The sequence below is a fragment of the Parambassis ranga genome, chromosome 3 (genome assembly GCF_900634625.1).
Source record: "Parambassis ranga chromosome 3, fParRan2.1, whole genome shotgun sequence".
In the NCBI taxonomy this organism is placed as follows: Eukaryota; Metazoa; Chordata; class Actinopteri; family Ambassidae; genus Parambassis; species Parambassis ranga.
This window is the reverse complement of record NC_041024.1, coordinates 12268295-12328438: the sequence shown is the minus strand read 5'-3', so window position 1 is coordinate 12328438 and position 60144 is coordinate 12268295. Positions and strand designations below refer to the sequence as shown.

At 40.7% G+C, this 60144-nt stretch overlaps 3 protein-coding genes and 1 long non-coding RNA gene across 5 annotated transcripts; 2 read left to right on the top strand and 2 right to left on the bottom strand.

Annotated features, from left to right (window-relative positions):
* The first annotated feature begins 14899 nt into the window (after positions 1 to 14899).
* On the top strand, positions 14900 to 28633 carry LOC114433742 (uncharacterized). The gene is made up of 7 exons (XR_003670385.1): positions 14900 to 15010; positions 15115 to 15312; positions 18749 to 18806; positions 19959 to 20176; positions 22175 to 22249; positions 27463 to 27557; positions 28615 to 28633. It is a non-coding gene; the product is annotated as an uncharacterized LOC114433742 (long non-coding RNA).
* A 3004-nt stretch (positions 28634 to 31637) lies between these two features.
* dhx38 (DEAH (Asp-Glu-Ala-His) box polypeptide 38) lies at positions 31638 to 44199 on the bottom strand. Of its 2 annotated transcripts, none has more exons than XM_028401916.1 (27): positions 43946 to 44199; positions 43317 to 43639; positions 42992 to 43188; positions 42571 to 42708; positions 42316 to 42478; positions 41880 to 42001; positions 41719 to 41792; positions 41481 to 41636; positions 41163 to 41324; positions 40924 to 41031; positions 40593 to 40717; positions 40364 to 40501; positions 40078 to 40264; positions 39534 to 39719; positions 39246 to 39386; positions 38976 to 39086; positions 38749 to 38865; positions 38523 to 38630; positions 38322 to 38434; positions 37334 to 37542; positions 36263 to 36417; positions 35711 to 35866; positions 35462 to 35596; positions 34934 to 35059; positions 34746 to 34841; positions 33819 to 33940; positions 31638 to 32331 (listed from the first exon to the last, which is right to left on the bottom strand). In XM_028401916.1, the coding sequence occupies exons 2-27, from the start codon at positions 43634 to 43636 to the stop codon at positions 32250 to 32252; spliced, it is 3747 nt and encodes a 1248-aa protein (XP_028257717.1). In that variant the 5' UTR covers positions 43637 to 43639; positions 43946 to 44199; the 3' UTR covers positions 31638 to 32249. The 2 variants fall into 2 exon arrangements, with proteins under 2 accessions (XP_028257717.1, XP_028257718.1); XM_028401917.1 differs by having other exon boundaries at positions 42992 to 43185.
* A 746-nt stretch (positions 44200 to 44945) lies between these two features.
* Positions 44946 to 48945, top strand: cyb5b (cytochrome b5 type B). The gene is made up of 5 exons (XM_028402768.1): positions 44946 to 45400; positions 46223 to 46351; positions 47320 to 47346; positions 47426 to 47457; positions 47553 to 48945. The coding sequence occupies exons 1-5, from the start codon at positions 45212 to 45214 to the stop codon at positions 47644 to 47646; spliced, it is 471 nt and encodes a 156-aa protein (XP_028258569.1). The 5' UTR covers positions 44946 to 45211; the 3' UTR covers positions 47647 to 48945.
* Positions 48946 to 52872: 3927 nt separating this feature from the next.
* On the bottom strand, positions 52873 to 55099 carry LOC114433815 (probable G-protein coupled receptor 21). Its single transcript, XM_028402536.1, has 2 exons — positions 54301 to 55099; positions 52873 to 53168 (listed from the first exon to the last, which is right to left on the bottom strand). Exons 1-2 carry the CDS (start codon positions 55097 to 55099, stop codon positions 52873 to 52875), a joined length of 1095 nt encoding a protein of 364 aa, XP_028258337.1.
* Between the last annotated feature and the right edge of the window lie 5045 nt (positions 55100 to 60144).

The window sequence follows — 60144 nt, the reverse complement described above, 5'->3', positions numbered from 1 at the left end:
GAATATGGATAGTCTGTGGGGAGATGACCACATTAAAGACCAACTCACCGAGATGTGCAGCTCATTGGACACTAACCCAGACAAGAACTATGTTCAAGAAGAAAGGCTGACTATATGATTCAACTTTTAACATTTAATCATTGGCAACTGACAATGAAAGCAGCTTTCAAGGACACTGCAAACACCTGTTGTTTGTTTACAGGCTCATAAATGTTTAAGTTTTTAGATCTGTATGTATGTAAGTTCCTAATGGGTACAACTGATCTCACAACAGGAGCTCAAACTGAGGTGCACCAATACAGACAAAGGATGTAGGAGGCAAACAACAACCCCTCCTCCAGAGGCAGACACGGGGTTAATGATCAGACATTTCATTCAATCCCCCAGTCGAGTAAATGAGGTTTGATCAGATGCCAGGAACAGGAGAACAAGCAGCCTTCAGAGTCAGCCCCACGATCTGTCATAATGAACACTTTAATATTAAAACAATCCCATTAACAAGCAGGGAAAGACAAGAGTTTTTCAGGAAACAGAGAAAGCTGTAATCTAAATTTTTAATGACCGTTCCCAGATGATGACTTTGTCTCTGTATTTTGTGAGTTTGGAAGGGTAAACGAGTCAGTGCTGTCACTGTTAATTCAAGCTACCCTTCTGTGCTCTAGCAGTGGGTAAATAGCTAGGGGAGACATTTGAATGTCTTAATAGACGTTGTAACTGCTCCATCTCTAAATGTGTTGAAATGGAGGCGTGAGGAATGGCATCATTAAGGTAATGTGTTCAGGAAGCCAATGAATTGTGCTCTAACCTCTGCTGCTCAGTCTGAAATTCAGTAAGTGCACAATCTAAGGTCACCTTAATCAGAGAAAAGGCAACACTTACAAACACAAGCATGCACACACAAAACTTCAATTACACTGTAAAATTGCTCTGAAATGAGTCTTACAACATTTCTAGCTGCCCTGTTTATGTATTCTTGTGAAGACTCCGTGTCTATTATGTGACAGCACTTGTATATTATGTTTGTCTGTGTAGTTTTTGCTGCAACTTAAACTGATGTTATGTAAAGGCAGGCCATCATTTTCCAACCTGGTCTTCTCCCAAGCTGGAGATTTGAGCCCCATGCATGCCTGTTAAAGCCCAGGACACGTTAACATGTACAGCACCACAAAGCTAAGTTCCCTGCCGGTTAAATATTTCCTTGTGAACCCCTGCAACAACAGTCAGCTGCCATTCTTTTCCCCGTGAATAGTGTTATACCTATAATGTGTCCTCTTCCTGAGTTGGGAGGCAATCAGTGCCATAATAACCAGAGGTTCTTGTGCCGTTCTGTTGTTTCAGTGTGTGTTTTGTTTGGGCTGAAGAGTTTTTAGTGATGAATTTCACCCATCACTTTCTTCACTGTGGTTGACCAATGAGTTTTGTGAAAGCAGGGCCTGTGGTGTTTTTCTTTAATAAGTCCAGAGGTGAAGCAGAGCAAGCAGGCTATCAGTCATCCTGTCAGGGCCTTAACCCTCTGATTAGACCAGTGTATTGGTAGAGATATTTAACCTGTCATGGTTGCCGGTAGGTCATAAAGCAGGCTCATGCTTCATGCAGTAGCTTATTTTAATCAGATAAAACATTGTGGTTCTTGTTCTGTGTGCCCAAGATTCAAAGAAAAACATTGAGACTCCTGAACCAACACATTTTTTTCAGCTGATTTATGGGAAATTAATAGAGGATATTAAAGATATCCTCACATCAGTGTGCAGACTGAAAATCAACAAATTAAAAGTGCAAGTTTATTTTTCGCTTTGCTTTTAGTAGCAAAAACCTTCTAGAATGTTTCTAGAATATGTTCTAATATGGAAATTTTACAATGGCTTTAACAGGTGGAAGTAACTCTATTCTAATAAATAATTACATTTAACTTTTCTCCAATAAGACTGTAGGAAGCTGGATGTTTTAAACTAAAACATCTACTGTATTCCATTTAATATTGTTTAAATAACAAATTGGCCTGTCAAAGTCTGGTGAGAGTTTATTTGCACAAAGGTCACAGTGTGAACCACCACAGTGAACCCTCTGTTCCGTCTGTCGCTCCTCATCCTCTGATCAGGACACCTGTGTGGTCTGTGCAGGCCCAACATGAACAGTGGCACTTTCGCCTTTGGGCCTCAGTTACACACCTCAGAATGGATCTTTATTTACAACACAGAACTCGGAAACAGCTGGTCAATCCATTTAGCCTAAGGCCACTGATTTGTTCGTATTTACTACAACAGCCAGAGAAAAGCCAGGGTATTTTTTCCTCTCTCCTTCCTATTGATCTGGCGCTTAGAAAATCTGCCCCGCTGTCTAAACACTATTGATCCATCCCTCTCAACGACAGGCTCTCGCACCAGTGTATAAAGGGACTGGATGAATTGAAATTTCATTTCCGACAACTTGTTCCTGTTATTTTTACCCTTTTTTTCAATAGTTGGGAACATGCGCTGGCGGGCCGCTACTCAGAGAGTCGATAAGTGTTCAGGGCTCAGAAGGGAGATGGGGGATAGAGGTGAGACTGTTTAGATTACCCTAAGCAGAAGTCAACACCAAAATGCCATAGATAGGTCTTACTCTGTGGCTTCGATTCTCGTCACAGTGCACCTTTTTGAGTTCATCTTCATCATCTAGCAGGCCTTTGGTGCAAAGATGTGAGGATGACTTGTACGCACACGTCATGTCCTGAGATGACTACATGCAGCAATGGACATGTTTAATGTGTCACTACTGATAATAGTGCCAACATTGAGGTTAATATTAGCTTATGAGGATAACTGATTTGACATACAGTGTATTCATCATTGCATTGTTAACTTAAAGGTCAGGACCAGCTGTTACTTACAACTTTGTGTGGCAAAACAGTTTGAATCAGAATCAGAATCGTGTTTATTGCCATGTAAGTGAAGGGGAGTCACATTACTAGGAATTTGCCTTAGTGATTGGTGCATACAAAGAACATATAATAATTAACATGAAATAAGATAAAACTAAGATAAAATTAAGGTAAATAAACTAAAGTAAGGCTAAATTGACATGGCATAACAGACATGACATAACAGACATACAATGAACAGAACATAAAATGAGTGGTGGATGTAATGGTAAACATAGACCCTTATATGAACGAATGGAACAGTGTAGTAATGTAATAATGTAACAGGTACCACATGGGTCGGTGAGGTGGTACTAGTGTACAAGTAGTGCAAGTAAACAGTGCAAATAGTCATCAATATGCAGTGACTATACTAAAGTGACCTTGTGAAGTGACAGTGCAGAGCAGTGCATTAATTACAGTTTAAAGATGCTGCTGTTGTTTTGTAGTGTAAACCTGCAGATATTGTTCTTGCTGCCACTTATGTTATGAGAAGTTTAACCATACATCCTGTCCTGGAGTTCCAACATGCCTCTGTAGGGCAAACCAACCAGTAATGACTTCTGCTGTATCTGGCTCACTACCATGTACAACTCTTTTACCATTATAGCAAGACAGAGTGTTACATAAAAAGAGGGGTTCTGTTTTAATTAACATCAATATTCATGTAATGGCCATAAAGCCAGCCCTCATTCCATTTCAAGCTCTTAACGTTAATGCATATTTTAATACATTATCATAGCCACCATCATAACTCTTATTATGATAACTGTAATTATCAGATTTATGACAGAATTATGGTTTTGTTCCCTGAAGGCACATATTTTGCAGCAAACACAATTTTTCCCTGGTGTACAACGCTCCCAGTGTTGCCCCTCCAAAAATACTGAGCGGACGCTGATAAAGATAAACACACAAACACCCTAGTGTGTCTGCTGCTGTGCCTGTAAAACACTCAATCTGAATTGCATATCCGCCTTGCCACCGAGCTTGTCATAAGCTGTATTAAGAAAAATGGTCACACGGTTTGACATAAATTGGAAAATGACATTTGGAAAATGGGCGCTGCTGTGGAAATTAGAGATATTAAAATTATAAATCAGTGTCTGGAAGTGCAGAGGGGTGTGGTGGCTTGTCTTTTTTCTTTTCTGTCCTGCCTCTCTCTCTCGCTCTACTTGTCTCTTCTTTTTCTTTCTAACATATACTTTGTCTTTTTTTTTGCTTTCTCTAGAGGCAATGTAGGGTCTGAGCGCAGAAGTCAGTCCAGTAAAAGTGGTTTTAAATGCAGCCACACATGACGCTGCCCCTCAGGGACAAGCCCGCCCTCTCATCTGCGTCTAAAAGTGGAGAATATCGTGTAGATGTGTATTTGTGTGTGGTGCGTTCATCTTTGTGTGTCTGCTGGAGCTGTATCTAGTCAGCTTATTGCACTGCTCTCTTGCTGTAACCTGCTAATGGATCATCTCTGAGGTGTGATATGTATTATGCAAAAGTTAGGTGTGCTGACACTTTTAAAAACAGACAGCTTCAATCCTCTGTATGCTTCACCTCTGCACCCTCTTTCCTGTTTGTGTGTTGAGCCAGGAGGAGGCAAAGAGGCAGAACGAAGAACAGATTTCTGAGCTACAGGTGGAGATAGACAGGCCAGAGACACTGCTGGAGGATGAGAGGCAAAAGCTGCAAAGAAAGGTCAGTGGCCTTCCTATTGACCGAAGGCACACACACACTTATGAATACACACACACCCATGTGACTGTTTCCCTCAGTAGAGAGTGAAGGGTTTGCCACTACATATAAGTGCTCATGTGTACCTTTGACTTTGCTTCATCGTTTCTTTTGATTGAGCTCAAAGAGGAAAGCTAGAAAAGGCTGGGAGTGCTGTGGGGCTTCATGCCTTGACCCACTGACCTCCGCCTTTTCAGAAGAAAACAAAATATTTCTGCCTTAAGAGGAAGTGCAGCTGTGCCACATACACTGCCTATAAGACGTGGGTCAGAAGCTCTTTTCAACGGCAGTACAGGAGGAAAACACTCAATCTTTGCGCCCTTGAAGGATGAATGTTGTATTCACACTATATGTTCTTAGTGTTCTGACAGTGGTCCGAAGTTATGTCCTCTTTCTAGGATGTGAGAGACAGGAGGTTACCAGTTTAAGAACAATTACCTTCTTGGACCTGCAGCTCACACGTGCCTTCACTCTTTCTAGTGTGGCATGTGATTTTCTTTAAATAGCAGGTCAGTGTTATTACAACTTAAATCTGCCTTAAATCTGTCAGCTTAGCTCAATTATCATAACACAGTGGGCCCTTAGGCTCTAGTACAACTAATGTTTATTACACTCATGGTTCCCATATTTCACACATACCTGTATATCTGAAATACCAAAAAATATTAGAGGCAGTGTTTTACATTTTTATTTCATTTACAACAGGCCTGTACATAGGAAGGAGAAAGAAAGTTTGGCCTGAAAGTGAAAAAAGGGGGACAAGCTTTATATTCTTCAGTCAGTCTAATGAGTTTCAGAGCTGGAGAAAGGAATGGAGTAATCTATATCAGCCTCATCTCAACACTCCATCCTGCGCACCCAGCTTGAGTCCACTCCCCCCAGCTGAGCGCCACCTTCAGCTTCAATATTTCAGCACTTTAAACTTCACTCTCTGTCCTATTATTGAAATATTAAAGGCGGTGTTCTGGAGGAAAAGTCAGGAAAGAGGAGAGGCACTTTGTTTTGTTGAAGTTTAAATAAAAGGTGCTTTTTACTATAGACAAGACAAAGGAGTATAGAAGAGGGCTCTGTGACGCTCTTCATGAAAACAAGAAAAGCTTGTCACATGTTGAAAAAACCCATAGTGTATAACAATTATAAATGACATTCATTACTTGAGACTCAAACTCTAGGGTCTAAGGTCTGGTCCTCACATTTTGTTCACAAGCTCACCTAAAAACACATTTTGTTACCTGCATAAAGGTAGATTTAAACTGTCTGTATGACTACGAAGTAAGTTTTCAAGAACTTTCAACTTTTGAAATTCACCTGCTTTTTTGTTGTGTTTTATTTTGTTGTAGCGGTTCAGAATAGAATGCATAAGTGGTGTGAAATTAAAGTCCGTTTCTATAGACAATGCCATGGTAAGGACTTACAACGAAGACCAAAGCTTTGGCCAGAAATAATGGAGGCGGTCATCAGGCCCATGCTGGATCATCGTGTGTGTGTGTGCGCATATGTGTGTGTTTGAGGTGTGTAACCAGCAGGCAAGTGTTCAGCACTGAGATGATGTGTTTTTACAGCACGGGCTTGCTGTGCTTTGGGATGGCAATAAACCACGGCCTTCAAAGCACAGCCAAGCGCCACTTACTGCTGAGTGCTTCTCTGGTGGTTGGACGAGATTACTCTCAAAACAAAGTGCAGACAGGTTGATTAATAGAAGGGTCTGCAGAGGTGCGTGCCGCAGTATATTTTCACACCCGGCAAACACTCGTTCATTTCATTCGCATGGACTTTTATGGGCTGATCCTGTCACTGTGTGAGTTTGTCACTTCATAAAAACAGCCCCCCTTTTTTGAGTGTCTGTTAGTGAAAACTTATCAGAGCTGTTACAGGCATGTTGTTTTAATGTCATGGGTGCATACAGTAACTCAAGGGTAACGCAGGTCATAGACCATATTAGCTTACAACAGAATTTGGATTAAAGACGCCTCAAACAAATACTCCCACATATTTGTCTGATCAAATGCTAATACTCCTGATTATTGATTGATTAGGACATGAGAGCAAAAAGACAAGAAGCTAGGATCAGGGTTGGACTTTCAGTCAGGGTGAGAGGGCCTGGTCTGCAGTAATGCAGCAACGATGAGCAGTCTCAGGGTGATTGCAGTCATGGGGTGGGGGGAGGAGGGGGGAGCGTGTGGCAGCGTGCCGTGCGGTCACCCCCTCATCACATCAGATCACAGGGTTCTAATTAACTTCAGCCTCGCTTCAGACTGCAATCAGCAGAACCACAGAGAAAATTAGATTTTTTTTTCATGGCTTTCAAAAGCGAGGTGTTAAAATGCATATTAGCCTTGTGTTTTTAATTAACAGTTTGTGCTTAGGAAGCATGTTAACAGTATCCCTTAATGAGCTTTGTAGAAAAAAGCCACACAGAGGACAAAGGGCAACTTCCCACCCTGTTTGCTGATGTGCCGTTCTTTATTCTAATACAACGAGATTAGTAATCGTGGTTTAACTCCTTATTCAGTATTGCTTCCACATAATCCCCAGCTTTACCACAATTCTTCAGAATGGGACATTAACTGTGACAGAATAATGCAGGGATGGAGATGCAGAGATTTGTTGTTGTGTTACATCTTCACCCATTCACCTTGACAATACAATTCTTATACAACTCGTTTTTCTTCACACAATGTGAACATATGAAGGTGTTAGGGACCGTACACAAGGTCCGACAAGTTGTTTTTTTTCCTGGGGGAAGTCCTCAACCTGCATGTCAAGGCACAAATAAGTGCACGTTGCTATAAAATATTCCTGTCACTGGTGAACCTTAAAGGTCAGCGTGTTATTTTAGTTTTACCTGATAAGAATCAGCTTTTTTCTTCATCAAAGAAGTGAACAGTCACATGCTTGGAGACTGCTAGACATGATAGACTTTGCTCCAGCCTTTTCACACTCTATATGACCCTTACCTCGACCTGTTTTTAGTACCATACTTGGCATCCGGGTGTTTTGTGCTGTGCTCAATTCTATATGTCACACTGGGATTTGTTGAATCCAATGAGTTGTATTTGGCTTCGATAGGCCTTCACAACCTTGATGTTCAAAAATGCCTTCACAACAACAACATATTGAGCTGCAGTCATCCTACATCCTGTGATATTAATGTATCCAACTGAACTGTCAGTCATTTAGTTTATATTCACATTAAGAGAGATAACTTTTGGTCTGTCCCAGTAAGAGTTGAGGATGGGAATTCACCTTGTCACCTTGCCTCTCTTAGGATGTAAATACTGCTTCGATCTTGTTACTTGAAGTATTTTCCCTTTCAACAACTTGCTGAAATGTGTGGAGATCCTGTCAATGGCTGCCATCTCTGTCCCTTTTTTTAAATTTATTTATTCCCCCTTGCATCTGACTGGTCAGTTATTTGTTTCCCACAGTGTCCTTGTGTCTCATAAATGGGACAGGCCTGTCACTTCAGTGCTGAGAGGATGTTTTGAGTTCCTTGAGAGACTTTTATTTATTTAATTTTGGTTGAGGCAGAGTGGTGAATAATGCATCTCAACCTGCTACATGTACTGTTTTTATCATTAGCATGCAGCCCAAGTTATCTGCAGAATACTTATGAGTACTGGCGAAATGTTTGTGATGTTATTTATTTATGTTGCTCCTTTCAATTATTCATTTGTTTATTTATTCATGAAAGAACTAACTGAAATTGGAAAATTCATTTTTGCTGAAGGGCACTTGGCCCCACTCTATCCCCGCCCTACACAAAGGGAAGGGAGGGGGATTCACGTCAGGCTTGTTAGTAATTGCTTTATGTGGTGTTTCCCTGGACTCACCAGAGGAAGTCATTTTCATGCAAGCAGACAGGTCAACAGACAGAAAAAGTCAGACAGGAAGAGAGACAAGTGAGTGGATTCTGAAAGTTGGAAAGAGCATCAAAAACACATGAGGATGAGACTCATTCAGCTTTTAGCTCATTTCAGATGGCTGAACTAAAGTAACATACAGTAACAGGTGAGGAAATTTAATTTCATAAACACCCAGGCAGGACTCCACAGTTTGGACCAGAGGCAGGGAGTTCAGATTGGGAACGAACATAATAGATTGTGGTTGCCTTCAGTTGTGTCCATGCCTTCACGCTCTCCTGGCCTCTATGTGCTCACTGTGTTTTCTTTAATTATATGGAGCGGGATTTTGTTCAATTTCACACTTGCACAAACATGCAGCAATTATTCCTGATAAGTGATAACGAATCACTGAACGTTAAATAAGTATGTTTGTGTGTGTGCGAAAACAGGCCTGCATGTTTGTTACTCTATGGCATGGACTTGAGCCTCTTGGACACAGACTTCCAACTGTAAAAAGAAAACCAGACTGTGTGTGTGTAGTGTGCAATCTCATCCACTGATCACTCATTTTGACACCATTGTGTCTTTAACCTTCTATTTGTATTGTCTATCTTTGTCTCCATTGTGTGGATGTCAGTGCAGACATGTGCTGTGATGCTGAAAGTGGGTAATCCTGCAGAGGGGGATGAGGATTCTCCAGGTCCTGGTCAAAAGATGGAGAGGTTCAGAAGAGCATCAGAAGGAAAGGTGTAGTGATCTCTTACATGGCTTTATACATACACATATTTTAATATTTTCAGTGCGTACACACCATATTTACTAGCAGGTTAGTGCACAGTGTGCTTATCTGGGCAAAACATCTGCTTATTAAATCCTAGCACGTACATAATGAGAGTAATAAAAGTGAGACTTTGTGTGCACTAAAATGAACTTCTCCATAGAGAAACTCTAGTTACACTGTTTTTTTAACAGCACAAACGACCCTGGCCAGACGTGTCACGCTCTTTTCTTCAAGGTGTCAACAAAGCACAGCCCTGGAATGATAATTTGTATCATTTAATCAGAGTATGCTTCTTTTTGCAGTATGCATTTATTTTAATCTTGTACATGCAGATTCGGAATATAGTTTTTTTAATTAGCTGAGATTGATTCAATTTCATTGATTCTGCACCCTCATTAAAACAACCCCCACCCCGCTGCTCTCCTTCCTTATTTTTTATCATTAATGAGACAGTCTGGGGCACCGTGGACAGTGTTGTACCTTTTTGTTCAACCTCAAGAATTGTTTATGTGGTTGTCAGAGAGCATCACACTGATGGGCATTTTATGAGTTTCTGGATGTGGTGTGTGATGATAGAAAGAAAGAAAAAACAGTGACATGAAGCAGCAGAAGATGAGGCATTAAACTGTCTCCGTTTGTCCCAGAGTGACCCCGATCAATCCAGCCAGCCAGCACTGACCTTGGATGTTGGGCCCACTGCATGTTAACATGTATGCAGACCTGCACACATGCTCACATACATGTGCCTGCTTGTACAGGATCTCATTCCCAACACAGGGCTCTTTTTAATTTTGATTGATGACTCTGTTTATCTTTGGAATAGCAATCCTCTGATACTCCCCACCAACTCGTCAGCAGACTCACTCTGTCCACATGGTAGACCTTGATTCCGCTCCCCGTCACACCCCCAGTTTGAAAATGATATTAGAAACAAAATGAGATTTGAAATTTTGTGTTTGACAAGCAGCTTGATGAAAGGGTTTCATAGCTGGGCTTAATCCATGGAAATTTTATGCTAATAATACTGCTGGCCAAGCAATCTAGTTGAAAATTAATCAGGGGGTTGGATGGAGGAGAGGAAAGGAAAGGATGGGAGAGGAGGAGAGGAGGTTGCTCCATAAACACCTTCCCCCTCTTCACCCTCATTCCCTCTCTCCAGCTCTGAATCTCATCAGAAATAGCCATGGGGTGTTGTCTTTGTGATGGGGTAGGGAGAGAAATAGGGAGTCAGAAAATTACACTGCAGCTTAGCACTGATTGATGCAGTAATGTCTGCAGTAATGTATGCACCCATGCAGCGAGCTGCCGTATTATGGATTAGACTTATTCCCTTCTCCAGCAGTCCTGTCTGCATTACAGAGGACACACACAATTTTAAAAGCAGATTCTCACGTGTGCATGCACACTCACACACACACCTCTTTAGCGGCGTCTGCTGTGCTGTTATTCTGTTTAACCTGTTCAGCCTTCCCTGATGTGTTTTCTGCATGTATCATCACATGTAGGTGTATACCTAGATGTATTCAGCCTCCACATGTTTCTTCCGCTTGTCTCGTCTCACTTCCTCTGTCACACAAATCCACTCCTCGTCTCCATATTTATTCCTCTTCCTAACTTAACCCTGGGAGTCATCATTACAGCAAGTCACTAATGAAGTCATTATCAGATTTTGCTCGTTTAAAACAACACAATTAGTCCTGATGCCTTAATGATGTTTGCAAGTTAAATGCAAACTAATCTTCCTTTTCCCATTTCTGTGTCTCATTTCCTCTCTCCTGGCTTGCCACACAGTTGGAGTAAAGAGAGTAAATGAATCACCGACGTGTTTCATGGATGTGGGAGTGTTTGTGGGCACATTTTTCTCAAGCGTGTTACAAGTCTGTGTGATTTATTATTTTTACCCCAAGAGACATCTGTTACACCGTTCCTTATTTTTGTAATGCATCATCAGCCAGAGGAAAAAACAATATTATCCAGTCTGGGATATTGTACTCTGGAGCCTAATAATCTAATGTACACTAGAGCTGGTGTCATTAAAGTTCCAGTGGAGCTGTAGGAAGATGGTAGCTACACATCTGTCTGTCTCTCTGAATCCCCATTGGTGCTCACATTCAAGCCCACCACCTGCCCTAACGCAAATACACAAATACTGAGGGGCAACACAGACTCGCACTCTCAGTCCAATAGCTGGCTCTGTTGTGGTGGTCTTGCCAGGAGGCAAAAGGAGAAAGAGAGCAGGCAACGCAACAACAACAAATCCATGTCTCAGGCTTGTTCTAATGTAGAAGAAACTGCAAAGACTGTGAGTGATACGGAAAAAAAGATTGACATCACTTTGACAAAGTTTTCCTGCAATAGGTTGAAGACTGACATGAGATCTCTGTGCTTTGCACTCTATTAGATAAGCCATAAGAAGGCGCTGCAGTGGTGACAGTTGAAATGCACTGTTTCCAAATGGTTATAAGGGCAAGCATGCTTTAGTTATCAAACTATTAAAGCTGTGATTTGTAGTTATATTGTATGTGGTCACAATGAAAATGTAAAAAATAGCAAGGTGTTGGTGGCATAAGCATCAGTATAGTAAAGTGCAGACTGAGGTGAAAGGCAGCTGTTAGTATAGTCAGGAGCAGACACTCTCTCTAGTAGGTCTGCCTCTGTATTTGTCAGAAAGGCAACCTCACTAATTGCATTTTCTGATTTTCATTGATCACAGTCATAGCTACTATACAATAGTAGAATACAGCAAGTAAATACTCAACAATAAAAAAGGCCATCATGCCCTGCGACAGAGATGCCTTGGCCTTGGACTACATAGTTCAGTCAGGGAAAAGGATGAATTGATATTTTGATAAGTGGTAAGTTAAATTGATGCATGTGCTTGTGTGTAAACGTGCATGAGGGATTGTGGTACATATGCCTGAATGTGCACCTGCAGGATTTCCTGTTCATACATGCATCGCTGGATTTATGTACTCTGTGTGTGTGTCTCTCTCGTTCTCTTTGTCCGTTTGTGTGTGCACGCTTACACAGGCCTATGGTGAGACAAAGAGGAGGGATCATCTCTGAGCACTGATGGACTTAAAGTGGAAAGTCATGCTGAGGGAAAGAGGTGAGTGTGATAAATAATGGGTGTTGACGCCCAGTGGAGACCAGAGGTGGAGGGGAGGAGGTGACTGAAGGTCTGATGGCGAGCTCACCTCCTCTGTGATTGAAGTGGAGGTGCTGCTCCCCTATACACTTACTTTCACACTCATTTTCTACTCAACCATAAGCCCAGTAAACAGACACAACAAATCTCTAAGTCCTGGTCATACAGTTATACCAGGAAAAATCTGGTACATATCAACAAATGTCACCCTCTTATGCCAGGCCTCTTTTTAGAAATACAGATCCTTTTAATCATCCATATATCCACAACAAGTCCTTCACACTTATTGAGTCTGATCTACTATCGGATGTGCCTCATGCGAGTTACAACCTGTATGTAACAATGGTCTGTTTTTAACAGTGTCTGTTTTCACCTGTATGAGACTGATTATTATTAACAGAGAGTGCAAATGGTCCTGTGATGGTTTTCATATGTGACGGTAGGACTACTCTATAAATATGCGGCACAGATATGATCATTAGGGATCTTACATCAGATGTGTTAATTAACATACAAGCTAATCACATGAAATTCAGTAAGGTGAAAAGCTGGTGTTTGCAAAGGTGAAGCCACAAAACACTAAGTTTAGAACATTTGCTTCAGAATCAATGAACTCTACCTGGTGGAGGACCACAGGGCTTGTGTATAGATCCATCTAACATGTATCTAAAGCTGTCACCATGTTTATTCTCTGGTAACTGACAAAAGACATCTCCTATTATGCAGGCAGTGTGAAGGAAATTTTCTTATACTATTTATGTTTCAGGTCCAGTGTTTCAGCTCATCCAGTACCTTTCCTAATCTCTCAGCTGTGTACTCTTATCTCTTTCTCAGTATAAAGGAGCTCAATGGTCCTCATTTTGACGCACAAGATGTTGAGGGGACCTCTATACTCTGACATGTGTTGAAAGGAGTCTTGGAGGTTTTCCAATATTGATTTTGTCTACATTCTGCCACAAGCTTTCAGAACAGTATTTTAATATCACAGTAGAAGCAGGGATTTAATGCTCGTCCTGCCAAAGAAAGAAGGCGAGTGCCCACCATTGGGGTAGGGCCCTCAGCATGCAAAGTCCATGTCTCCCCAGCAGTGACTAATTGTTTGTTATGTCAATGCTCGTCGTGCCCGTTTGTCTTTAATGGAGTGTAGTGTGGTGATCTATCAGGTTGTCGAGCAAGCCCCATGTCAGTTGAAGTGGCTATGTGTCAGTGGGGCGAGCGTGCCGTGCAGACGTGATTTACTGCCCTGCCTGTTGCGCCGCCTTGTGCCTTTCCTCTTAGCCCACTCCTCTCCTCTTCCTCTCCTTTTTCTCTTCTTACCCTAGATTGATTACCAGTGCAACTGGCTCATGACACTCGCCATTTTCTGGCAACCTTTTAGTACCATTTTATAGATGGTTAGCGCACCTCATTTGGCTATTTATACATCTGTAAGTGGCCATGAAATATAGATTTGTCTTGATGGGTGTCAACATTGGAGCCATGGCAGCAGAGCTCAGTGACACCTCGTTATTTTAATGGTGTGAGATGAAGAGGCTGGTTGGCAGGAGTAATTTTCAAACATGGCTAAATGATTCTGTTTTTATTTTCATTTAATGCTTGCACTCATATTTTACTTAAAGTAGTAAGACATATTTGCTGCTTTATTTGGTCAGTACTGAGAGCAGGAAGGAAGATAAGGCTGAGAAGTGACTAAGGATGGAAGGAAACACCATGACTCTCTCTCCCTCAAACACACACACACACACAGTCACAAAGCCTCATATCTTATGTGAATGTCGAGCTGGTTCAGAGTGAGAAGAACCCTTAACAGTAACATGATGTGTGACCTGTCATCTGCACACATGCACATATTTCACTCCATTCACAGGCAAGGTCTCATAGGTAATTAGGTGCTGGCACCCACTCAGTGCGATGTGCTGGTTAATTGAATAGTTAACACATCAGAGGCAGGCCTGTGCAGATTGGAGGTGACACCTGTCAGGAAGCTGTTCTCTCTCGACCCAGGACATTTCCTGCTCTGCCTGATACATATGTCATCTTTGTGGAAATACCAAATTAGGGGCTGGCAGCTGAGTGAGTGCAGTGCAGCAGCTGTGGAGATAGCTCGGGGGTGGAAGAAGGCAGAAGCTTCTCTGCTCTGTCCTTCAAGAGAATTTGTAAAGCTCGGGGCACCTATCCTTACCTCACCTCAGGCCATTTTCATGGTTATGTGACAGGACAATGACAGCACCTTGTGCGTGTGTGTGTGCGTGCACATGTATGTCCATGCTTAAGCAGGCTCTCTCCCCCAGCAGTGTGCTCAAGGCATCCAGGACTGGAGTAAGCATCATGCAGAGGTGTGCCAGCTGAGTAGAGACTCTATCTACTCAAAGACAGCTATCTGGCAGTTGGACTGACATTTGCAGAAGAATTAACTGTTTATTTAATACCTTTTATCCTCACATATCATTTAGTTGTGTGAGGTCACACACATGTCTCCTGCTTACACCTTTTTTGCAGGTGTTGGACCTTCAGGAGGTAGGAGATTGGCTGCAGAGGTCTGTGGGCCAGTGTAGTCAGCATGAGCAACAGCTCACAGACAACCTGCTGAATGAGAGCATGTACCAGCTGGGGTAGGTACCAGCTGGGACCATGCTTACAAATGAATTGAAGAATTAAGTCACACGTGTACTGTCTGACACACTATACTCATTATGTCCCCTCACTTCCTCCACAGCAGTGTAGTTGATGGACTCTGGCATCAAGCAGAGATGGATCTCGTCCCCATAGAGAAGGGCTGTTAAGGCGCAATGGCAAGTTGCTTGAGGCATATAGAATGGTGGCAGTACTCCCATTGATACAAGATATAGTGAACCAGCATGGCAACCTTACAGCCATACACAGGAGCACAAGCAACGTCACAGTGAAGACTCAGGTATGAGAAAATAATGTGAAAGTGTTGTCATACACTTGTTTGTGCAGAATTTTGCAATGATTAAAGACAGTGTGTGTGTCTGCTGGTCCAGGTTAAATGTGACATTCACGTCTTTGTCTCACATATTGTCATCCTCCACTGTCAGACAGGGCATTTACTGTTCTAAATCAGCCAGAAATATTAGTGAAAAAGTTGACATGCACCAGGTTGTGTTTGTTGTAGTAAACAACTGTTTTTAAAAATGGCGGAATGCAATTTTTTGGAGGTGCCAACATGTAGGGCTCTGCGTCAAGTATAATTCAACCTTTAGTGAGAGACAGTCACAAAGTGTGTGATGCTGCCTGAGCCACACTCACCTGCAAGCAAATTTCCCATTCATAATATTGTGCAGTACATACATGTTATCCTCATCTGCACAAAATACTCTCTAAAAGGTCGGAAATATTTCAGTGCCTTCTTTTAATTAAACAAATTATCATTGTATTGCATCATTTGTCAGCATGAAAAAAACAGAGCTTGCTATGCCAATCACAGACGCAACCAGTTGCAGAAATTCCTACTCTTCAACACCACCCATGTTGGTGTGTGTGTGTGAGCCAGTTGGTCAATAGGCGGATCATTTCAGGTCGGAGCCCTTGTGTGAAATCAGATGTTTAACTGGCCGGCTAAAGTGGGACAGGAGCATCTTAACCAGCACCTTGCCAAAGGTCTCATGTTCACTCAGCCACCGGGGGCTGCTGTGAGTGCGCCCGCCACCTGCCAATAGGCATTAAGGTGGATTTAGTAATTAAGTGATAGGCTGAGGACTAAATTGGGTGTTTGTGGGCTGGCGAGCCACCCCGAGGTCCCTACAGCCATGCAGATAGGGGATTCTAATTGCCGGGAATATTGATCAGCCTGGTGAGGGGGGTGTGCAGGGAATTCACTAGCCATCGATTAGCTGTTACTGCACCTCGCTTGTCAATGGAAGAGGGAGGTGAGCATTGGAAAGGCTCCGGGCTTTTCCCACAGTATCCTTCACCACCACCACCAGCTCCTGACACATGCATACACTCTCAGCCAGTGACACAGCATGTTGCCATGGAAGTGCTAACTTCAAACCCTCATATCTGTAACTTTGCTCTTCTAGGAGCATGAATCCAGAAACAGAACATTTGTTTCTAGTGGTGTTTGTATAATAAACACCACCCTGCACTCACAGCCATCTTCCTCGCTGCTATCTGTTCCTTTCTTCAAAATGTGTCTTTGTGAGTTTGTGAGGGCTCTGACCCGTGACTCTGGGTCTATGTCAGCGTTGGAGGGTGAGAGGCCACTAAGCATCCCTCTGATATTTAATTAGTTGCTTCACCTGGCAGTAAATAGGCCCCAGTTTTAGCTCTCACATGCACACAAACACACACACACACATACACATTTGGTTGTAGTTCTACCCCTTATGCTCCAATGACATGTCACCATGAGAAAACAACATGCATTCAGCACAAAACAACACTGCAGGCAAAATTATTAAGCAACCTCTCATTAAATGTTAAAGCTTGCCTGGTCAGATTGAATCTGTCACACATGCACACGTTGTCGTGTATTGATTTAGTTCCATGCATGACATACTTACCGCACTTTAATTTCGTGTGACTGGGCTGAAGAGAGAACAAATCAATTAAGTGATGTCTGAAGAAGTCTATTTTTAGGCCTTTGATTTTAAAGTAGGCAGGATAGTTAAAGTTACTGGTGAGACTTTTGGAAAAAAGAAATTTCATTTGTGACACCGCTGAACATAAAAAACATGATGCGTCACAACCTGTTTCTGTATTAGTCATGTGTTTCTGTAGCTGTCACGACCATCATGATTTTACCATGATTCATGACTTGGCTGACGTTTCTAAGGAAAGTTGTAGAGAGCAGGGCCTTGCCAGTTACGTTCCCTGCGGGGAGTTTACAATCGCTTCTAAGAAGTGCTCCAGCTGGAAATAAAACTGAAGCACAGCAGGGAGAGTGTATGTTAACTTTGAACCAGCCTCTGCATTTAATCTGTGCTATCATGCGTGTGATAAAGAACCTAAAATATTGACATGTGACACTGAAGAGATTCACACTCAGTTGTTAGGACAGTCGACATTTGATCACCAGTACATTGATTGGCTGCTGGCTATACCGTGACACAGTCACAGTATAGTCATAGGTAGTGTTTTATATGCGTGTTGAAATGACCTGCAGAAAGAGAGGAGACAAGGTTTGCTGTCCAGCAGTCTCTAGCCTGAGTCATTTAGAGCCTATTACAAAACATCAATATATTGATTGAAGTAAGTGTCTCAGTGTACTGCTCTGTAAACACACAGTGGGTCCGGTTGTGCATGTTTTATCTGCTTGAATCTTATCAGGATTTAAATCTTTTCATTTTCAATTCCATTAATCGTGCTGTTGTTGGCTTTGGAGCAAAAAAGAAGTGAACCAATTCACCTTTGATTTATGGGGTTATTTCCTAGTAACTATATGCGTTTGCTTTTCATTCAATATAATTTCAGCACATTTCTTTGTATTGAAAATCCCACATGATAAATACTGAGGCCCAAACACATGCTTTTGTTTGCATTGACCAACAGGAGAACAGGCAGCAGGAGCAACAGGTCAGGATGATAGACTAATAGAGTAAAATGTGTTGAATCAGTTATTCAGTTGTTCTTATGTTTGAAAGAATATAAGGAAATTAAAACACCATTTAAAGATGTTCAATAAATCAGTTAATGAATTTTGCTGGTATAAATGGCATCAACATCAACAGGACAGTTTTTGAATTAGTAATCCTCTCTGTCTGAACTGTGTGATTTCTCAAGGTCATTTTGTGATCTCTGAAGGCGGATTTGTCCCCCATGCTTGTCCTCTGATTGAAGATAGCTACAACCATTTATATACCACTCAGTCACCCTCCAGCCATGCTCACAAATTGAATTAGTTTCAGTCTGAATTTGTGTTTCAAAACTAGTAATTATTTTTTAACCCCAGAGGAAGCCAAGAGAAATGAGTCAGATCTTCACAAGTCATGAAATTTGACGATATATGATTTAACACCAACCAAAGGGACACAAGCCCGAAGCACAGCAATTTACCAACCATTCATCTGTTAGCAAATTAAATCACACCACATTTTACATCTTTTAGAAAGTTAGATAAATCTGATGAAAAAGTTTTTCTCTCAATTACCACCTGAAATTAATCTCCTTAATCCCAATTTGATCTCTTTCATGCATATAAGGGGTATCTTTCATCTGCCCACCTATGTGCTTTAAATCTCCACCACAGTGTTAAGATGGAATGTGACTATAAAACTTAGTCCTTCGTGAAACTCCGATGCTCCTGCAGCTCCATGAGATGAGAGAGCTGATTAGGGGAGATGAGGACAAAGGTGCATAACTGACAGACGTCCATTATCTCTGTGCAGCTGGCAGGGGAAGAAGCCTCCAGGAGTGTGTGACAGAGCTGCAGAGTGCCATCCAGAGGTAGGTATGGTTCAGCTGCAGTAATGTAAAACAGAGCCACAAAGAGGTGTGAAATCATGCTTTAAAAACTGCTCAGCATTCTGCAGTATGAATAACTGTTATGCTGTAAAGGCAGGCTTTAATTGTTCATTTTATAAGTTCACAAGCCGGAAAGGCTCAGACCCACTGTTGCATATAATGTAAGGAGAAAATTAATAGATTATGTGTTTTCTGGGCAACCAGAAGAGGGAGGCTTTTCAGTGAGTTGACAGTAAGCTCTGAAAAATGGCTCAGTAAATAGGCCAAATGCTTTTGTATTGTTGGATAAGTTTGAAAGTATTTGGAGCACCTTCATATTAGAATTTCAGAAGCTACAGGTTGAAATCATAAAGACGAAAGCTGACGCACTTGATTCATTAAAGGGTCTCTTTTAATCCCACCCTAATGAGCTTTAAACCTAACTGCAAACTTAAACATAAATCAGACTGACCTTTGGCTTCTTAGACATGAATCCTTTTCTACAGGTGTTTGATCTGCTGCCACCACAACCGTCTGCATATATGGGCTTTGTTGCTCTTCACCTGCCTTAGTTAAGCCTTTATATTAGAGCACTGGCTGTAAATTACCAAACTGCTGCAGTGTGGCTATTCTCACCCAGGTGCTCTGGCATGTGACTCATACTGTGGCTTGTACAATCACCAGATTTCTGCTCTAATGACCACCTGCGAGGGATTTAGAGTAAAATAGGGTGAAATGATACAAAAAACTGTTTTATGTTGCTTTTTAATTTGTCATCCAACTGCATGTGTGCAATGACCCCCTTCCCTTTAAATACACAGTAGCATCAACAAGATTTAGTGGAGTAAACAGTCAGATAATTGTGTTTAAATGTGGATAATCATTAGGGTGCATTAGTAGTAATGCACTTTGCACAGGGGGTCAGGCTCTGGATTTCTGCACAACTCCCAGGGACATTTTTTACTGTAAAAGATGCAATACAAAAAGAAAAGATTTAATAAAATTGGAACTGAAATTTGGACTCCTGTTGTAAAAACAGATATGTGTACATGTAGCTATTTTACTATGGATTTAATATGTGTCTGTGTGTGCTATTCACACACCGACTGCTGTGGTAGAACCGATCGTGAGTTTGGAACTCTTCTTTGTGTTAAGGCTCATCTGCAGCAGAGGACTTTCCAGCTGACAGGGACCGCCAGCAGGAGAGGACGGTGCTTGAAACTAAAGAGATGATCAAACTGCAGACCACCAGCAGACATCAACATGAAGATTCAGAACATTCACACTCACTCAAAACTGCTCTCAGCGTCCGAGCAGCCAGGACCACAGCTGATACCGTCCGGGCCTTGTTACATATACCAGCTCTTTAAATTGTGAGTGCCTACAAGCCCCAAGCACAGCTATGATGTGAGTGCTTTATTATAGCAAAGAAAAGAAGGCTCATCTCCTTTCTCAATGGTGGTATTAGTAGATAGCCAGAGCTGATGGAAGGGCACAGTGCTAGCCCCTTCACAGAGCATTTTGGTCATTAGCATGGACCAAACAGACTGTCTGAAGTAGAGGGGCAACCTCCAGAGGTCACTGTGTTCGCTAATTGTACACTACAGGCAAGATCAGATTCTGTTGTCAAGAAAAGGGGAGAGTCATAGCACTGCCCTTTGTGTGTATTCCTAAAGCTGATTGATAATGAGGTCTTTTTCTTGACTCAAACCCTGAGAGAGCAGTATAATGCTTTCTAATTCAGCCAGCTGCACACTGCAGCATTTTTGTGTAGGCCTCTTACAATACTGTAGACTTTATATATTAGTGTTTTGTTAGTATATTTGTGTTGGTCTGGTGTTCCTGTTACATGATCCCTGCTCTACAATGCCATTTCCTTTATTGATGGATATGACTGTGCTTGCATGATTACATAGTACGCATGTATTTCAGTGTGTGTGTGTGTGTGTCTCTGTGTGCGTGCGTGCATGCTGACTCCTGAGCCAAGAGTGCATCTCTGCCTTATCTGTAAGGCCTGGCGTCAACCTCCTTAAGTGCTGTCAATGTCACATGGTAACAGCAGCGCTGCAGCCTCTTAATTGGTTTAGGAAAAAGCATCCTTGTCATTTTGCGGTCAGTAAACTCTGCTGGAGAAAATGAAGTCCAAGCTTCTGCCACCTCCTCAGCCCCCACACAGCCGGCCTAACAAAAAAAATAATGATTATGTGCTGTGTATATTTGGGTGTTTGCTGTTTTCACTTTTTGCTTTTAGAAATAATTGCTGTTGGTTGTGTGGCAGCATCAGAGGAAGAGCATTAATGATTCTCACTGGCCGCTAGGAAACGCTGCACTGCAGAGGGTGGGAGAGAGAGAGCATCTCATTTTCTACTGTAGAGCGTGTGTGTATGCATTTGTGCCTAAATGTGTTTGTATATTTTTCCTCACTTTGTTGTGCAGCACATATTGTATGCAGCCTATAATAATTACTTTTGCAGTGTGTGCACATATGTGTGTATGTCTGACCGAATACATATGTGTGTGTGTGTACAGTGTATGTGCATGGCTGTCCTTTTTCACGGATTAACTGGTGAATGCTGCAAGAGGATGATCAGACTGGGAGCACACCAGGGTTGCTCTGCGATCACACAGGGATTATGGGGGATATGGAGCTGTAGTGCATTCCAGGGCCGCCTCCAGTTAGGCTCATCTCCGCCACGCTCCCCTCACACACACCACTTTAATTGCCTTTGCTTCTTTCATTACTTTTATTGCCTCTTCTCTGCATTGCGTGCTCCCTGGGCTTTTGGAAAGGTCATTGTGATGGTGGTGGCGTGCTCACAGCCACAATCTTTCTCACTAGCAGGAAATGGCTGCAGGGCTAAAGCTGGAGAAACGGCGGACACAACAGAATAACCACTGTGCAGAGTTTTTATCATAAAAGCTATATTTTAAATTAACACATTTTGGGTTTTCATTAGATAGAGATAAAGATCTTTATTCAGCTTTATGTAAACTATACTGCTGAATAGAACGATGAAGAACTTCAGTGCAGAATCACCTGACAAGGCTGGTGGGTTGTGCAGTGTTTTGGTGTATTGAAGAGGTGACAGCTCGTAGATGAGAGACATGTTTGTGCTTTATTGCATTCCCTGTGCACAATACAAAGGAATATAGAGGTGTAAGCAGTGGTAGAATCCTCAAGTGACTTGCAGTTTGAATTACAATAAAGATTGTCTTCCCTGGTTGACGGAAATTACTTCATCTTATGATTCCTGATGTTTTAGTTGTGATGTACTATACATACCGTTCTGTATTTGTTTCCTATGTGTTTTTGTTGATCTCCTTTGTTATTCTTTGGCATTGCTTATACTGTTTCTTTTACTTCCCTGCAGGCTTATGTGAGTGTCCAGCCAAGTGTAGAAGAGGCATTGCTGACAGTGTGGGAGGTGTACAACATTTAAATGAAGGTAATGATAGTATCTCTCATGGACAGCTCTATGCCTTTAGGGTTGTTCTGACCGCATACAGGACATAGGCAAGCCTCCCTCTCCTCTGTTTCTTATTTTTGGGGCTCCACAACTTCAAAAATACAGTAAAGCTGCAGCTGATGTGCTCAACAGTTTGATGTTCATATATGTGTTTGCTTTTATCATTTGCTCTCCTTCACTTTCTTTTACTCTCTCTCTCTGTTTCAGTACGAAGTAGAGATTTTGTGTTCAGGCTGACTGTCTCATGTCCATAAGGTACTCTCAAAGTAAGGCTTTAATGCACTACACACTTTATACACTAGACTACTACTAAGATCTCACTGCACTTCACATGCACATTAATTGTTTTTTATCGCACCATCTAATGCACTTTCTATCATATCCAAACATTACCTCCACTAAAATTTAAGATTTACAAAGTGGACAGACAAAGGTCGTGTGGTTCACTCTCAAATGCATCAGTTTGTCAACACAGTACACTTTTTTATGTGTTTTGTGTATGTTTTTGCAGGCACATATGACTCTGACCTGCTGGTCAGCACACATGTGGAAGTGTAAAATGAAACCTTGTAAACCCTCGTTCTTTTGTGTGAGGTGTTATCAAACGCACACAATGAGTAGTACAGTATAGTGAAGTGTAGAAATTAAACAGTGTTCTCCTAAAGTTTACATTTGCTGGGCTTCTAATGTACATAAGTGTGGATTTAAAGTCATCCTCAGCTGTGTTGTTAACAAATAAAGTAACCACTGAAACTGACTGCTTTTAAGTAGTAATTTAATATTAAAAAATCTTGGTTATGTTTGTTATTGTTATGAAGACACATTAGCAGCAGTCAGGTCTGGGGTGAAACAGACCTTAAACTTTTGAATCACAAGTGGCCATGCTGTTCAGCTTGGAGTTACTCTTTAAGGCATTATGGTCACTGCATACATATATAATTAACCTCAAAATCATCACATCCTTTTTCTTTTTCCTCACGCAAAATAATCGGTACTCGAGCCCTTAAAAAAAAAAACTGTCCCACAAAAACATTGCATAACATAACATGGACACAGTTCAACCATCCTTAAAATACGTCTTGTCATTCCTTTCCTCTGCATCCCTGACAAGTGAGACATTGCAGATTTTATACAGTCAATGATTTGTTGACAGTTGTAGTCCTGGCAAAACCCCAGTTTCCCTCCTAAAAAGAAGCAGCAAATCTATACAAACCCCTTTCTGTGACTACATGTTCTTTGCTTTTGCTCTGGTCGACTCCAGAGACAGTGTCAGTGACAGAGAAGCAAGCTTTCAGACAGAGCATGAGCGTTTCTTGAGTGCCTCATCTGAAACATGGGTCAATAGAAACACTCACCAGCACATCACAGATGCTGCAAAACAAAGATGCTGCATAACTCCCAGGATTTTATTGGCTGTCATGTTGATTTTTCTTGTTCTGGGATTAGCATAGGCCTCAGTGTGTTTGTGTGACTAATGGTCTGTGTTTTCCGACTGTGAAATCAGCAGCCTGAGAGCCCTGAACACACCAGTGTTTGAAGTCGGCCGCCCCCCCATGGGCTGTGCCTCTGGGTCCTGCTGCTAATGCAGCCCCAGTAAATTTCTCTCTCCATCTCAGAGCAGAGGCTCTCCTTTACATACAACCATGTTTAGCACTTCTCCCCTCCTGCACCCACAATGACCCCTGCTGTAATCTGCTCAACTCCAGCCAGCATGTGTCATCCTCACCTGTGTGGCCTAGCCCAGACTGATGGCTAAAGCTTGTTAACACCAAAGACACATTTGTGCAGTTAGCTGGGAGATGTTGGGGGTGGCAAAGGGAGACAGTGATCGGAGGACATAAAAAGCCAGTGGAGGAAGAAGTTTCACCTCCCAGGCACAGTTTGAGCCTTTAGAGTTGACAAACTTTTGACCCTTCTGACCCAAGGACATTCTCTTCTCCAGCCAGCCAAACAGATTAATCGCTGTTAGTGTTCACCAAGACCCCACAGGACACTTGTCATTCAACCGTCACTATATGGAAGCTTGAAACGTTTTCTAAATAAAATATGAATTTTATGTGTTGCTTGAGAACAGGTTATTTGGTGGTGAAATTGTATGCCATAGCAGAAGCCTCACAGTAAGCCAGGTTTGTGTTACCTGGCATTTGCCTGCAACACGGCCTTATCTGACATCCGCTAAAATTGAAAGCAGGGAAACTGGGCCTGATTGAAGGGATAAGTTTTTGGTGATGGAAGGACAGAGGCAGCATGAGAGTGAGGGTAGAAAGATGTGAACCCAATCTACGATGTGTTGACTGTACTGATTAGGGGCTTGTGCTAAGAAGAGCCTCTCTATCCCCTCATTCCTTCTGTTTACTTTGAACCTCAGCGCAAGTCTCACACACAGGCATCACCACAATGAGACTTCCCTTTCTATCCTGCTCACCTTTAGTTATATCACCTGCATCACAGAAGGCACAAGCATGACTTTGTATGTCATCAAATCCAAAAAGATGACAGCTTAACTAGAGCTAGAGTTTGTTAGTCCATTAGGAAAAGTGAAGTACGCCGTGTGATTAGTAATAAGAGGAGGTCTGTGACATGCTAGAATATTGTGTCAGTCTGCCAGCTCTTCATGTGTGTGTATTTTTGGAGATCAGTAGAGAGCAGATGCAAACGTGGCCCATTAAGGGCCGCAAAGGTTACTGGAGCAAAGTCCAGCTAATGTTTTGGGGCATTCAGAAAGCCTGCGGGGAGACAGGATTACAGAGCTGGGCTTAAAAGCAAAGCAGAGAATAATAATACGTAGATAAATAAGGGATGGGATGGCATGGGAGATGAGAGGAAAATAGTGCATCTATCCTCACGCAGCACGTTTGTTTATTCATGGCATCTGACGGCCTGGTCTGGATGAAGGGTGGAGGCTGGGGGAAATACACACGCTGGCTTTCCCTCTTAGTCTGGGCTCCCTAGCTTTCATTAAGTGTCATTACCAGTATTTTCAGAAAGCTGGCCAGGCTGAGACCTGACATCCCCTCCGCAGATAGTTGGCCATGCATATGGATGTATTTCTGATCCCTCTTATCCACCACTGAGGAGGGGGAATTAGGCCAGCGAGAAGGAGAGGGGAGGGGGCTTAAAGGGTGTGTCCATATCTGACTTTAATGGCAAAGATGGAGCTATTACTTCAGCTGAGGGACAGTATGCATGCTTGGTTTGTTGTTTTGTATGTTACTCAGGGTATCAACATTGAAAGAATTCCTCATAAGATTTGACTTGTTATGACTATATGAGTCTGTGCGGTCAAAGATATATTATGCTTTTGTGAATCATTATAATTTCATTTCAGCCGATATAATACTCTCACAATGCTATTTTCAAACATGCATTTGCAGCTGCATGATATTCATTAGCAATTTTCTATTCTTGTTCACTTTGAGAACGTCCTCTGATTGATGGAGGGAGGTGGGGGGCGCTTGTTCTGTTTATTTGTATATCTGAGAATGAAAAATTCATATTGTACGCTTTTTCGAGCAGAAGTTATCTAGATTCAGTGTAAATGGTACTTGGGATTAGATTTTCACCGCAGATTGCTGTTATTAAGGAGAAAAAGGCAACTCCTTTGAGCGGTCATCTTCCTGGGAGGCAATCTATTTCTCTTTCACGCAGCCCAAGTGCTGGACCAGGCTCTTAATGCACTGAAGCAAAAGTGCTTCAGTCCGCAACCTTTCACGCCTTCAGCTCTCCTTTATGTGATTGAATAGTTAATAACTATGAGTCGCCTTTGAAAGCTCTGTGCCTTGGTCCTTCTGAGGCACTTCTTTTCTTTTTGTCTGTTTGGCTGCTGTACCTGCCCATTGCTCTGTCTGCCTGCATGTTTATTTGCCCCAGATGCCAAGTCGACTGATAGCCCACCTCTTCTTCAGCAGCCCCTCTCACTTTTAACTTTGTCTCTCACCTGACTTGCCACTTGTGTGTCTGGCTGTCTGTATGTCAGAATTTTGAGGTCTAAGGATCAGCTTTTCCATCTTCCTCCTCTTACTCTTCCTGTACACATCCACACATACACACTTTCTCACACAGCTCATTAGCCCATCCCACGCTCACAGCTCTGGCAGAATGTGACCCTGCCTAATTGTGTACCATGCTCATTTGTTCTCCCTGCATGATGTGACGATTGCTTATTTATTCTCCTCAGGGCTCCAAACTCACATTAAAATGATTGACTCATTTCATTCACTGCACATTTTCAAGCTTTATTTGATAAGCTCATTTCCCTTGGCATTCAAATCCCTCTTTTTCCCGTGCTTAAAAGTTATAATGTTACCGAGGATTATTATTCATAGTCGGGATTGTTTCTTCTGCTAATTATCTGCGTTAGAAAATAATTTTGCACGTGTGATTCTGTTTATTCCGGTGGAGTTGAGCAGCACAAAAGGGCAGACATTAACGATGCAGTTGGAATAGCTGAGGAGCCAATTGTGTACACAAAGCTGGCAGACGCGGTCAACAAGAAGCTTAAGAGGGATTGGGATGCTGTCGAAACTCGGCCAGAATAAGCAGAGCAAATTTGAATTGTGTTCGAATTTACATCTAGTTAGAGACCTGTTTTACAAATGAAAAAGCCATCAACCTTTTTTGTCCAATCATGTAATAAGGGAGTGTTTTGACACAAAAAGAAGCATAACAAGCAGTTGGTGATTGGGGATTTGGGCAGCATTGTTACAGCCGGATTTTGCTAGCCTGACAGTTGATGATTTCTGCCTGCAGCTACTGTATATTGACTGGGCTTCAGTGACACAGCACCTGCTCGAGACTTGCTCTGTGGACTGGTGTGTCAGTTCAGAGTAGGATCTCCAATAGTGACAAGTGTTAAGAGGTGTTGCTGGCGGAGGTTCGACTCAGGAAAAGTTGCCAAATTCATTTAGTCACCAGTATGCTGTAGTATATAGCAGCATTGAACATCTTAAGATTTACTCCAATGTTTAGTCTGGATGCTACTAAGCAGCAGCATTCAAGACATCTTAACTTTACTCTAAAATGTATGGGCCTACCTGCCCAAAAATCCTTTCAGGCCCCCCCATTTCTTCCTTCCACTGTCCATTGTGTGTAGCAAATGTTTATAATAAAGTGACGTTCCTGCTTGCTGACAGCTTTAAGGGTCTCGGATCATTAATTTATCTCTCTCTCTCCTGTCTCTCTTGTTCTTGTAGTGATGAGTAGAAGAGGAGGCACCAGACTTTTTTCCAGCCACCATGATTGTTGCAGTGTTAGGGGAGTTCCTGCTGAGGATCCTGTCTTTGTGGAGGTACCTCTCAGATACAGACATTACTCTGAGCAGATCCCACCTTTCCCATCCAAATGACATTCAATGATCAGAGTATTTATGAATGATTACTTTTTTCCTTGTATTTTCTGCCTGTGACTAATTTAAAGGGCAATAAATCTAATGGAGATGAGTTATGTCTCCTGTTATATACAAGTGCAGTTCAGAGACCATGCAGGAAGTCTGAGCTCACTAGTTTCTCCTTCACACACCTCCTTAGCCTGCCCTGTTGCTACGACCATCATAAACCTGACTGGCTGATAACTGCATGAGTATTCTAAATTTTTGTAAGAATAAACTATTTACCTTCATATTGGAAATTAACTTAGTTTAGTTGTGACTCTTATAATAATGTCAGAATACATCAAGTTCAAACTAAAACTAGATATTAGGAAAATGATGTTGAAGTCTAAACTGTAAATAATTGAGTGTTTTTGTCACAGTGCTCTGGTTCACATCAGTGTATTCATTTTGTTTTTTTGCATTGAAGTTGAGCTGAAAGTTATATGTATTCTATTATTTAGGTTTCTGTATGTTGATTTCAGTACAGCACTCTTGTTTTGAGTCATTTACAGCAGCTACTCCTAGAGCAATGGACTCACAAGCCAATGGAGCCAAAACCTTAATGAATATGGCCAGATAGACAAAAATTGCAGCCAAATAAAAGAATAATAAAGGCATCTAAACCCTAACAAGCCTGCCTTTGTTCTTTCACTCCACCCACCACAAGCAGGCATTGTTGCAGCTTTGAGGGCAGCTCTGAGAGTTCCATGCCCACCGGCCTTCAATCACATGGGATGTCTGAGTTTGACAGTATAAAGTCTTTCTTCTAGAACAAAATAAGACCCCTAAGCAATAGTGGATGAGCTGTTAGTAACCATACAGTCCACAGGGAGGCACACCAAGCATGGTAGTACAGTATACACAAAGTGCTGGTTAGGGATAATACAGTGGACCAGTAAAATATTACTGGATGCTGCAACTTTCTTGAATTTGTTACTGTTCACTTCTGTTGGTGAATGTATCTGTTTTGTTGCAGGAAGATCGTTTTGCTTGCTATGGACCAGAATAAAGTTCATGAAAATGTAAGTTTAACTCATTTTAATCACTGACACATTTCCATTCCAAACATGTAATTATTCTCAGAAGTATTTTCCTGCAACATCCCGTCTTTCTATTCCAGGTCCATGTGTCTGTCTCTTCCTTGGTTTTCAGAGGACGTCTCAGCGAAGATGTAAGTAAGATATTCACTCGCTGGCACCACAGTAGGATTAATTCCAGCCTTACACCAGGAGGACACCATCGGTTCCTTCCTTGGCCAAATCAATAGGCAACATTCTTCCCAGCATAGCAGTCAATACACAACACTTAAGGTGTCTGAAGAAACCAAACAACACCAATAATTGTTATTAATGCCCCCAAGCATTGAGTTAGAGAGAAGTAAGCCCCATCTAAAAGACATTCAGCCACAGCTGCATGTTACATACACAAAGGCTTTTTGTCCATCTCTGAACAGTCTGTACAGGAATGTTAACACGACAGTCGACCAATATAATATCATTTTGTGTGTTGGGAAAATGCTGATGTATCTCTTTGTTAGTCCTTTTTTGTTCATTCATTCTGAAGTACTTGTCAGACCTGTAAAATGTCACGGGTTGTTGGTGCTGCAGAGACCACATATGTAGTTAGTCAAATCAGTGACACAATGGCCCTGATAACCCTGCCTTAAGCTAACAACACACAAGTATCTCTGTATTAAATATCAACATGCTGCCATTGTAGGGTGTCTAGAATGCTGTTATTTAGCATTTAGCACCATGTGCCATTCCTGAACTTGTCTCACAGAGAAAGGAATTTGTGTATTTGACTATAGAATAAATGTACTCCTTTTTCTTTATTTAAAAATAACTGACATGGAAATATGCTTTCAGGTAGTGATTAGAAACATAAAATTTGTTGAGGTGTAGGAATATATTTCATGACTAACGTGGCATAATCTCCTGCATTCATAGCTGTTAAAGTCACAGCACCTCAGCGTTTACTCTGTTTAAAAACGCCACAGCTGTGTGGTGTGATTTTTACAATATTCATTTTTTTCTTCTCCTTCAGATAATATGTAGTATGTTGGAGGGACACAACACAAACAGAAAGGCGCACAATGCCCATCACAGATTGTACACAAAGCCACTCTATCAGTGAAAGCAGTTAGAAAGGACATCTAACAACAAGCATACATTGCCTCCTGTTTCTATCATAAACCACATGTGGGTTCTGAACTGTTGAAGGTAAGGGACTACAGATGAGAGGAGGGAGGGGGCAGTGGGTGGGTGGGTGTGGGGGGGGGGGGGGTGTAACATTCAAAATTCAATCAAGTGAAGGCCATCTCCAGCAGGGTAACAGCATGCGGAGGCAGGAGGGGGGGAATGAGGGAAAACTCAGCTGAAGTTTCCACTGGGCCTGCTGTGCTCCTAATGCAGCCTTGGATGTAATTGGGTCCCAGAAGGCTGTTCATTATTGCGGGTGAGCGAGGCAACAAAACAGAAAGGGGTAGAAGGAGAAAGAAAATGTCTCATTCTTTGCCTTTGTCCTGGCACCATTATGGGACAAGAGTTAATTAAAAGAGCAGTTGATGCCTCTGTTTTTCTCATCAATCTCACTTCTGCTCTTATTAAGTTTGTAATGACAGCAGAGCTTGTCCCTGTCAGCCACCAGACATTCAACCAGGGGATGGGGATGGGTTCAAATGAAAGGAAGGCAAGGGTGGGGCAGTTAATGTGAGGGACAGCTCATTTCTACAAATCTCTCAGTGGTCAACAACTAACATTCACAGTAATCCCTCCATCAAATCTCAGGGTGACGATATGTAAGTCTGTAGAGGATGGACATACCCTTATGAAAAAGGCACCTTTATTTGGGGTGTGGCGGTGGAGCCCATTTAGGCGTGGCTTTGCACCCTAATCCTGTGAGGCCTATCTGCACTGCCTTGGAGGCCATTTTAATTCCCTCCATCATTACAGGGACCTTCCCTGGAAAGCTTTAGTAAAGGTGACTGCTGACACTGTCATTCACAAGGACTATTTCAAAATGTCAGCCCATAGCTGAGATTTGTCTCATTAAAGTTGGTGAAGTCCATTATATCCATCCCCTCCTCCACCTGCCACACTCAATCAAGACGAGTTGGATAACTGAGGGGGTCGAGGGGATGCTCATAAGATGCTGATTTGCATGAGGGTTACAGTTAGACAGACCATCACTGACCAACATGAAAGGAGCGCAGCAGAGGGATTCAGCTAAGAGAAAAAAACATTGCTAGTTGTTGCACACTCTACATCAAGAATCAGTCTTTTTTGTCTTTCCTTCCAAATTGATGCCAGCTGGTAAGAGACGTTTCAGCTCAGACACATCAAGAAATGTCAGAGTAACTGTGATGAAGACACTCGAAAACCATCCAGGCTTTTTGTTCAACAGATTTGTGACCTGGAGATTTACATACAGCTTCAATAAAGCCAGACACAAGATGCACCCACATATAGCCCGGCTCTTCATCTAAAGCATATCAACATCTTTTACAGCTGAGAGGTTTCAAAGCCCAGGGATCACACATGTAGATGTGCAGCATCTGTGGGTGTGAGTGACTGAGGGAGGGACAGATCTGTGCTTTTTGTTTCTCTCTGATCAGTTTTAGTCGCCTCAGCTCACAACTGTGAGGCCAACAGCAGAAACAACCATGCTGGGTATTTCATTAGGAACATTTTAGTTTGGGTAACACTGTATTTACACATTGTACAGACCCAAGACTTCCCTTTTGTCAAGATTGCTACAAGAAAAGTAAACATATAGCAGTTATCTGTTTTATAGTTTTACGTCCCTTATTTGAAGTTGTTTTTAAAACAAAATGACAATTAACTACACAAACTTTTATAGTCAGTTTTCTGATGTTTGGTCCCTTGTGATGTTTTCTAACCATTTATAAATACTCCTAAGTGCTATCAAATTGTCACCTTTTGATATTTTAACTAAAAAAAAACATTAGATCTTTATATACTTTATCCACAGCCAATAAACCATTTAATATGTTTAATCCAGCATGGTGAAGTTAAGAAGCAATGCTGTGGTACATTACCTTGTTGGAACAAGGTCAACAAAGAGTAGAAAAAGGTCAATATCCTTAGCCTGCACGAGTGTTAGCACATTTTACAATACAGCTCTATAGTCAGTAGACACTCATGCCAGAAGTAGTTTGAATAGTGCTTCAATATGTAGAGGAGCTCTTCAAGGTGGCACATGTTGAAGCCACGACATTACAAGAACTAGAAAATAAGGGCACAGAGACATTAGATCACAACAGTACAGCCATGAATAATAGCAAATTACTTCTTACTTCTTCTCTTTTACAAATGATGATTTTAAGTAAGGAGAACATATACATACTAAATATACAAAAAACAACAGCACAGTCCTTTATTCCTTAAACATCATTTAAACAGCTAGTGGCTGATGGAGGTGGAGGGATAATTTCTGAGGCTGGTGCCTTATACAAGTTCTCACTCTAGTGGACTGTACAGTGAACTGCAGTTAGTTGTGGTCATGCAGGGGGGACAAAATTACACTGTTTATACTTATGTGGTCCAAGTCTGGATATCAGTGAGTCTTAAGAAGCCAACGATTTTTCTTTTACAGTCCAAAGCGGGCAGGTGTGTGTCTGGGTGTCATGGGGGCCTGTTCTCTTCGTCCTGGTGTGCAGATTTTCACCGCCCTGAGTTAAGAGACAAGTCAGATGGTGAGTTTAAACACAATATTCAGCCCTATTATTTGATTGCTCTGTTAATTTAAATACTGACCATTTCTACATAGCTGTCATTTAAAAACTGGCCTGTGCAGTTGAGAGTGAACATGAAAGCGGCAGTACTAGAGAGTGAAAAGGCAGGCTGGTGTCTCTGAAAAGAGTGTTGGGACGTAGAGCCTGACGCCTCTGACAGCACAATCTATCATCTTTAATTACAGCACTGTGACACTCTGACACTGCCCACACTTCCCTCATCTCTCCCTCTCGCTCTCTCACACACACACCTGCAGCAATTACAACCATCAGGCCATAGCCCCCTTCTGTCACTGTGTCTCCTTCTGTCTTGCTGTTCACTTCAGGAGAAATTGTTGTGGTTTCCTTAATGCACAAACTGCTGGTAGTTTCAACACATGAGTGAGCACAAAGGAGGGTGCTCATTCATTTTTCAACAATGGCAGTGACAAATATTAAGCCATACGGGGATAGCATGATGAAAACTGATTACCAAATAATAATTGGTAATTGATTGTTAACCCATAAAGATGGTTAAATTGTAGAAAATAACTCTTTACACCTAAATCTATTTGAGCATTTAGCTGAATATTGGACTTTGATATTAGTAAACAACAAAATGTTAGAAAAAAAGGCTCACTCAAGCTCTTCTAAAGCACTCACAATGTTATACTTATACTAAAAAATACAAGTGATGGGCCTTTACCAATTCACAGAACTGAACTGAAGTGCTGAGCAGGCCCACAATTTATAAACCAGCCCACACATAAAGGCATGCCCAATAAAATATTTCATCCTGGTCACACTGAACTCAAAGAGCACATACTTGTGAGGCCTGCCAGAGGACAAAGGCAGCTACGAGCCCAGGAGAGCCTTCAACTTCATTATCACACACCCAGCTTCCTTCGCTTAAATCTAATTCTTAATCCTATACCTCGAGTGTGATTATTTTCAACATATCTCCCTCAGACGTGGTCACACTAAACTCAAGACAGATAAACCAGCTGATTAATTAACAATAAAAGTTCTTTTTTAAATCTGTCTTTATAACCTTATTTCTCTCTGTAAAGCTCGCAGATGGGTGTGAAATTAATTTTTTGGTCTAATTTGAAAATGAACGTTCCCCTCCTTTCTCTGTTCTGTTATGGCACAATTTAAATTGCTGCTGTAATGGGGGTCAGCCAGGAGTCAATATTATTTCTTTTTGTCTCGTCTGGAGGGACCAGAGGTGAGAAAAGCTCATCATGAAGAGTGAGAAAGGTGGAGTAGAGAGAGTGGGAGAGGAAGTGAGGGAGGGAGGGGTGAAGATATGGATTGGCAGCGGGGTAGGTAAATTAAACGTTTCTAATCTTGACTGTGTATGGAAAATGAGGGCCACAGGGAACTATTGTTGGATGAGACTTGTGTGATGAACCAGAAGGACGAGAGGTGTGCTGCTGACTTACTTAACACTGCCAATGTTGTTCTTCTTCTCTTGCTCTTCTCGACGTGCTCGCAGCTGCTCTTCAGCCAGTGCCATCTCCTCCTCCATGTTGGTGAGTTCCTCTTTTGCCCGCCGACGGTTTTCCTAGAAGGGCAACACAGATGAAAATTAAAGAAACCACTCAAATATATTCATTGGTCATTTTAGTAGGGTGCTATATCCATTCATAAGTGACATGGACAAAGACAGCAGACCAAAACATTCTAGCTACATGTGAGTCTTTCACATCTTATTCCACATCCACACTATTTGTCTGAAAGAAAGCACAAAGATTTAGGATTCTGTCCTCAGGGATCTCCTCCCAGTTAACCACGTAAGGGGAGAACCGAGAAAGATGTCTGCTTTTTTGCATGATCACTATTGAGACTGGAAATGATTGTGCCAGAGAGTGCAATATATGAGTGTGATTTATTTGGGAACCAGAGGTAAACAAAGCCATGTAATGCTGCAACAACTTCATGTAACATTAACCAGGAAGAAAACACAGAAGGAAAACCAGAATAGCTGGGGAGATGCCATTTTCAATACAGACTGTCTATTCTTTAGTGAGAGGACTGGAGCAAAGATTTGAGCTGCCAGTTTTCATTTCTATCAACAGTAGCATACTAGCTTACTTCAAGAGCTAGAATATTTACTATTGTTTGTAAAGACCAGTGGCTATTTTGTATTCTAGTATACACCTTTCACTGAATGTACTGATGTTATCATAATTATTTTAACTTCTAGATGTTACTGGATCTGTAATCCTCTCACATCCCATATCGAAATAAAACTTCAGTTCTCTGACTATGTTTTTTCTTCCATTTTTAGATAATAGCTCAGAACTCCTGCAGTCTGAGCTCAACTTAAGGGAGTCACAAGCAACTGAGAAGCACCAGCCTGGACTTACCTGTCTGCTTTTTCCGGCGTGTTTAATGCTGTAAAACATGGGCCCAAGTTCTGCCAGCCACTCCCCGTCCACTGCCGTCACACACTGCATGTACTCCTACAAGACAAAGCATAAGTTTAACATCCAAAACATATGCATCATTAATTGTTTTTATGTTAGCTGAGTCCTGGAGCCATCAGACGACTTACCTTTGTGGTCATGACTAGCTCATGGTAGATGATGTAGTCTGGTGTGTAGCCCATTCCAAAGAGAGAGCTGGTAGGATGGAGGTGACATGGCATGCCTGTCCTCACATTCACATATTCACCAATGCCCTAGAAGGCAAGCACATGCATAAATAAGAACTGTATGAATAGAAACACAGGGTCCTTGGTTCTGTAGTGAATACAAACATGTATTTGTGCCTACACAATAAGGTCAGGGCAAAGCAGGTCATCTGGGTTAATATGCTTCTCCTGGCTTAGACAGTCAGAAAATAAAGTATACCTAACATTACTATAATTGCTTAGGTTACCTGGTTACTCATAAGTCAAACTGAAAACATTGATTATATAGTCAGGATTTCAAATTCCATTTCAGATTTTAGTGCTGTATTAATGTGAGGCCAGAGGGGGTATTTCACTGCTCTGTAATTATGCTGCTATAAATCTGCCAAAACCAGTCGCCACTAGGTGTTAATATATTAACTGAAGAAAAACCCAGAGTGCAGAGAGTACCTTGAGCTTCGCAGCCTGGTGGAAGTAAGCGGCGCAGATGCACTTTCTGATGATGTCCCAGTCTGAGCCGCAGGAAACCAGGTTCATCCTCTGTTGCACCATGATGTCCTTTAACTGGGAGCGCACCTCACGCACCTGCACAAAAATGTATTCGTTAAAAGTGGAACCAAGCAAAAACAAACCCAAACTAAAAATTACAAACAATGCACAATTTAAACTCATAATATGCTGAAACGGTACAAGTCTGACCTTGCGCATGGCCTTGGTGTGGATAAAGTGGTCGTTACACCAGATGCTCGAGTAATTGTTGTTCTTCCACTGTGTGTAGACGTTGAGGTAAGTGAGATGGTCACTCTCTGGGACTGAAAACTTCTCCCTCACCTGGTCACTTTCTTCCTCACGACCCTGCAGAGATGCAAAATTACATTTGTTATTTAAAGGTGTTCATTGCCATTTAACAATAAAACAATTCATTTGAAACTGGACAGGCTTTTTGTCATTTTGTGTTTTAGACAATACAGCCAATCTAACAGAAAAGACAGAGAGCTACACTATTCATTGTTCATCCTTTTACTTACACAGATTCATGATATGACATACAATATGGATTATTGACACTTTAAAACAACAGTAAGGTATATATAATTACAAGTGGAGCCGTAAATAAATATGCTAATATGATTGGTAGCCACTCATTCATTAATTTTGTTCTGAAATTTCACACTAAGTATGAGAAGAGAATAAACACTGTCGCAAAAAAGAGGAAAACACTATAAATGACATACAAATAACATTACCTACCTTAGGTCTGTAGAAGATGGCTGGCACAGACAACATGGACACAATGATGAGGATCTCAGCACTGCAGGCCATGTCACAAGACACAATCAGCATCTTGGACAGTGCAGGGTCGAGTGGAAACTCTACCATCATACGTCCTGTTGGTGTCAATGCTCCTAAAAAGACAAAAAAAAATATTGCAAGGTAACGCATAAAATATAAAAAGACATAAGACGTAAAGAATGCAGGGGGGGAACGCATTAAGCTGAGTGATAAGCTTTTTTCCATCAAAAGCCTGCTGGCGTAAGGGAGAAGCCGGCATAATGTGACACTTATTTATCTATCGTCTTGAGAGAGTAGGATGAACTGCTGACAGCTGAGAATACTTGCTGAAAAAAGGAGTGTGAGATCAAAAACTTTGCAGTTTCTGATTTAAATGATTAGACGAAAGAGTCTAAGAAGCTTACAAGGAGGAAAAGCAGAGTAGCAGAGCAGCCAGTTTGGGGCAGGTAAGCCTTAATCAGAGATAATCTGCTGTTAACACACCATACAGGGAATCATCAAAAGTCCCCCTTATCCTCAAATCCCTAAATCCCCTGGAATCTAGCTATAGATGAGACAGAAATGAGACCCTACCAGTCAAATCAGACACAGGATGAGTTACTAGGCAATTACTCCACTGGCTAAACCTCCCAACTACCTCCTCCAGGCCTGTTTACAGCATTTGCATCATCTGTGTAGCATCCTCCAGCTGTCCTCTAGCTATGTAGCAGCTCAAGCCAGCACCATGGGAAACACACCACCTTCAAATACGTTGTATCCTCTGTCGTGATTTTAGGAGAATGATTTTGCCCTATTGTATTGACGACTAGTCAAGGCCAAACCTAATACTGATGAATTAAAAAATTAGAAAACATATATAGGAAATTAGAAAATAAACACTCCCTATTAAACATTACTAGATTCTGAGCAGCTCTAATTATTTCTCAAAACGTTATTGAAATGCAACATACATAAAATCAGCATACTGGAAAAAATTCTTGTTGCTGGTATAATGATGCTTCTGATAAATCCCGTTAATAAACTACCTACCTGTGTTGTCCAGAGCTCCCAGGATCCACAGTTGGTACATAGAATTGAGCATGTTGTCCTCAGGTGGTGGATCCATGAAATGAAAAAGGAGCAAGTCCTGAACCCCCAAAGACTTCAATAGAAGAACTACATTGGCCAGGTTGGTCCTCTGGATTTCTGGTATGGTGGTTGTCAGCATCTCATTCTTGTAAGCACTCTGAGTGTACAGCCTGAATGGACAGGACAGGGAACAAAGATAGTAAACATGAAAAAAGACTTTTAAGCTGAGTGTGAAATTTAAGCCTTCCAAAGAAGAAAAATGCTTGTCCATTCTACTTTATATGTTTACTGAAAGACTGCACAGACTAGAGCAGAGAATATGCTTGGGAAAATATTCAGAGCCGTAAGCAGTAAGGGATCCTTCATTGGTGATGGTGGTCATTTGACAGTGTCTTGGTCATGTCCTAGTGTTTGTGTGGGATGGGCTTGTAATTTAGACACCTGGGTGGGGGGCCTCAGTATAAGTTGCCCTGCTGATCACCATTGTCTCTCTCCTCTCTTCTAGCAGGAACCATTTTTGGTTATGTGACCTCCTCACACTATTTTTAAACTTGTTTTGCACACCACCAACATGCACCACAGCCTGCACTACTGATTTCAAACCCCATACTGACAGTTATTTGTTTGAACTGACAGTTGTTATTTATTGAAATAAATGTATATATATTTAAATCAGGTACAGTTGTGGTGGTTTTGTCATGGCTTTTGAGCCAGGTCTTCACAACATAGAGACAAAAACTAATTCTGTGAAACTGTCCAAATGACTGCATGTACCTGCTCTGGAAAGCCCATGAATAGAATAACAAAAACATATTCCTCATTCTTCTTACGCCTTGCAGAAAACATGAGCATAGCTAAACTACAATATTGGAAATGCACAGATTCGAGCACTCTTGGACAGTTAGACCATGTTATGTAAGCTAAGAGCAGTTTAGGGCTGGGGTATTACCTGTAACACTGCCCTGGTCCTGTACGTCCGGCTCGACCAGCACGTTGGTTGGCATTAGCCTGGCTAATGGGATATACTTGGAGAGCATCCATTCCAATGCGAGGATTGAAAACCTGTTGACAGACAAAAAAGAAGTGAGTACTGTTTCTGTTTGTTTAATAAATAAGAGACTACAGCGTGGCTGGGGAGTTCTTGGAGTACCTTGAGTTTGCAATATCCTGCATCCACGACAAACATAATGCCATCCACTGTGAGGGAGGTTTCAGCAATGTTTGTAGCAACAATGCATTTTCTTACACCATCAGGAGCCTTGGCAGAAGATGAAGCATAAGCAATTTAGCAATGGGTCTGCTATATTTACAAAATTTGAAAGGCAAATATAACTGATTCACCAGTCAAAACATTACAAGCAGTGACTAGTATTAACCTTCTGAAAGATTTTGGCCTGCAGGTCAGATGGAAGCTGCGAGTAAATGGGCAGCACAGCAAGAGCAGGAGCATTCTCCAGCGCTTCCAGTCGCTCCACGATCTGATCAGAGGTCACCTGAAAGAAAAAAAAACATACTTTAAAACCAAAAGAACACTTAATACAAGTCACCTTGTTGCCTGTCTCTAATCAATAAAATACACAATAACACCAATCATGTCTCTCACCTCGATGTCCTCTTGCCCTGGCATAAAGATGAGGATGTCTCCCATCATTCCACTGAGGTGGATCTGCAGCGCCTGCTTCACAGCTGCCTCCACATAGTCCTCCTGAGGTGTCTACACAGCAGACAAAACAAGTCAGTCATCCAGTTCAAGGTAACACAATAACAAATGTAAAACTGAAGTGGGCAAAAAGGATCAGGTGGCAATGTAATTCTCCTTTATTAAAGATGTGCTCATATCTCAAGTGAAAATAGAAGTGAAATTCCTACATACCTTACTAAACAAGATGTCCACAGGAAAAGTTCTTCCTGGAATATGAAATATGGGTACGTTGCCAAAAAATGCTGCAAATTTGTCCGAGTCCATAGTTGCAGAAGTGACTATGAGTTTCAAATCAGTGCGCCGAGAGACCACCTGATAAGTAAGAATAAAGAAAAGTTAAATTAAGAATAGAAAAACATTATGATGATGTAAATCGTATAATAAAACAGAAGCTGTGTCTGATTTGGGACAAATGGAAACAATAGCATTTTTAATGGAGTAAGGGACTTTTGTACTGACCTCACGAAGCAGGCCAAATAGCACATCTGTATTCAGGGATCGTTCGTGAGCTTCGTCCATTATCACAGCGCTGTAGTGGTCCAAGTCTGACTCTCTCAGTGACTCCCTCAGCAGGATTCCATCTGTCATGTACTTTATCATTGTGTTCTCAGAAGTGCAGTCCTCAAAGCGGATTGCATAGCCCACCTGAAGTAAACATTGCCAGAATGATCAAGAAAAAAATAATATGCATGCCTTAAATGGACTACTATTGTGTGACGTGCACATAAATTATGGATACAGGGGAAAATATATTAATTTAAGCAGATGTGATTAATCCCACGGCAATGATTAAGACAGTTTTTGTTGAAACTTCTCTCTGATGGATTTCATCCTTTTTTATATCCCAGATGACTGTCACAACTTGTACTCTTCCTATTGTCCACTAGATGGCAATGCCACACAGCATAAGACTACAGGTCTTCCACCCATTATAAAACAGTTTCAGTGTTTAAGAATATGAAAAACAGTAAAATGAAGGTGTATGCCCAGCCAGCTCTCTTACCTCCTCTCCGAGGTTGGTGCCAATCTCCTCGCTGACTCTCTTGGCCACACTCATGGCTGCCACTCTTCGGGGCTGAGTGCAACCCACCATGCCATAGCTGGTGTAACCATCCTCGTGCAGGTACTGGGTCAGCTGGGTGGTCTTCCCACTCCCTGTCTCCCCAACAACAATCACTATACTGTTGTCCCTACAGGAAGCAGTAAACACAATGAAGCACAGTTAGACCTCCGTCTGACTACCTCATTTTGGTTTGTAAGAGAGCGACAAATAGTCTTGATGTCAATACCTTATAATGTTGAGAAGTTGCTGTCTAACAGCAAAAATAGGCAGGTACTGTCTCTGCTCCAGGATGCTCTTCTTCTTAGCAAAGTCACTGTTTGCCTCACTCTTCTCTTTCATGTGGTCTGCAAATTTTTGCTCTGCTCTGTAAGGCAACCAGAGGAAAATTAATATGGCAGGTCAGGCAGACTAACAGCAAAGCCTTATTTTCGTAGGTGACACATCAGCCTATTCACCTGTAGTCTACTTTGCCATCCTCTCCTACTGGTTTGCCTCCAGACATATCTTCATCCTCTGTCTTCTTGATACCTATGATGTCCCCCAACTTGGTGCCTGCCAATTCCCAGTGTTTGTGCTGTGCCTGAAAACAGACAGTCTGATTACTTGTCTGATCATGATTAAAGCTGCAACTCATAACTGCAGGCACAGATTGCAATTACAAGCACACTCCACTCAGAACAAAAATCTGATTTCCCAGCTGTTTTACCAAAACGATTAGGACAACAAAGCCAGATCTGTTTTACAACAAACCAGTTTAATTTCCTATTCATTTCAAATCCAGCCCACCTTTTTGCGTTCTTTCTGCTCACGATGCTTACGAACGAGCTGGCTGCCCTTTCGAGAGATGATAGCCATGTCAGATGTAGCATCTTTAACAGGGATGACAGGTTCTGGCTGCAGAAGGAAAACCACACACACAAACATTTAAATCACATGTGTACAGTCCTGACATAAGAATCATCACTACATCCTTTCACAAGGCCAAATGATAAGAGGCATTTAAATCTAAACTGAATTGCTTTTACCTGCTTGGTGAAGACTATTCTTCCATCCAGGAAGGGAGGGACAAGGTTATGAACTAGCAGGTGAACCTTAGCAGCATTGTCCTCCTCAAAGTCTTCATCCACCTCCAATCTTTGCACCACACCACTGGTGAGCATGCGGTTAGTCTCCCACCGCTCATTATCCTGAGACAAAAACACAACTCGTTACTAATACATACCAACACTGAAAAATAGATTAACAAGACAAGTACGGAAAAAGGGCATGCATATACATTATAGGACTAAAAGAGTGCAGTAAGACATTTCTGATCATACTAATATAAAGCACTGTGATTTTACCTCATTGATCTGTCGCTTCTGGGCGGATATTCTTTTTTGAGTCTGCTTCTGAAGGATCTGCTCTCTCTTCTTTACATATTCATCAGAAGTGGAGGTGAAAGGGTTGTGGAACTCATCGTAGCCTTCGTCCATCATGTACCAATCTCTGTCAGCTTGCTGCAATTCATGAATACAATTAGGGATGGGAAGATTATCCAATATCAATTAGGAAACAGTAGATTGTAACTGTGACGCTCACCTTCTGGTCCTCCTCCCACTGCTCTTTCTCATCCTCATCATCAAACGTAAATCCTTCACCATCTTCTCTTCTACCTAAATAAGAGACAGAATGAGAAATATTAGTAGAGACAACAAATTAATTTTTTCCATAGTATAAAATAGCTTATGTTTGAATAGTACCTTTCCCTTGTGATAGCCTGGGGGTAGAGCCCAAATGTTTTCGGTCATTGGCCCACTCATTGTACTTGTAAGATGGGGTAGGCAGGGGTGTATCGTCAGGGTAACGACCTGACCTGACTGACCTAAAACAACAGATAAATGTTATATTAGCATCAAATATCATTAATAATTAGTCATCATCATTAGCGTTTCAGCTGTAGTATAGTATTGTATGCTAAATGCAAACAATAAAATTAACAAGATTTACTACAGCCTGAGTGACTAGATGTGGTAGGAGTACATTACCAATATTTTGTGATTAAAGAAGGTGTAAATATGCATCATCAAGAAAGCTATGTGTGCTATACTCCACAATATAATATAAGATTTGAAATTCACATCATGTTTTAATACAAGTCAGATACTGGGGTAAGGTACATGAAAAAACTGGTGGTACCTGTCTTTTCTCTCACTCTCTCGGCCAGAGCGATGGCTTCTTTCTGAGCGCTCTGACTCTCTGCGAGACGGTGTTGGGGACGGAGACTCCCACTGAGAGCGTCTTGAACTGGCATAACCACTGTCATCCTCCTCCCAGTTAGAGCGTGAAGGTGTGAAGGAATCTATGTAAAATCATCCATACATTTAGACATTCAATTGAATACAATACTTTCCTCATGAAACATTCAAGAAGACAAAATATGAAAAAACAAACCTCTGGGACGATGCTGTGGTGTCGCAGGTTCATCTCTCTTGCTCCCTCGGCTGATGCGCTCTGACCACCCATCTCTCTGTGACCGCTCACTCCGCTCTGAGCGTTCTGATCGGCTGCTGCGACTGCCCTCTCTTTCATCTGACAAAACAAGAAAAGTCAACTTCAACATTCAATTATCAAGCATTTACTAAAAGATTTTAAAAACTTCATGAAACATCTGTCCATTACAAGTGCACACATGCAAGAATAAAATTAGCAAATTTGAACAGTTTCAAAATAAAACAACAACATTTACAATAAAGATTTAAAATAAGCAAGCAATCCTCAGAATTCCTTAAACTACACGGAACTAAAAAAAGGCTCTATTAACCTACAATTACTACTACATCAATAAAAAACTTAAAGTAAGCTTTAGGCTCACCTCTTTCACTGTGTCGCTCTCTGCCCTTATCTCTGCTCCTTTCTCTTTCTCTTTCTCTGCTTTTGTCTTCTTTGGAAGATGCGTAGACTCCGTGCTCACGGCGGTCCTTCTCTCGCTGCTGGTGTCTGCGCTTGAATTCTTCACTGACTCCTCCAGGATTGGAGGGTGTTTCAGAACCAGTCACACGATACTTCCTGCTAGCAGTTCAAAAATAATATATTTATAATTATTCATTTTATAATTATAAAGAATAGAAAGCTACATAAAATTAATTAAAAAATAAAAAGACTGTCCAAACTTTCAGCACAGGTTAGTGCTTACTTACCTCTCCTTCTTAGAACTGCTATTCTTGTCATCATCTTCTTCGTCAGATCCAGAGTCGCTTTTACCTTCCTCCCAATCCTTGTATGAGGAAACTTTTGACTTCTTTCTATTTCTGTCATCGCCAGACTCCTGTTCCTTAGCCTCACGCTCCTTCCTTTTCTGGGCTGCCAGCAGATCCAAGCCAAGCAAAGATGTGCGTGGAGTAGGTGCTCGAAAAACATGGGGCTCAGCAGCAGCACTTTTTTTCTTTACTATTAGCCCCCCGACTTGAGCAGATGAATCACTCCCTTCCAACCTATGCATGGAGACATCATCATCCATTCTCTGTAGGGAAATAGATACATAAACAGATGAAATCTTCAGTGCTATTAAAAGTTAATGACAATATCTGTGAAATGTGAATACTGAATCGTCTAATTGATAAAATACCCGAGTGCCCATTTAAAAACCACCCGAGCAGCCAAATCCCATCGTTAAAGTTAAAGCTAGCTTAAAACATTACTACATTTCAAGATCTACGAACTATTAGGTAGTTACGCGTTGGGTACAATCGGGACTGTGCCACATAAAAGAGCATGTAAACAAAAGTCCTACTTATAGTAAATCGTATGAACGTTAAACAGTACTTACCTCAGTCTAAACGGTTAGCGTAAGCTAACCTGCGAAATGTTTCAGACGACACAAAGAAGACTAAAGTAGAAAAATGCGTCGCGTGATTCTAGGGAAATAAAACTCAGAAACTCACATGAACGTAAACATTCAATGTAAACTAATGGCAGTAAAGGCAGTAGACACAAAAAACGCAGCTAGGAAATGATTAAACCACTTTCGTAAACACAACGCATATGTTTACACCATACACAGAAGGGAGCCGCCATTGCAATCCCAGAGTTCTAAAGAGTGACGTAGGGAGGGAAAACTTTATTTAAATGTGTTGCAGTAACAGTAGGAGAGGGGGGGCTACTCTATTGCTCTGTGATTCTGTGGTAAATGTGAACATTAAGTACATGGTAACAGCAACAAATACGTCATGGCGACAAAACAAAACAGCATTACAATTCGTACTAGAAGAGATGAGTTTGTGATAGAATGTGAAAGCAAACTTTTTTTCTCAGTTGGACGAAATGTTTAGATGTTAAGTGTTTTCCTGAATATATACCTGCATATGAATAAAAAAAGTCCGTGATTAGAATGTACCTGGCTAATTATGAGCAAGTCAGCTACATATCTGCGGCTGTCACCTTGTTGTTGCTGCCCTGGCCTATCAGTGGCATACAGGCTTTTTAGTACAGTACAGATAGGGGCATAGCGCGTGATGTTGCTAACAGCCAGCAGAACTAGTATTTCTAATGGTGAAAGAAAGACACATAACTGCTTGATTAGGTTTTGCTGTTAAAAATATTATTGATAATTCTAAACCAAACAAAATCAATAAATGTTACACAAGCCCTGTGTAACAGTTACTGCATGCGCAAAACTTGTATGCGTAACAACAGCGTACGCTTGACTACTTCTATCAACTACAGTCTCGTGATCATGAAGCGATCGATCTGATTGGTTGTCTGTCCACAAGTCAGCGTTTCATTGGTTGTTGGCGGTGTTTGCGCTTTATGGTAAAACAACACGGACGTCATTGGTCTGTTTCACATGTCTGCTGATGTACCGGGGTGGAGAGTGTTTGGTAATTTACTGGAGCAAACATTGTTTAGCATTCGAGCCGTGCTTATGTTACCTCTTTACACCGGTGTCATTAGCAGGTCATTAGGAAATATAGTCTACTTATTCAAAAAGGGTAGGCACTGGCCCAGAATTAGCTAACTAGCATTACATCTTTGCCTGGCTAACACAAGCTAACGTTAGCTAGCTTCTGAATCGATTATTTGTAATAACGTTAGAATGGATGAAGAAATTAAACACACAGGCAGTGGACCTGCTGATAACACATGCTTGGAGGAAAACGGCGAAACTGGAGACAGCGGTGTAAAGTATTACACACTGGAAGAAATAAGACTACATAATATGAGCAGTGACACATGGCTCATCATCCACGATAAAGTATACGACATTACAGGTTTTCTTGAGGAGGTAAGATCTTTCTGTCGTCTGCCTGGGTCTACTTTAGCTGATCTACTTTAATTATTAAGTCAAGCCTGTAGTTTTAGCAGGAAGACTACTTCCTGGATCTACAAAACCATCGTGTATCGACGTGTAACGTTTGCGGGCTGTCGGACTGTCCACCATTGCATACTTGTGTGTACGCTCTCAAGGGTTGCCCCGGGGTCAAATAACGTTTCCTGGAACGACACGTTTTTTATGTGCTCAAAGGTGTTAACGTGGAAATGATCATAGTTACTTGACGTTAATGATTAGTCAACATTGCATTATAATCTCACAGCAAGCTGTTGCACCCTGTTGCATCTTCCTTCCCTTGTAGCTGCGTACTGTAATTGTATTGAAAAACTTTAATATGTTTGTGTTAAAGCTTCAAAATGTAATGTACATACATGTAAAATGTAAAATAAACATTTTTTTAAATATTTTACCAAAGTTTCATAGTATATTAGTAGTAATAATTAATAAACCATTGTATGCTAATAAACACTCATAAACAACAATTAAACCAACTTCTGAGTATATGTTATAGTGTATATATGAGTATAATATTCAACTCTAAAATGTTGTGATGCATAACCACAACGTGACATATCAGAAATAAGAACATAAAGTGGCACACGCTTCAAAATTATCAGGTAATAAATCATTTTACATAGTTTTTTTCCACAAGTAGGGCATCTCGTATTCCATTTCATTTTTTAAAGTCAGGTTTAGTTTAGTAAAATATAATGACTGTGGGGGCAAATAAAATGAACTCCCCACTGTGTTATTTATGCTGCTGTGTGTTTTCAGCATCCAGGGGGTGAGGAGGTTTTGCTGGAGCAGGCAGGTGCAGATGCAACGGAGAGTTTTGAGGATGTGGGTCATTCCACAGATGCCAGAGAGATGCTCCAGCAGTATTACATTGGTGAACTTCACATGGTAAGAAGACTTGGTGTCTGTAGTATCTCTTTAACAAAGTTAAACTTATACCACGTCATTATTGTTACACAGAGTGTGATTGTTGTCACAAGGCAACCCGACATTTGTAGCACATGGAGTCACAAGATGATGTCATGCAGGACTATTTACACACTAGTAGGAAGCTTAAGAAGATAATGGCATGGACCGAGTGGAAATTGGTTTGTTCGACTTTTAGACAAGGTTGCCATGTGAGCAGCACTTAATCTAAAGCCAAAATAATGTGCCTATACCTTTAGCTAACGTAGTTAGTAACTTAAATGACCAACCATTTTGGACATTAAGGTGGCTGGAAAAAATCATGTTCAAAAAATCAGTCAAAGCAGGCACATGATAAAAAGAACAACAAATTCTATTTAGTTATTTTTTAAAGTCTATTAAAAAGTTATGCCTATTAAACAAACTGCTAGTCACATACATGTGTGTCTGCTGAATAAAGAGTTTTGCTTGCTTTTAATCTTTCCCTCTGTTCGTGATCTTAACAAAACACGCCATTGCAAGGACGGCTGAAGGACAAAGTCTATTCTGTGTGCAAAAGAAAATAAATCCAAAGTTTATCTAAAGCTAATATGATGCTTCACTAGGGTAACAAAGGTAAATGAGAGTTGTCCAGCAGATGGATTTCTGGCATTTCCTTTAATTAAAATTTGCAAAAGAAAATGTCCTCATGCTTTCTTTCTACTACTGATTTTAGCTTCACAATCTACAACTTGTTCTTGTTCTTAACTCTTAATTTTTCTTACATTTCTGTTTTGGAATGAGAATTACTGTGTGTTGTTATAACATGGCTAATTTTAGGAAGAAGTGTTGGTTTATATGTATGTCTAGAGGTCCACATCTACAATTAATATGCTGTAAGGTATTTAATCGGTGTTAAATTGTACCAGGTATCACATTAATATGGTAATTCTGTTTTGTTTTGTTTGCAGGATGACAGAAAAAAGGCGACAGTGAAGGTAAGCTTCTTTTCAGTTAAGGTTTTTAAACTTTCCTACTATATCCCTGTTGAATTTGTACTGCTTTTCTCTCCTACAGCAGGTACCAGTCACAAATTCAGGAGAGTCCAGGTGAGTCATTTTTTACGGTTCTCACATATGGACAAAGTACAGATTATTTTTGGTTATTTGTATGAATTCATGTAAATATGTGTGTTTTTTCCTAGCGGCTCCTGGACCATGTGGTTAATACCAGCTGTTGCAGCAGCTGCGGCTGGTGTTTTGTATCGCTTCTTTCTGTTTGAACACAAGTCATCTTGAGTGCTGGCATTCTGTTTTTCATGTCATTCTTTTCATCTGGAGGCCTTGAAATGTATGACCAAAACCTCCTCACACTGAATGCACACAATTAGGAGTCTCAGCATCCTCAGCAAGAAGAGGAAGGGAACAGTTTGATAAAGTACTTTTTGTCCTTGTCCGTCTACATAGAGTGCATCAAATACGCAGGTGGGCAGAGACTTTATTAAATTGTCTTCACTTTCTTTGTCACTTTGGCTGTTTGTACGTTAAGTAAAAAAATGTTGTTTAAATTAAACTTTATGCAATTGAAGTAGTTTGGCCAATTCAGAGAAAATGTAGTATCATAACTTAAATGGAGTCACTGAAGAATCTGGTATGCAGAATGGTGGGAGATAAAACCAAGGTGAGCAGACCTCTAATTCTGGATCATAACTTGCATAAAAACTTTCTTAGTTGATTAAAGTATAAAATGTAACTGCTGTGGAACTGTCAGTAAGCATCATGACTTTGATTCATTCTCTTCACTGACAGCTATGCTGTTAATGCTGTAGATTACATCTATCACTTGGTTGCAAATACATAATCTTTCCACGTATGTCAATGCAGTGTCCAGTCTTTGTGTTTCTCTTTTTTTAATAGGATGGAATTATTTTGTTAGTGATTATTTAATATAGACCTGCCCCTTTTTCTACAGTTCAGGTATCTGTGTAAATGTTTAATATACTTGATTGTAGAAATATGTCCGTAATTATACCATAGTTTTATTATCCAGATATAATAGAGAACAGAGAAAGGTATGTTGTTCAGTTAAATCATTTTGTTGTTATACACTATTGTCTTATTTAACTGATTTTTCACCATTGATTCATTGTAATGCATATTAATTTTATGTCAAGCATATGTTTCGTGTTGGTCTGTTGTTCATACATTGGGAGATTTTTTTTTTTGCACAGCCATAGAGGAGAGTGTATTCAGTCCGTAGGTGGATAACATGCATTTCACTTGCTACAGTAAAATCGTTAGAATAATCAAGGCTGTTGATTTGGCCCTCATTTATTTAGATAGGCTTAGCATTTTCAAAAACAAGTTCATATTACTATATTAAAAAAAAAAGTTGAAGTTATTAAAATCATTTAAAGCCAATTTAACCCTTATCAGTTCCTGAAAGTGTCCAGAGGAACAAAAATAAAGCGCTGCTATTTTTACAAGCAACTATAATAATAATAATTGCAGATGTGGTTTGACTTTAAAGTTAAATATTTGCCATCTTTTTGTGTTTTAACTGCTATTGCCTGTCATTAAAAGTCTCTTTGAATAAAATGCCTCCTTTCATGTCAAACCGATCTACATTTGTACATGGAACCCACTTGGTACCAGCTGAGCTAGTGCTGCTAGTTCTGCCTGCTAACCACACATACATACTTTTAAGAACTTCTGTGACCACCTGGAGAGAGAATGGAGGCTGATATTGGTGATGGATGAGGGGTATGGGGCAATATAAGTGAAGAAATGAATTTATAAGGCAAGGAGATATTCCTGCTCAACAGGCAATTATTTGAAAAGTAATCAGGTTAAAAATGAATTGAATAAATCTTCCACTGACCCATTTTTTTTCACCATATATTTTTCAGGTATAGGATGTTATAGAAAACAGCCATCAATGGGCTGAAAGAAGATAAAACTATTTAGTTCCCTTGATTATTATGCCTTATGTGTTTGGATCATTTCGGCAAAAGAATGATCATCAGGAGGCGGAGAGAGAGAGCCTGTAACCAGATAACCAAGAAACTGCTGTTTTCATTTTATTTTCATTATTATTTTTAATAGCAACTGTAATATTGGAAAGCCAGCATATTATACTATGTAACTAATAGTATAATAATAATAATAAATAGTTTTATTCTAGGCCTGAGAAGTTTTCTACTTCTGTGTGGGGTGTACTTTCATACAATGAGTTCTTTCAAAATAAATCTTTCCAACCCTGACAATCTAATATTGTTACACCAAGGGTTTTGCAGCCTGGTGCAGAGAAAGCTGTTAAGGATTTAATCAATATGTCTTTGTGATTTAAAATTACATTAAGGTCAGTGGTAAAGTAGGGAAGCACTTATACACTGATTCGATTTTCTTATAGACAACGAGTGCAATACAGCACAAAGCAAATGTAAGTCCCACTGTTCTCTGTTTTTTGAGAAGAGATACAGAGGTGTATTTGGAGAGGTGCAGGATCTCCTTTTCATCTGCAACCTCCTCACGCAAGTTGAGTGGCCAGCAAACTATAAAAAGCACAACTCAGTGACTACTGATTCATCTTTTACATTAGGTAAGGATGTATCAATAACCAGCCCAAGCATTGATGAATTGTTTTAAAACAGTAACACTATACCTCGACTTGAAACAGTGAAACACTAGTAGAACCCTGTAATACTAAAAAAAGTATTTTAAATGACAAATTTATTGGGTAGCACTCCCACACCATTTCAGAAAATGATTATGAAAATTATTATGAATTTACTCATGTTAAAAAGGTGTAATGTAATACTTAATATCAACACATGATGGCACTATAAGCTCAGGATGTAAATGTTCAAACTGATTCATCTAGTCTTTGCCAGAGACATAGAAAATATATAGGTTAAATTGTCTCATCTGACTGGTGCAACCACTCCAATAAATCACAGTGTTTATCTTCTTCTTCAGAAAGAACTCAATAAATACAAGACGCTCACAGAGAAACCATTTTGAAATGAAGACAACCGCCTTCAAAACTGTTAGTGTTATGGTGATAAAGACTGTGTGGGTTTAAAGAAACATTTAAAAGCAATACACTGACAAAATAACATCCACACTGTTCTTTCCACCTCTGTTCCTGTGCAATACAATGACAGACAACAGCCCCGCAATAATGGGAAAAAAAAGCCTCCAAGTAAGCCAGAAAAGAAGTGTATGAAAATTTTTTTGGATCTGAATTCGGTCTTAAAGTCAGATATTTTTTCAGCCTTTTTAATAGTTTAGTGGAGCTCTTTTCCATTTACATCCATAAGGCAGAGGTCATGGCCAAAGTGAACAATGGCCTTTTTGTAAAACAGCATGCCATGCCTGTAAGCCCTCAGATAAACATCCTTCCCCATGACTGGACTGGCTGTCATTTCTATCAGCAGCCATCCTCAGAGATGAGAGCTGAGGCTGCTAATGCACAACACTCCTCTGGTGTCCAGGGAGATGTGTCTGGTAAAAACCCTCAAACAGCTGGTAAAACACTAACAGATGCTGCAGGAATAAACATGTCCTCTGACAAGGTGTGAGTTAATTGAAAATGTCAAGATTTGTTTGACACGGGGTACAATCAAAATTAATCAAAATTATACTTATAATGCATGCAACGTGGTAGCTGCACACAGAATCCCAAGTGGATTTCTCAGTTTTGACTGCTGTCTGAAAAAGTCACTAAAAACACACACACAATAAATATTTCCAGCTTTTGATCGATTGACACGGAGTCATGGAAACACCAAAATCACAGAAAAGGGTGACTTTCAATTTCCTACTAATGTATCAGTTTTTGTAAAAAGACACAGCCTGATACAAGTGAGTCCGTGGAAAGCTTTCCAATGAATCATCTGATTTCAGTGCACTGTTTATATATGAATATTGTGCATTACAATAACAGATTAGGCAATACATTCTAACTAAAACACTGCATGCATGAACAACCTCCACTTTAATTTCCACAAATGAAAATAAAGTAATTTATTAATTAGAAGAAAAATATTACATTTTTCTACTGTGTTCCAGCCGGTTCTGGAGAAACAAGTTCATCCACAGCACACTGAAACTGAGATGTTCCCTGAAGATAACCACCGTGTTTTTGTCTGACAAGGCCGAGCAGCAGCTCTGTCATATAGGAGCGAACAACCTTATGAATGTAAGTTACAGTGCTCTGCTGCACTCCTACCCCTGACAGGTCTGGTTCTTCAGTGTAGAGTGCTGAGCAGTAGACCATGCATAACCAGCAGAAAAACACACCAACACAAACACTGTTCAGAGCCGTAATCTAAAATGTATGACTCAACACTCAAACAATTCAAAGGCATCATACTTTATTTCACAAGCTCATCCATAAATCGACACATTAATTCTCAATGATAGCAGATAATTAGAAACATTACAAAATGTAAACATACAATTATTATTGATTCACTCATATTTCCTCACATAATTTGCCACAGCATTAACTTTGGTAACACCAAGCAGCAACCTTAGCACTAAAATAAACTGTATTTTTTAAAATATATATATTTTTTTCAATGTTTTTGGAAAGTGCTCTTGGTTCTATATCAACTTTCATATGACTCAGTTCAGACAAACATGACATTGTCTACGACCGGGTGGAATCCAGACTAAAGGTGACGACACTGAGGTGAAGATCTCAGGCTTAATATCTCAAAAATAAACAAGCATGGTCTCAGAAGTTACCGAAGTTATCTCTTCCCAGCGCAAATGTGGTGACCTTTCTACAGTGGAGATGCTTAATTACTTTTCTCCTTGCATACACTGAAATGCTGTGACTTAAAGGTTAACTTCTCGTAGCTGTTATATGCCAAGCTCTTTGACGCGCAGCTTAAAATGCGGAAGAGGAAGATGGCTTCAGCCCTTCAAAGTGTTTGTAATCGGATGGTGATGTTCACAAATGTCTCATATGAAAAGAGTCTAAATATCAGTTTCTTGTGAAGAACTAATTGACTTGGCTCAAATATGCAGGTACAAACACCAATAAAAGACTGATGATGATAAAGCTGCATTCAGAATGATGGCATACATTTTGGGGCACAGATTGCAGATTGATGGCTAAATAAAACAACTAAAAGGTGGTTTAAGAGGTCGTCTGACAGCAAGTCAAATCTTGGCAGCACTGTGTAAATGAAAAAAACAAAAAAAGCCAAATAAATAAGAAGTTCAGTTGTTGTTTCAGGCAACTGAACACTGTGTTTAGATTGAAAATTGATAAAACAAAAGTAAAAGAAAAAATATACAATAACTGAACTCATGACTTTCAGTGGTTATTTTAAATATGTGCCATCAAAGCCCGAATATTGACCAAATTACAAAGAAACTCATGTGACCCAGTACTTTATCTTTTACCCTATATGAGGATGCCTAAACAACATGGCTACAGTCCAGCCTAATATGTCCCTGTCCTGTGTTTTGTCTCCAACATGTCAGTGGTGCTTTTCACGTCTGCAAGTTCTACGCCAAGGACAGCAGGGTGCAGTTAGAGGACACACTGGAAGAACGCTCATGGACGCTATTGTTATTATCCAGAATCCCTGACACAAACTGTGTCTTTGATGTGCTGCAGCACCCAAGGCTGCTGGCCAGTCCAGGACAGAGGGCCAGAGACAGCCTCTGCAGGACGAGATGGAATTTCCTGCGGAAGTTTCGGTTTATCCAGAAGTAGAAGATGCAGTTGAGGAAACCGTTGGAGGTTGGGAGCCATACCACTACAAACTCAATCCACTCTGGTACGCTGTTCCCCGAGACAGCTGTGGAGCAGAAAACATGAAGTAAAGCGAGTGCTATAACAAGATTCCAAATGAAAGGGTCAAACTGTAATATATGATCGCACCATCTGATGGAACCCATTGGCAGAGTCGTTTCCCTGGGAGCAATGAAAGATTATAAAAGGCGCCAATTTAACATGTAATTCTAAAAGAGCAAATTTAACTGACAGATCTGATGGCGAGGGGGAAAATGCAGGCGAGACTCACTAGCATTTATACAGCAGGTTTTAAACTCTGAAGTTTAAGTTAAAACTGTCATCCTCTATTTTGCAGAGATTCCCATATCAGATAAATTACAGCCCTCTTTGGAAAAGGTCTTCACTTCTAAAAATATTCTCCACTTTCAGTCTCAATTACTCCTAGACGGCACATGGTTGGGGTAAATGAGAAAAGTCAAAAAAAGGAAAGGTCTGAGTCACATAACTGGCCTTGAATCAGTATATTCATGCCCAGAATTACATAAATAACTCTGACAGCTACTCCTCTCAGCACAGTCCTAGCTGAAACTGACAGAAAGATTTGTAGAGGGGGGGAAACAGCAATTAAATGTAGATTTTTGGAAGCAAATTACTTCTAGATAATCCTTTGAAACCTTAACGTCATAACAAAATATGAACCTTTTTTCACCCTAAGATTCAAAAAACACTTGAAACTGCTTTAATATCACTTCCTTTCTTAAAATAAAACCCTTCCACAGTTCATATGTGGAGCTTGAGGTCAGCACTCTGCACAAAATAAAATCTTGCAAGGCCAGTTTTTAGGGATCTAAAAATATTTATTAAAGGAAATACTGTCAATATACAACAACAAGGCCCAGCATATTCTGTGGATCTGTTAATTCTATGTGGTTCAGGTCTTTAAGCTAATGAAGGACAGACACACATCCTTCATTTGCAGATGGACAGTTGTCAATTTGGATCATGATGCACTTATGTAAAGTGTAATAGCTTCCTTCTTTAGTCACTTAATTCAGTTATAGTTCATGTGGAGAGGAGCCAGTGGAGTAAAGCTGTTTTCATTAGGAACCATACAGGTTGTTTATTATCACTGAGAGCAAGGAAGACCTCCTCATTTCTGCACTTTAAACAGTTAATGTCAGTGGTGTTTTACTCACCATTGTAGATCATAGCTGCCATGCATGGCGTCCAACATGTGTAATAGGCTGCCATCACAGGCACCAGCACCCTGGATGCCACGTTGTGTCTCCTGCGGTGCGCGCAATCGTATTTGCGCAGTTTGAGTCTCTGTCTTTTAGCTGCGCACCACACTCTGAGGTTTGCGTATGTCATGATGATAGAGCAAGGAAAAAATATAAAACCTGTCAAGCTCAGAGTGTACCCGACATTTGTAGAGTAGGACGGATTGCAGACTAGTGATGCGGTGGAAAAATGAACCTCGATGATGCCATCTGGAAATGATATTGGTGACAGCAGAAAGGGAGGAAAGCACCAGGCGAAGGCAATCAGCAGCAGTGTCCTTTTTCTTGTCATCAAAGAGGAGTATTGCAGCGGGTAAAACACTGCGATATATCTTTCCAGGCTTATTGTGGCCAGCGTGTACATGCAGGTGGAGTAGACTGTGGCGTTGCAAAAGGCCACGACATGACAAAGGGCATCTGGCCCTTCAGTGTAGTCCTTTAGCAGACTCACCCAGAGATTCAAGGGCATGACCAACAGCCCAAATGCAGAGTCTGCAGCAGTCAGGGAGAGGAGAAAGTACCGGGAGTTTTTTGACCAACCAGCCACAGAGGATGTAATAACCAGGAGAACTGCAATGTTTCCCAAAGTGATCATCACGCCCAAAACGATGATTATGCTTACTTTGACGTCGCGGTAGCTCAGCTCCCTCAGCCTCTGCGGGTCAACATTTGATAGATTGAAGTCGTCAGAAAGGTTAAGAGTTGGTGGATGCATCGTTCTCTACAGTGGCATAAGTGCGACCAAATCATACATCACGTTTGATTTAAAAAAAAAAAAAAAAAAAAGAAGAAAAGTTAAAGAAATGAAAATCAAACGTGAGGAGTTACATTAGAAAGCAGCTCTGCAGGAAGCCTCTCACTTCTACTACTCAACAATCAGCAGCACACCTGCAGCAATTAGTGTGAGGTGGAAACTGCAGCAGAAGAAGCAACAGCTCACCAAACATCCTGCAGACACCATTGTTGTAGTTTCTTCAAGGGTGTAGTTTTAGCATTCCTTTGGAATCTTAGGTCCCCACCAATGTCAAAAGCAAATTTACACCCTTGACTAAGGGGATTCGGCTCTCTGAGAAAATCTGGTAGTAAACAAGCTAAATAGGCTAAACAATAAAGTGATTAAAAATATTCGAGAAATTAAGAAAAAGTAAAGGAGAAAGAATAACTATCCTGACTTTTACATAATATTCGCTCTGCTCCAAGCTACATTTTGTTACATATTGTATATGACTATAATGATAAGACTTATATATCCCATATATATCCCATTTCTTTTCATAACCTTGTCTCTGACATCTATCATCGTACTCATATTGATTGCATCTGTTGGCTAAAGCACCAAAATACAAAAAATGGCTGTCAAAAATAGAGGGCCATTGGAACATATTTATATATTTACTGTGTTTTCCAAATGAAGATAATCACATGCAAAAATAATACATGCCAGGCTTAATTAGTCAGAACAAAACTTGGATAGTGGAGACATGGAAATTGTCCAACTACAATGAAGCAAACTAAAACTAGCATTCAGACATGCAGAGTCACACTGTGGATTCTGCCTCTGCTGTCTGAGAGGATCATGTTTTGATGCAACTGCGATCCTCCACATCTATATGCTGAGGTTTTGTCCATTAGCCGACCTGCTTCTTTCTCTTTTGTCTTATTTACATTTTGTAGGATACGTTCAGCCCTGCAGGTATTTCGTTGGAACCAGTGTAGCTGTTTTACTAATGAACGTGAGTGTACAGTGTGTCCTTGTACTCTTAATGTCTCCTGAATAATTCATGTTACACAGAAACTGCAAAAATATATTATAAAGCAAATATTTGTGCAACATATTTTTGTTGCAAACAAAAGTGGAAGCAAATAAAAGTGCCGCTTCTGACTCCAAATGGTCATGCCGCCCCATTTTGGTAGGTTTCATCAGCAGCAATAACAATGTGTCGGTCAGCAATTCACCAAAGGTCCTACAGAAGGTGTACACTCTGCCAGCCTGACATGTCACAGCCAATCAAGGCCTATTTTCCCCGATCACACACCATTTATGTCAGGCGTCCTCCAACCTCCTGTTTCCAGCTGCAGAGTTCAGGTGTGTGTGTGTGTGCGTGTGCTGCTGAGTGGTAGCTGTCAATGTCCCTCTTTAAAACATATATACAAGGGAAAAAGAAAAGGGCACCAAGAATTGTCACTGACCTTTCCCACCCAGGTAACCATCTATTTTAAAAGGTATTGACCTGTATGACTGTTGCTCCTTTAAACAGCACACACCAACACTCTTTCACCCTACATTTCTTATCCTTTACTACAAAATGTTTTTTTTACATGTGAAATTACATTTTTAATGTTTTTCCCCCCTCTGAATCCTACACTCACTCATCAACCTTCAATCTCTCCCAAGAATCCACCGCTAATATTGTTCATTTTTAACAGCAGCTGCTGCAGTGTTCCACAATAGATATCTGTCCTAAAGTACATCCCATATACTGTAAATATACATGTGTATACAGTGCATGGACTGAGACACAGAGCGTACTATGGCCAGATTCCTCCAGAGAGGAAACTGACAGCTATCTGTGTTTGATATATGTGTTTCTCAGTGTTCTAATGAGTATCTTTCTCCTGCTTATGTCTACAAGGAGACCTGGAGGAGGGAATGGATCAGGTCTTTTTTTGGTTTAATATTCCCTTCCCCCACTCCTCCATGTTCAGTGCAGTCTGCATACCTCTCACCTGATTCTATCTCATTTTGAGAGGGTGTGGAGTTAACAGGCAGTCACAGATTTAGCACAGGAGTGTAAAATGATTTAGTTTTTCATTAAGATGCCAACACCTAGTGATGGAGGCACTCAGATTGTACTGAGTGTAGTCATTATGCAGGACGCTAAACATTCGTCATAGGGGTGAATAATCATACCTACACATAACCAGGGAGTTTAACACCTGATAACACATCAGATTTGAATGCACAGCCATTTATATTACTTCTAGTATGTAAATGTTGTAAACAGTGTTGTGAAGTACTCGTAGTACCATTAGTAGTAACATATTCACTGCTTGTCCTGGTGATGCTTGAAAAATAACTCACAGCTCCTTTTCCATCTATCTGTCTGTGTAGAGGCATAGAGTCAATCTTTATAGTCTAACCTAAAGCACACTGTGAAGAGAGGAGTACACTCTTAGTCCATGTGCCAGACGAGATGTGTCTGTACCACTCGAGGTGGCAAAGGTTGCTTATACTTTTTGAAAAGCTACATGTCTGTAGTCAACATTTTGGTATGATAACCCATTAAAGTCACAGCTAAAATATGTGCTTAACAAGGGTCAATACCAAGATATGCACCTGTGTCAAAAATGCATTTAACCATTTTTGGGTAACTTTAACAGCTGATAACAATACTTTAATAATTTATATGTGTATACATATGTGTACATATATGTGTATATGTACTATGTTTAGTATCATTTTAAAGGTTTCACTCAAGCTCTTTTATGAATACTTTTGACAAGTACAGTGGACACTGGAGCCCTTCAAAATTTAATGGCACACATATTTCCGCCATTTCTGCTTAAATCATCTTTTGTCTTTTAGTCCTGTGGCATCAGGAAGCACAAGAGACACAAAATACAAACACTTCAATACTGGCATGTTTCTAAGGATTCAGGGACCCACATTAGATAATTCTGAGGGGATGATTTACGATGGCAATATGGGATAATTATTTATATGATAGTGAGGTACAACTATACAATTTGAATAAGTAATTGTTTTGATGATATATTGCTACATTGGGTAGTCTAGTTACTCTGTATTGAATACATTAATTGCACTGGCAATATTCTTGCAATACCACCTCTTTGCACTAAAGAAGGGTGGACTTTACCTGTTACAGACACATTCACAACTAAATAATACAAATGTCGTGTATTGAGCATTTTGAATCTATTTCAGGTACTTTATTATAGTTTACTTCTGCAATGTGGGCTATTGGTTTAGGGTTAAAATTAGGGTCAAAACTAGGGTTAGGGTTGTGGTTCAGTTTGATGCATTCGGCTCACTGAGACTATTATGGAAATGTCTCACTTGAGGCTCTAAGCCTCACGACAGCCGAGAATCTAACCCTAGCTCTGCATTAGGATTAGGGTCAGGGTTACAGCTAGGGTTAGGGTTAGAGTTAGGAAGATCGCAGATTTGTGGTTCAATGTTTGATGCATTCTGCTCACTGAGACCATTATGGAAATGTCAAATGGAAGCTTTAAAAAGTATAAGCAACCTTTGCCACCTGGGGTGGTGCCGACATCTATGGACTATCTGAGTCACTTTCATGCACCCTTCCAGTTCATTCATAAATCCAAATTCATCTTTTGGAGTATTTTTGTGTAGCTCAAATACTGAGGCGGTTTTGTGTGACAGAGGAGGAGTTGCGTTTGTGTGAGTCTAAATGTGTGGGTGTGCACACAGAAGAAGCACTTGCCCAAAGGTCCATGTGTAAATGTAGTTGATCCCATGCGAACACAAGTGAGATAGAGAGAGGGGTGAATTTGTACATGCTTGCAATTGAATATCCTGTGAGTGGGCAGACTCCTCCATTGGCCACCTACTGCACAGCACTTCCTGATGTGGAGGAAGGTAGCCATTGATTTGATGCATCTTTTTATGTGTGTGTGTTTGTGTGTGGGGGCAGTAACACTATCTAATTCAACCAGTGAGGGCTGATGTATGATGTTTAGAAGAGATAGTATAGCGGGAAAAGGTTTGATTGGCGATTGTGTGAAGACCTGACGTCTGTCTTGACAGTCCGTCTGAGTGATAACAGATTCTGCCAGCACAGACAAAACCAGCCTGGCAGGCTAGAAGATATTAAAGTGGTGTCTAACATATATCCTGTTTCTTGGTACCTACACACCAATGTTTCTCAGAGTTCTCAAATAAGTAAGACCACCCCATGCTGTGTGCAGAGATAAGTGCAGAAACGGAACAGAGACAGAGCTGTGAGTAGACTGCTTATGCACAGTCCTGTGGTGCATATCAAAGACAATAGAGTAATATGTGAGCCATCTCCAGATGTGACTGATATTTGTATGACTCTCCTTCTGTATAATCCTTCATTCTTTCACCAGATGGTTGCGTGTAAAAACTTAACTCCACAGGAAATTATTTCTTTCTTGAGTTGAAGAAAGATGAAATGAATTGAAACAAGCACATATTTGAGAAACATGCTGCATCCCAAAAAACAGTTATGTGTTATGTGTGGTCTGAAAGATAGCAATCTGGTGCTCCACATTCTCAAAAAAAAAAAACACTGGTAATTTAAGCAGCGCATATTGACCCTGTTACACAATGTTTGTATGTCACATTGCCTCGGCTTCTCTCCCATGTACAAAAATATCTACACTAAGGCTAGAATTTCAGCCTCGCATAAGAGCTGTGCCTCTGCTGTTTAAAAGGCCTGAATATTGAATATCACTGACTTTTTACTTTTAGTTGTTTTCAGAGACTATTCAAATGAGTGAGCCTCTTTGTTTCGGATCTTATGTAACGTTCTTGAAAAGGGGGTCAGGCTTTAGAAAAGTCAGACTGGCTAAAGAGTGCAACCCTTACATGCGAGCACAACAGTCCTCTGGCAGCTGTACTGATCTGCTGCTTGGCACTTCAATTGCTCCCCTCTGATTTTAAGCATTTGTCAAGGTATTTTCTTTGTACAGCATTTTTTCATTTCTTAGTGGCAGTGCATCATATTGTGCTCCTTTAGAATCTCTATTAGG

Bases quoted from the DNA above. Each gene is read 5' to 3' on its own strand.
- dhx38 (XM_028401916.1), bottom strand. From the start codon at position 43,636: ATGGATGATGATGTCTCCATGCATAGGTTGGAAGGGAGTGATTCATCT. The intron at 40,718-40,923 runs GTGGGCTGGATT...GTCTGTTTTCAG, and splicing joins AGCAGAAAGAACGCAAAAAG to GCACAGCACAAACACTGGGA. The intron at 35,867-36,262 runs GTAGGTAATGTT...GCATCTCTGCAG, and splicing joins CCATCTTCTACAGACCTAAG to GGTCGTGAGGAAGAAAGTGA.
- LOC114433815 (XM_028402536.1), bottom strand. From the start codon at position 55,099: ATGCATCCACCAACTCTTAACCTTTCTGACGACTTCAATCTATCAAAT. The intron at 53,169-54,300 runs GTGAGTAAAACA...TCTGCTCCACAG, and splicing joins GGCAGCTATGATCTACAATG to CTGTCTCGGGGAACAGCGTA.
- cyb5b (XM_028402768.1), top strand. From the start codon at position 45,212: ATGGATGAAGAAATTAAACACACAGGCAGTGGACCTGCTGATAACACA. The intron at 46,352-47,319 runs GTAAGAAGACTT...TTTTGTTTGCAG, and splicing joins ACATTGGTGAACTTCACATG to GATGACAGAAAAAAGGCGAC. The intron at 47,458-47,552 runs GTGAGTCATTTT...GTTTTTTCCTAG, and splicing joins ACAAATTCAGGAGAGTCCAG to CGGCTCCTGGACCATGTGGT.